General features: G+C 37.9%; 5 protein-coding genes and 1 long non-coding RNA gene across 6 annotated transcripts; 3 read left to right on the forward strand and 3 right to left on the reverse strand.

Annotated features, from left to right (window-relative positions):
* Nucleotides 1-3,141: 3,141 nt before the first annotated feature.
* LOC118501281 lies at nucleotides 3,142-21,356 on the forward strand. The gene is made up of 4 exons (XR_004903907.1): nucleotides 3,142-3,153; nucleotides 7,865-7,868; nucleotides 21,113-21,120; nucleotides 21,216-21,356. It is a non-coding gene; the product is annotated as an uncharacterized LOC118501281 (long non-coding RNA).
* LOC114499846 (cysteine and histidine-rich domain-containing protein 1-like) lies at nucleotides 8,650-10,895 on the reverse strand. The gene is given in 1 exon segment (XM_036028961.1): nucleotides 8,650-10,895. A coding segment is annotated over 1 exon segment (993 nt). The 5' UTR covers nucleotides 10,878-10,895; the 3' UTR covers nucleotides 8,650-9,884.
* Nucleotides 16,663-17,723, forward strand: LOC114498959 (olfactory receptor 491-like). Its single transcript, XM_028514948.2, has one exon. The coding sequence runs from the start codon at nucleotides 16,663-16,665 to the stop codon at nucleotides 17,593-17,595; it is 933 nt and encodes a 310-aa protein (XP_028370749.2). The 3' UTR covers nucleotides 17,596-17,723.
* A 4,234-nt stretch (nucleotides 21,357-25,590) lies between the features above and the next one.
* On the reverse strand, nucleotides 25,591-26,990 carry LOC114500345 (olfactory receptor 502-like). Its single transcript, XM_028517015.2, has one exon. It carries the CDS (start codon nucleotides 26,965-26,967, stop codon nucleotides 26,026-26,028), a length of 942 nt encoding a protein of 313 aa, XP_028372816.1. The 5' UTR covers nucleotides 26,968-26,990; the 3' UTR covers nucleotides 25,591-26,025.
* Nucleotides 26,991-38,648: 11,658 nt separating this feature from the next.
* Nucleotides 38,649-39,668, reverse strand: LOC114500484 (olfactory receptor 480). Its single transcript, XM_028517190.2, has one exon. It carries the CDS (start codon nucleotides 39,602-39,604, stop codon nucleotides 38,666-38,668), a length of 939 nt encoding a protein of 312 aa, XP_028372991.1. The 5' UTR covers nucleotides 39,605-39,668; the 3' UTR covers nucleotides 38,649-38,665.
* Nucleotides 39,669-42,804: 3,136 nt separating this feature from the next.
* Nucleotides 42,805-51,923, forward strand: LOC114498960 (olfactory receptor 1030-like). Its single transcript, XM_028514949.2, has 2 exons — nucleotides 42,805-42,941; nucleotides 50,503-51,923. Exon 2 carries the CDS (start codon nucleotides 50,515-50,517, stop codon nucleotides 51,451-51,453), a length of 939 nt encoding a protein of 312 aa, XP_028370750.1. The 5' UTR covers nucleotides 42,805-42,941; nucleotides 50,503-50,514; the 3' UTR covers nucleotides 51,454-51,923.
* Nucleotides 51,924-72,089: the final 20,166 nt, after the last annotated feature.

Here is a 72,089-nt window from a genome sequence, read left to right on the forward strand (position 1 = left end):
GTGGGGGAAAGGGCTGTCTTGCATGATCGATACGCATGGAAGAAGCTGAGAAGAAATAGCACAAGAGATAAGGTCCTGCAAAAGCCCCCTCCCTATCTTCTGTCCCCTCCAGTGCTCTCCACCCTCCAATAACTGGGCTGCTAGGATGGGAATCCCACCTCCTCTCTCACACTAGGGGCCTGAGATGTGAGGATCTGGAGCTGGCAGCAGGGGAGGAAGGAGTGCAGAGGAGAGATCTAGGGAGAAGCTGATGGCTCATTTCTCAGAGTCCATGGAGGCGCTAGCTGTTGCTTTACATCTTTGAAGAAGAGACTAAAATCTTTCAAGTACTGATGAATGCTACCTTAGATGCTCAATAAAAGTTAAATGAATCTTCTTTTAATCTTTCTCAGCTTTGCTCTCCATGTCTGTTGTGCGCATGCGCGCGCGCAAAAACACACAGATACTGCTGGCCACAGTCTGCATCAATACACAATCACAACTGTAAGCATCTCTCACATTTCAGGATAAGCTGCTATTATAAGTAGACACAGCCTTAAATGCTTGGAGGTATAATAACCTTAACTTATGACAGAGAACAATTTTTGAAAAAATACACAATATTTTAAGAGTATTTTTAGCATATTAAGTATTTTTTCATGTTTTTGTTTCTGATTAAAAATGAATGTTATTAACAACAACTCACTATGTGCCTTGAAGTTACCATTGACATCAGAAAATCCATCCCCTACCTTCACTGAAAAGCTTCACACACATAATGACATATGGACCAATATATTTAGACCACAGACAACTCAATGTCCTTTTGTTGTTTTGTTTATGGCATATTACTATATCAAATCATAAAAAATATCAAACTTCACTACGAAAATATTCTGCCAAGCTCTCTCTTCAGAGCCCCCTTAATGTCACTATTCCTGAGAGTATAGATGATGGGGTTCAGCATAGGGATGACCACATTGTAGAACACAGATGCCAACTTGTTCTGGTCACTTGAGAAGGTGGACTTGGGCATCACATAAACAAATGTGCAGTCCCAAAATACAGAGTGATCACTGTGAGGTGGACAGTGCTAAAACATGTATATATATTCTAGCAAAAAGTAAATGTGTGTGTGTGTGGGTGTGTGTGTGTGTGTATCTTTAAAGTTGTAGATACAGGACTATGAAGTAAAAAGATCTGAATGACTTCCACGTCAGAGTTAATCCACATGCCTCAAAGAGATGACTACTAATGACTAGTGGCTTATTTGAGAAGATGGATGAATGTAGAAACAGCTGTCTTCAACCTGAAGACTCAGCTTATTCTCTTGCTAACCCTTATTTTAGAACATTCTGTCTCACCCTGCTGATACACCACTCCATGAAATTTCTACTAATAATACTAATCAACTTTCATTCAGAATTTACTCTTTGGGGAGCACTTGCTTAACACTTTATTTATACACTCTCATGTAAACCTCCCAATAATTTGGTGAGCTAACAATTCCCATTATCCTAGTTTTACAGAGTGTCCTGAATCTTAGTACAAGATACTTCTTGAATATATTCAAGTGGTATAATTCAATCCAGGTTTAAAATTTGTCAGACTGATGCCAGAATGTGTACTTTTAACTGCTCCTATCCTCTAATTGACTTTAAGGCTTGAGAGCCTCAGTTGTGACCACTGGTTCCCAATTGGCTCCTGACCTACAGTTTTCCTTCCCACACAAAACAGTCTGCCTAATTCCCTAAAACTGGCTAGACCTAAGTTCTGACCCTGAGCACTAGGTAGGACTCACGATGCTAACTTATTCTCATGTGTTCACCCATGACCAACTCCTGTTGGTCTTACCTCCTAATTCCTGCCACATATCCACTTTATCTTAATAGTGCAAAGTGGTACAATTAATTTTCCTATATGTACCTTTGGTCTTCCACAGAACAGCCTGAGTTACTTATTAAAATAATTTAATATCACTCATTTTAGTGGTGTCAATTATATGTATTTGGTTAAAATGGCTCAAAAGAGATAACAATTGTTCAGTTACCCTTCCTTTTCAAATCCCCATAGGAAACCACTCTTGACTCCTTTTTTAAATTGAATTCATTGGGGTGACATTAGTTCATAAAATTATATAGGTTTCACATGTACAATTCTATAATGTAGTATCTGGATCTTGTATTGTGTGTTCACTACCTTGGGTTATGCGTCCTTTGACCATTCATGCCTCGTTTATACCCTCTTCAACCTCCCTCACCCCACCTTCGCTCTGGTAATCACCATGCTGTTGTTGTCTGTGTCTATGAGTTGTTTGCTTGTTTGCTTGCTTAATCCCTTCACCCAGCCCCTCAACCCCCTCCCCTCTAATAGCTGTCAGTCTGTTCTCTCTGAGTCTGCTTCTATTTTGTTGGTTTATTTTGTTCATTAGTTTCCTCATATGAGTGAAATCATATGGTACTAATCTTTCTCTGCCTGGCTTATTTCATAGAGCATAATGTGTCCAGGTGCATGCATGCTGTCCAAAAGAACAAGATTTATTTCTTTTTTCACAGCTGAGTAGTATTCTACTGTCTATCTACTCATCTACTGATGGACACTTGGGCTGCTTCCAAATCTTGGATCTTGCAAGTAGTGCTGCAATGAACATTGGAGTACATCTGTTTTTTAAAATTAGTGTTTTGGGTTTCTTTGGATATATTCCCAGAAGTAGAATTGTTAGGTCATTAGCCCATCCAATGTTTAATTTTTTGAGATAACTCCATACTGCCTTCCACAGAGGATGCACTAATCTGCATTCCCATCAGCAGTGCATGATTCTCAAAATATAATGGGGCAGGTGATGATGAATGGGAGAATTGTGTGAAGTCCCAAGGTATCTACTTTGAAGTGTCATTATGTGAGGGCTGAGGTGTCATTGTCCTGTACATAATGTTTCTTGTACCTTCTTCAATAAATGTCTCTCGTTTTTCCTATTACATGGCTGGGTACCTTCTAGGAACCTCATTTGCCTGTTTTTCTGGAGAACCATGCTATTTTGATTACTATGCCTTTGTGATATAGATTGATATCATGTAGCCCTAGTTCAACTCCAACTTTGTTCTTATTTCTCAAGATAGTTTCTGTGGCTATTTGGGGTTTTTTTGTGGTTCCACATAAATATTTGGAATATTTGTTCTAGTTCTGTGAAATACACCTCTGGTATCTTGATAGGAATTATGTTTAATCTATGGATTGGTTTGGGTAATATGGACATTTTCATGATGATTTTTCCTGCCAATGAACACCATATATGCTTCCACTTATTTGTATCTTATTCAGTTTCTTTCTTCAGTGTCTTATAATTTCCTGAGTGCAGGTCTTTTATATCCTCGAATAAATTTATTCCTAGGTATTTTACTTTTTGGTGCAGTTGTTAATAGGATTATTTTCTTAGTTTTCCTTTCTGAGGAACCAGCTCATCACTGGTGTATAAACAATGCAACCAATTTCTGGATATTTACTTTGTAGCCTGCTACTTTACTGAATTTCTTTTATAATTCTATTAGTTTTTTGGTAGAATGTTTAGGGTTTTCTATATACAGTATCACACTATCTGCAAATAATGACAGCTTTACTTCTTTTTTCTTTACAATTAGGATGTCTTATATTTCTTCTTCTTGTCTGATTGCTGTGGCTAGGACTACTAGTATTGTGTTGAATAAGAGAGGTGAAAGTGGACATCTCTGCCTTGTTCCTGACTTTAAGGGAAATGCTTCTAGTTTTTTGCCCATTGAGTATCATGTTAGCTGTGGGTTTGTCTTTTATGGCCTTTATTATGTTGAGGTATGTTCCATCTATCCTCACTTTGCTGAGAGTTTTGTTGTTGTTGTTGTTGTTGTTACCATAAATAGGATCTGGATTTTATTAATGCTTTTTTCTGCATCTAGTGATGTGACAATGTGCGTTTTACCCTTCATTTTGTTTATGTGGTGTATGTTTATTGATTTACAAATATTGTACCAACCATGGGTCCCCAGACTAAATCCCAATAGATCATAGTATATAGTCTTTTTAATGTATTGCTGGATTCCATTTGCTAATATTTTGTTGAAGATTTTCATGTCTATGTTCATCAGGGACATTGGCCTATTATTTTCTTTCTTTTTGTGGTGCTACCTAGTTTTAGAGTTAGGATAATGCTGGCATGGTAAAATGGGCTTGAGAGCCTTCACTTCACCTGAATATTTTGGAATAGTTTTAGAAGGATACTTAGTTCTTTAAATGTTTGGGAAAATTTGCCTGTGAAGTCATCTGGTCCAGAACTTGTGTTTGCTGGGGGTTTTTTGATTACTGCTTTGATTTCATTCGTTCTAATTGATATAGTCAAATTTTCTGATTCTTCCTGATTCAGCTTTGGAGGATTGTATGTAGGAATTTATCCATTTCATCCAGATTGTTCAGTTTTTTATCATATAATTTTTCATAATATGTTCTTACTAACATCCTCTGTATTTCTGTAATGTCAGTTGGTACTTGTCTTCCTTTTATGATTTTATTTTGAGGGGACCTCTGGGTTTTTGTTTTTTTTTTATGAATCTGATTAATTGTTCATCAGTCTTGTTTATCTTTTCAAAGAATCAGCTGTCAGTTTCATTGATCTTTTGTATTGTTGATATTGATTCTATTTAATTTACTTCTGATGTGATCTTTATTATTTCCTTCCTTGTACTCACTTTGGGCTTTCTTTTTAATTTTTTTCCTAGTTTAGGTATAAGGTTCAATTGTTTATTTGAGATTTTTCTTGCTTCTTGAGGTAGTCCTGTAATGCTATGAATTTCCGTCTTGGGACTGCTTTTGCTGTGTCCCATAGATTTGGGGTTGTTGTGTGTTCATTCACATTTATCTCAAGGTAAATTTTTATTTCTTTCTTGATCTCGTTGTTGATCCATTCATTGTTTACTAACATGTAATTTTGTTTGTATCTGCACTTGTTTATTATTTAGTTACAGTTTTAACAACTTTTCCCCCATTGCTCTCCCCAGCCCTACTCCCACAGTCAATCCCTACCCCACTGTCCATGCCCATGTACCCTCTGTTCCTGTTCTTTGGCTTGCCCCTTCCCCTTCTTTCCCCTGTTATCCCTCTCCTGCCTCCCCTCTGTTCACTGTCAGTTTTTTCTGTATTTCCATATCTCTGGCTACATTTTGCTATTTTTTTTCTTTTATTTATTAAATCCACTTATAGGTGAGATCATGTGGTATTTGTCTTTCACTGCCTGGCTTTTTTTGCTTAGCATAAAGGTTTCCAGTTCCATGCCTGCTGTCACAAAGGGTAGGAGCTCCTTCTTTCTTTCTACTGCATAGCATTTCATCGTGTACATCGTATGGTACTAATGTACCATAGTATTTAATCCATTCATTTACTGATGGGCACTTAGGCTTTTTCCAGCACTTGGCTATTATAAATAATGCTGATATGAACATTGGGGTGTATAGGTTCTTTTGGATTGGTTATTTAGGATTCCAGGGTATAACCCCTACTGGATCAAAAGGCACTTTTATCTTTAGTTTTTTGGGGAAATTCCATACTGTTTTTCACAGTGGATGCAGCAGTTTGCTTTTCCACCAACAGTGCACTAGGGTTCCCTTTTTTCCACAGTGTCACTGGCGCTTGTTTCTTGATTTGTTTATGATGGCCGTTCTGACTGATGTGAAGTCATATCTCATTGTGGTTTCAATTTGCATCACTCTGATGGCTAGTGATGTTCAGCATTTTTTCATGGGTGTATGGGTTCTCCTTGGAGAATTGTTTGTTCAGGTGTTTTTCCTATTTTTAATTGGATTATTCATCTTCCTGGTGTGGAGTCATGTGAGTTCCTTATATATTTTGGAGATTATACCCTAGCGGAAGTATCATTGACAAATATGTTCTTCCATATGGTTGGTTCTCTTTCCATTTTGTTGATGTTACTAAAGTGTTATTTAGCCTCCATCTGTGGGTTTTTCATGGGGATTTTATCGTACTTGATTCCTAGTTTCATACCACTAACGTTCAGAAGTTACTGGTTATGATTGCAATCTTTTTGATATTAGTAAGACTTGTTTTGTATTCTAACATGTGGCCTATTCTAGAGAATGCCCCAAGTGCACTTGAAAAGAATGTATATTCAGTTGCCCTGTCATACATATCAATTAAATGCATGTGGTCTAATGTGTTCTAAAGGCCCCTGTTGCCTTGTTGATTTTTTTTTGGTCAGGAAGATCTATATACTGATGTAAATGAGGTGCTAAAATCTCCTGCTATGACTGTGCTACTGTCAATCTCTCCCTTCATGTCCACCAAGATTTTTTTATATACTGAGGTGCTCCTATGTTGGGTGCATATATATTTAGAAGGGTTATACCTTCTTGTTGGATCGATCCCTTTAGTATTTCTTTAGTGTTCTTATTTGTCTCTTGTTATGGCCTTTGTTTTGAAGTCTATTTTGTCTGATATAAGTATTGCTATGCCAGCTTTTTATTTGTTTCATTTGCATGGGGTATCTTTTTCCATCTCTTCATTTACAGACTTTGTGTATCACTTGTTCTAATGTGGGTCTCTTTTAGACAGCGTATATACATGGATCTTGTTTTTTGTGTATTCAGCTACCTTATGTCTCTCTTTTTAGAGATAATTGGTGAAATTTATTTTATTTTTTAATCTGAATTATGTGTTATTGTTTATGCTATTTCAGTTGCCCCAATTTTTCTTCCTTTGCCCCCTGCATTCAGACTTCTCCAGCCTCAGGCAGTCCCTATGTCATTGTCTATGTCCGTGGGTCATGCATATATATTCTTTGGCTGCTATATTCCCTCTGCTGTACTTTATATTTCATGACTATTCTGTAACAACCAATGTGTACTTGTTAATCCCTTCACCTGTTTTGTCCATCCCACTGACACTCCTCCCATTTAGCAAACATCAAAACATTCTCTGTATGTATGATTCTTTCTGTTTTTCTTGTTCATTTATTTTGTCTTTTTAGATTCAGTTACTAATGGGTGTATGTGGTGTCATTTTTGTTCATATTTTTGATCTTCTTCTTTTTCTTAAAGGAGACCCCTTAATTTTTCATATAATACTGGTTTGGTGATGATGTAGTCCTTTATCTTTTTCCTGTCTGGGAAGTTCTCTATCTGTCTTTCCAGCTCACCTGAGCTAAGTACTCCAGGAACACACCTTTTGTGGATTATGTGTACCCTTCCTTTTCAGTTGAGTCTTCAATGCTGTTGGCCCATTTGTGAGTGGGATCAAACCTCAGGCTGGCTGAGTATAAGGATAGACCTCAATCACAGTATATGAGTGTGGCTGCCCACACAGGCAGATGTTCCAGCAAGGTATGGTGCCTGCTAGAATCCCCCTTTAAGCATGCTGGGTATGTGGCTAGTTGTGTGTAGCTCTGGTGTGGTCTGAGGCCCACCACAGTTACAATGGTTCTGAGTCCACTTGGAGGGGTGGTTCTGGTGCAGGTCAATGTCAGAGGCAACAAGTACCTGGCCTTGGGCTACTTCTCTGGATCTCCATGCTATTCACTGTTTGTGGCTGTCTCTGCTGGACCTGGGTGAGCATGCGAGGAGACAAGCTATGTACAGGGGCTAGATTCCACCATTTCTGAGCCAGGGGCAGATCAGTTAAAGCTCCAAGGCACCCTGAGATCTGCCTACACCTGTCAGCTACTCTGCCACCCTCTGAGGTTGACTGCTTTTCTTCCAGGGCTTTCTAAGGAAAGACTGTAGAGTGGGCCCTGGCTGGCCACAACCCCCACACTCTTACACAAGGTACAAGCTTAGTAGGGTAGCATGACCAGGGTCAGGAGGATGGGGACAATATCTCCTGCTTGGAGGCAGAATGATCAGATACTCAGTGAGGTAGGAAGCAGAATATGGCCCCTACTCCAGAGCCATACCACTCAGTCCCTGCCAGATAGTCCAACTCTAGTTCCCCCAGGAGGAGTGCTTTGAAGGATCAGGTTGGTGCAGCCAGCCCGCCCCTCTGCAGGAGCAAGCTCAGCAGGGAAGAGCCCCCAGGAGATGACAGGACAGGTCAAAAAGATTTCCTGTTGAGGGAATAGTGCTGGCTGAACTGACAGGTGGAGTAAGGCCTGGCCCTGAGCCACAGCCACACAACCCAGTGTTCATTTGAGTCCTGACAAGAGCTCCAAAAGAGACACTCTCCAAAGTTTCCAGGTCTGAGTAGTACACCAATCCCCCTGTGGGACTCAGCTCAGCAGAGTGGGGCTCACAAGGACAGGTCAAGAGTCTCCCACTGGGGAGACTGGATCAAGTAACTATCCATTAAAAAAAAAACACTTCAATGCTTAATTCACACATAAAACAAAAATTAAGATAAAGAAGAGTTTAGGAATAAATGTAAACAAACACTACATAATTTCAAGGAAAAAACTATACAGGAAACTTGATTGACCTGAGGCAAAGATATCTTATATAACACCAAACACATGAACTTGAAATATAATAACCCAGACTTCATAAAAATTAAAGCCCTAATAGCTTTAAAAGACATTGTTAAAAATAAAAGGCCAAGATACACATTGCAATAAATTATTTACTATGTATATGTATTAAAGGGTTTGTATCAAAAGCATATAAAGAGCCTTCATGACTAAAGAAGAGAATAAGAAATCCAATATTTTTTAGGAAATAATCATTTTAATCTATGTAAGCATAATTCATGCCCAAATTTATTAAATTCTGCCATTTTTTGCCTTCATAACATTTTTCATTGTCTTCATGAGCTCTGCACTACCTCAAAAAGTAACCTGTCATTTAATGGTGTCAGTTAGCATAAACAATCTAATTCTGTGATACCTGTTTAATACAGTACAATATATAATCAACACTGTATCACTTAGAATTGTCAAACTGTTCAGGAAAGCCTAAAAAACTATAAAATAATTAAGCTATTCTATTTAACATGTAATAGATAGTTGTCATAAAGCAAAGCTTAAATATTTAGCTTTCTGGAACTAATGTATTTCCATAAGCCTTTTAATCTATAATTTTACAGATATAGTTTAGCAAGGAAAGCCAGATATAGATTTAGTTTCTCTTTATAATTAACTAAAAATTTTAAGAGGGTGTAAGCTGTAATTCAGATACAATTTAGCCATAACACCATACCAAGACATTGTAAATAATTAGGGAAGAGATATTTAACATTATTGCTTAGTCTTACAAAATGGTGAATTTTAACCAAATTGATACCTCTACACTTTTATTTATAATGTTTCCTATACTATTAAATGGTACTGTTTGGCAAGTAATACAGGTATTGATAAAATTTTTTTTTCAATTAGTTGCAAGTTCTGATTTGTTCATCAACGCATATATTTCTGTTTAACTACGTATTACACTACTTCCGAATTAATCCTCTTACAGAAAGTAACTGACCCAAGTGGAAGAAACATTGCAGAGCTTTACCTTTTCCTTCAAGATTTTCAAGTATTATAGGAACAAAAATGCATGAAAAATCTAATTAAAATTTTGACATTTCATCGTTTTACTAATTATGAAATAATAGAAAGAGATGTGAACAAATATTACTTTACATTTTGCTGCTTGACATAATATTTACTAAGAACTACTCTATTCGTCAGCTGTTTTCTAGCTTCTTCAAGTATGGAACACAACTACAGTTCTATTAGTGAGGAGAAATGAATAATCAGTCTTAGGTAACTCAAAAGAAAAATGGGAAGCACAAGATAAACTGACTTTGGCTTTTAAGAACCTAGACTGTTGACCCTGAAATGCCAGATTCTACAACAGCAAAACCAAAGATTAAACTAAAGATTACAGCAGCAAGCCATTATTTCACCACATGTTAAGAAGTTTGAAAGAGGCAATAGCTGGTTATCCCCTCTCAGTTCATTCTGCTTTACCTCCTTTTTGTTTTTCCTGGTTTTTTGCTGCAGGTAGTTCAAGGCTTGACCATTGCATAGGTTCAGCTTTTCTCATGGTGATCTCAATCTTTGTTGCAGTCATACTTACATAACTTTGGTTTACATCAATCACACCCCACAATTTCACATTTTGATGAAATTCCTTTTCTCCTTCAAATACAATGTGCACATTTAACAATGTAGTGTTTGTGACTACCTGACTCAGCTCTGGATGTGAATTTTTAGCATACACTGAGATGGTGACTTCACCCCCAGTTTGATGCCAGTCATGTCTACATAGAACAACTTTTTTCCCAGCATCCTTTGCAGTCCACATGTGTTTTCCTGTTGTACAGCCCTCTTGGGCTAAGAATGTATTAAAATCAGAAGTTTTTCTTCTACAACAGCTCCAGTATTTCATCCCTTCATGGAAAATAGGTACTCCACAATGATATACACAGACTTCTTCTAGGCTCTGCAGACCCTGGTATGTCTTTCAACACCCTCCATTTTTACATGAAGTGCTCATTTTAATTTCATGACTGTCTTCATCTTTATTTTTTTCATTCCCCAATGACAGTTTAGGTTTATCAAGTGCTTGTTTAAGGGAAGCAGATGCTTTTAATTCAAAATTTGTCATTAGTTCATCTGGGCTTGGCCTCTTTATTGCTTCTACTGGTTTAGGAGCTTGAATAATGTGCTCCTGAAATTTGTGTTTCAATTCAGATAGTTCCTTCTTCTCAGTAGTCTTGACTTCAGGTTTGACTGGCTCAGGTGGCTCTTCACTATTATGTTTTCCTTTTGTACAGCCTGCAATGCTTAAAAAATCAGAAAAATCAGTTGTTCTCTTACAGCAAGACCAACCCTTTAATGGATCATGAAAGACTGGAACACCTGGTTGGTAGGTGCAAACATCATCCGAAATGGTTTCGGGATCGAAGCACTGACCGCAGCCCCAGTTGTAGCACAGGAGGGCCATTTCCCCCACCAATACAGGCCAGGCTCAAACAACCAGATCACAAGACAGTGCGTTTATGACTCCCCCCGCGTTACCACTGTTCTGCTGTCTGGCCAGCCAGAAATCCAATTTTTAAAAGGTGTGAAAGATTAATTTATTCCAAGTTTATGCAGCAGCAGTAAAAAGCCATAATGATCTAATTTTTAAATGACTACTGCTTTCTTCCCAATAATACATCTAGTTTTTTATTGTTGCTCAATTACAGTTTTCCCCTTTCCCCCCATCCGTATGCCCCACCCTACTCACCCCCATCTCCCACATTCAATTCCCTTCCATCCCCTTATCTTCGTCCATGGGTTATTATACATGCTCCATAATACTTCTAGTTTTGATGTGCTGCTTCCACTTATTGCTGGAGATACACAGTTGCCAAATGGCCCTCATTTCATGACAATGTGTAATCCCAGGTTACTTCCTCTTTTGCTATCACCTCAGAAACAGCAACCAGTAAGAACTGATCTCTGCATCCCCTTTCCTCTCCTCAGGATTCTTCAATAAGAATCCAAACTTTTCAGAAAGCATGTACCTTCTCTCCATTGTTGAGAGGCATGTGGTGGTCTTCTGGAGAGCAAGCATCTCACCACTGCACTGACCAGACAAACTTTCTCTTGTTGCATTGCAAGTCTGTTTCTGGTGGCCTTTGGCTGATTAGGCTTTACCACCATGTTTTTAGTTTTACGTATTCTTAAGAGGCACAGAACTGAAAATTCTGTATGAATTTGATAGAGGATTTCATAAGAAGAGTATAGATGAATAAAAACTTTTAGAGTCAAGAATACAGAGGAATTTTAAGTTAGGTTATCAGTTCAGATATACGAGTAATTAGAAGTTGTCCTTGCTGATGACAAGGTAGAGAGATGGAGAGGAAAATTTTGGTGCAGGTGCTAAAGTCCTCAAGGAGTGAGGAATGGCAGGGAGACGAATGTGGCAACCAGAAGGTGTTGTAGTTGCAACGTCATGAATCTCATAGGAGGCAGTATGTGGGATTGAGGAAGAAATACAATAATTTGAGAAAGGTAATAGGGATCCACCCAATTCTGATCAGTGTGACCTATCCAAGGAGAAATGCTTAGGCACTCCCTTCTATTTATCACATACTTGAGATCCATCAATAGCTTCAGTTCACTTTTCTGCATAAATATATGTTGTTATTTAAATCTATGGCCAGCCTATTGGATAGGAATTATTAACCCCATTTTAGAAACCATGAAATTGAGTCTCAAAGAGGTTAAACAGTTTTCCTGAGCTCATAAATCTCCAATTGAACCCAGGACTCCTGGGTAAAAAGGTCACACCTTTGAAAAATTGGGTTTTTCAAACTATTTCTTTCAAGCATCCATGGATAAAAATTTTTAGGAAATAGTAAAACTATTATGGAGCTACTAAAAGTTAAATATGAGCAAAATATAAATGCAGTTTTATTATTAGAATTAACACACTTAAATTTACTCTATTACTCTGTCAAATTGCAATGAAACTGTATAACAGTTGCCTTCAACTTCTGGCCCTTGGTTTGTCATGCAGTGGTAATGAACAATTTGCTAATGGCGACCAGTCCATGGACCACGTTTTAAGTAACAGTGGACTGTGTTTTGTCTTTGCTTGCCTACTCACATTACTCCATGGCTCTCTCCCCACTACTTGAAGTCCCCAGCAATGGGACTGTTTTATCTGCAGTGTTGGAATTAGAGCCCTGATGGGACTGACTCTTGTCTCTATCTCTCCAGCCAAATTTCTGTTCTGACAGTTCTTTGTCCAAGTCTCTGCACCAAGCTTCCATCAGGACCCATGAAAATACACCTTTGTCAGCACCTGACCTATTTAGGCCACCTTCCCTGACCAGCCCCTTAGGCACAAAGTAAATCATTCTTTCTCCTATATTTCTGAAGCTGCTTCTACATGCCTTCATTGTAGTTCATATGACACTGCATGATAAATTCTACCCAGGTTGAATTTTGGTTGTTTTGTGTTTTGGATAGCAGGGCCTCAATTTAGTTTGGATGATGTGCTAGTTAAATTAGTGATTGGATGAGTGATGGGTTTGCTCTCAGCTTCTCAAGGCTGATGGAGCACTGACCACTGCCATTGTCCAAAAAGATGAATAATGCAATTTAATGCAGAAGAAGGATTGAGCAAGATGCAGATCTACTGGAAATCACCACTGTGAAGATATGGTCTTACTCCTTGTTCTGGATTTGCAATTCATTCTGCTTCTTGAAAACTATCTAAGTACTTTTAAAAGGGCACATGAACTAAGGAGGCTTACGTATTACAGTGAAACATTTTGATGGTTTTAGGTTGCAGGATATTTTTTCACATGGGATCAGAGAATTCTGGAATGGGGGTACTCAAATGATTGCTATAGGAAGTAAGGTAATCCAGCCTTGAGCAGAACTTGAGGATGCAAAATGATGGTTATGACTAGCAAAATGAATCAATTGGAGATGCCTCATCTTATCAGAATGTGTGAAAAGATCTGTAGCAATAATGGATCTTAATGGTAACCTTTAGAAACATGAAAGAAGGTGGGATATCTAATGTATTGACTATTGCCTGCTCGCTCAAAGGAATGTGGATACTTAGATGCCTCAGAAGAATTCCTTGAATTGTTCTGTTGAGCAGTGAGAAGAAAAGAGTTCCAAGAAACTTAAATAGGGACCATCCTGTGTATCCTGAATTCCAAAGGGAATTGTCTTATTTTTTTTCTGTAGCTAAATAGTCAATAAGTCAAAGCAGTAGTTTTCTTCTTTTCCTATTTCAATTCTAATGCTCCTTTTCATATTGACTCACAGGTTACCTTATTGGAAAGTACAGTGGCATTATCCATCTAATGCTAATAAAGTAGTTAGCTATTGTGCTGAGTGTTTCCCATGCTCTTGAGAGCAAGAACTTTCTCCTTCACTTTCATTAAGTAAGGGAGTAGGAATTCCAAAGGACACATGGCATATAGCTGTCCCTTTGGGAAGGGCAGCCTGGCCTTAATGACTCACCAGGCTTGACAAGGTCTGCTACAGGAGAGAACATATTTCCCAATGGGGCAAGCTAAAACAGCCCCAGGGGATTCGTTGTGATCTATTACAAGCTTCCTTTTTCTCCCACCACCCATACAGATAACCACCCTCATCCTCACAGCATTTATGTAATTGTGGTCCTTGATCAAGGAGAGCATTCAGTGGTCTACAGTGTCAAGTATTCAGTCCACAACTACTTATAAAACTAAGTGGAAAACTTGTGTTTTATAGGATTCTCTCTGGAATTCATCCTCAACAGTTCAGGCTCTGAAGGTCAGTTTAATATTTGTGGATTTTGTTTAAGTACTTTAAATTTGTATTTGTTACATGAAATGAAAATAAAAGAAGCTATCTCATCAACTTAGCTATGGACCACTGTGGAACCTGTGGCCTCAGCAAGGGATCCTCTGCAAGATGGTTATTCTGGCCACTTGAATCAGGCTGCCCAGCCAGAGCCACTGCTGTGCTTGTGTAACTGAAACTATGGAAGGAATTGCAGAGAAACCACCAGATATTCAGATTGGATGAGGCTCACATAGTCCTATGCCTTCTCGTCACCATGCATTGAGTGAAGGGATAGGTGAAAGTCAGAGTCCCTCCTGCAGATAGGCAAGCATGAGTGGGTAGCAGAGTGAAGAGCTCAAGGAGGAACCCTAGGTGGGTAGTGGAAGGAGGAAGGGAGTAGCACGAATCAGTTTCCTCCTTATGCATCTGAATGGCATAGTCCAAAAGTGGTCTGGCATCAGATATTATACTCCAAGTCTTATTTTTGTGTTTGAAGTGAAAATCTCCTGCCATGTGTTGGAAGAGAAGCTATATATACTTCTCACCAGAAAACCTACCAACACCTCATTTTTACCTAACAAGTAATAGTTACTTAGCCTTGGTGTATGACCAAATACCTTTGGGCACTTGATAAATATAATTTCTTTAATCTCACACCCAAGCTGCATTACAGAAATAATTATACCCATTTTACAAATGAAAACACTGAGAGGCACGGAGGTTTCATGTAGAAGTTAAAACAACTGGCCAATGGGAGGTCTAGGATCTCTTTTTCTCTCCTGACATTGATAACTGCTGTCAGAACAGATGGAGGCTCACACGGTGTGCACAGTGGTGCAGAGGCAGCCCCACAGTCTGCTGGGTTCTCGGCTCTATGCTCTGCCCAATGCTCAGCCCCAGTGTGTATTCAGAGGTAAACAAGGACCAGTGTGAGGGATCTGAAAAGTGTGCCACAGGTGGAATGGCCAGAGAACTATAGATACTTAATTTTACGAAAGGAAAGGCAGTAGAAGCAGCGAGCTAGATATATTCAAAAATGTCACAGTTTTTCTACAGAAAGGACAAGGTTTGCTCCTGAGGATCATTGGTAAGATAAAAAACAGATTTTAATGATAGATCTTACAGCAATGGCAGCAAGCTGCCTATCACTAGAGTAATTTAGATGCACTTAACGAAATTAAAGAAGAGATAGAATGTACTGTTTTTTAAAGATTTTTTAAAAAGATTTATTTATTTATTTATTTTTAGAGAGGGAAGGGAGGGGGAAAGAGAGAGATAGAAATATCAATGTGGGGTTCCTGGGGTCCGTGGCCTGCAACCCAGGCATGTGCCGTGACTGAAAATCCAACCTGCAATGTTTGGTTGGCAGCCCGTGCTCAATCCACTGAGCTATGCCTCCAGGGCTAGAACATACTTTTTAATGAACTGTGGATTCCCAATTATTGGTTCATTGTATCTTACTATCCATTCAATCAAAGAAGTAAGTCACACTATTGAAAATATTAAATGCTTCCTAATTCAAAAAGAAGATATTTTAATGATATTTTGTTCTGATATTTATCACTTAGATTAAGTAGTTACAATGTTAAAAACTGAAATAATTTTGTTAGCAGAACAATGTTTCCTTGCAAATGAGAACCAATAAGACTAAGTAGAAACCCTCAGGTTCATGTTAACAGTTTCATGTTAATAGCAAATAAATCGCAAAAACGCATATATACAGGAAGACACATTTAGAAAAGTAGTTGGAGATAAATTAAGAAACTTTGTGAATACCCTGCTAAGGAGTTTGATGTGTTCCATTCAGCATTTCAGATATGAAAATTCTTAGGGAACTGAGATATATTCTATTGATGATATTGATTGAAATTTTAAATGACAAAAGTAGAGTATATTACATGATTACACATATGTAAATACTACTTAATGTATGCCACCAAATTATAATAAATGAAACTGTATTGTGAGGCATTATTAAAGATGTGTCACTGAGCCTTTCTTTAATCATGAATATATGTTAAAATAGTAAAAGCAAATGTATACAGAAAGTATTTATAAATCTGTAGGTTGTATCTGAAGGGATTTTTATTTAGGTGAAGTTAATGGTGAAAAAAAGATGTGCGTAACTGAAATTTTCAGGAAAATTAAGTAGCAATTAAATTATTTTATAGTATTTTACAGAAATATTTAAAAATAATTTCATACTTCTATTTTATCATTCTGATAAGCATAACTTTCTTTTCCAATTTTCACCAAATCTTCAGCATGTCCTGAAATTATTGCATTATACTAAAATTTCTCTGTCTTTTCTTATTATTCATCATAAATTCTGCTTTTGCAGAACTGCCTCAAAGGAGAGGAACTTTGCCTTTGTTACAACACATTGGCAAAACATGGGGAAGCATAGAAAATATTCACATTTCCTTCAGCAAGAATAATTCACAGAGGACATGGAGGTTGGAAACCACACCAGCATAATGGAGTTCATCATTTTGGGGTTAACAGAGAATGCTACAGCTTGTGTCATTTTATTTATTGTGTTTCTAGTAATCTATGTCGTCATCTTAATGGGCAATATAAGCATAATCATGTTAATCATAAGCAGCCCTCAGCTTCATACACCAATGTACCTTTTCCTCTGCCATTTGGCCTTTGTAGACATTGGTGAGTCCTCATCCGTCACACCTGTTATGCTCACAGGCTTCCTCAAGAAAGGAACCTCTGTCAGTGTTGCTTATTGTACAGCCCAGCTCTGTTCTATGGTCACATTTGGGACAACTGAGTGCTTCCTGCTGGCTGTCATGGCCTATGATCGCTATGTGGCCATCTGCTCCCCACTGCTCTACTCCACACACATGTCCCCCAGAATCTGCATTCTCTTAGTGGGAATGTCCTACTTGGGTGGGTGTGTGAATGGTTCGACATTTACTGGCTGTTTATTGAGTTTGTCTTTCTGTGGACCAAATCAGGTAGATCACTTTTTCTGTGATTTCTCCCCTTTGTTAAAAATTTCCTGCTCAGATATCTCTATTGTTGAAATTATTCCTTCCATCTCTTCTGGGTCCATTATTGTGGTCACAGTGTTTGTGATATCTGTCTCTTACATCTGCATCCTCACCACCATCCTGAAGATGCGTTCTGCTGAAGGACGACATAAAGCCTTCTCCACCTGCACCTCCCACCTCACTGCAGTTACTCTGTACTATGGAACGATTACCTTCATTTATGTCATGCCCAAATCCAGCTACTCAACTGACCAGAACAAAGTGGTGTCTGTGTTCTACACAGTGGTGATCCCCATGTTGAACCCTTTCATCTACAGTCTTAGGAACAAAGATGTGAAGGAGGCCGTGAGAAAGGCAATTGTCAGATTATATTCTTAGGATCCATTCTTACCATTTCAGATGTCCTATAAAGTTTGTGTTTATCTGTATCACACTGAGAAGCTACCAGATGCTGCATAACTGATTCCTTAAATTAAATTCATGCCTCTTCTAACTCTTATTTTTATACACTTATAAACCAATTATTATTACTATAATTATTACTATTATTAATACCTGTAAGGATCAAGCACTTTTTCTTATTTAATTTATTTAGCAAACAATAATTTGTCCTTACTATGTGCCAAGGCCTGTTCTAAGCACATTACATATATGAACTGGTTTATTGTTCACCAAAACTGCCTTAAATAGAACCAGTATTTCTATTTTACAAATAAATCATTTGAGGCACAGAGGCATTAAACAGATTGCCCAAAATCATGCAGCTAGGAGGCTGTGCATCCAGTGTTTGAATCCACAAACTTTGGGTCCCAAACTGCTGTACTTCTCCATTTAATTCTCCCAGCAATCCCATGATCCCGGTATTGTAAGTATTCCTCAATGCACAGATTAGATTCCTGAGTCTCAGGGAGATCCAATAGTTTGTCTGGAGAGAGGTAGACTCAAGTGCTCTGATTCCATGCCCTTAATCTCTACTGTGATGCCACTCATCAGTCTCAGGATTCCAGCTGTTATTTTTCCAGAGGATTTGCATAGCATGATCAAGCCTCAGTATGAGTTTCTTGAACAAACTCTTGCCCCAGAACGGTCTAGGTTGTGAAGATTCCAAAACAAAGTGTAGGATGGGAAAACTGGGTTGGTTCCCATCTTTTAGAAAATCAGGTCTTAAGATTTGACTGGAAGTTTATCTATATTTAAACACTTGTTAAAAACAAAGAGTTCCATTTGACAAAATAAAGTTTTCTTTAATGGTAAGAATTAAAAGGGTATTTTTAAATTCTAAGCCTTGAAATAAAGCTGTTAACATCAATCATAGTTCCATTGTCTGGATTTACAAGGAAACTATAACCCATTAAAAACTGAAAATGTTCTCATAGATTGCACATAAATGTATTTCTTGGGTAGTGATCTACCCTCATTTACATCATCACCATGAGACTAGAAAGGGTCTGGACTCAGGCATTCCCATCTCAAAGCAGTTGATGACTGTTGAGAGCATCTGAAAGCAAGACTTAGACCATGCAAGTCCATGCCTCAGTGTAATGGGATAAGAGAAGTGAGGATTGGGAGGTATAAAGGAAAGATATAATAAATACAATGATGGAAGTAAATGTTCATACCAAAAATCCTAAGACATCTACAAATCATTTTATCACTAATTTAGTAAGATTGCAGAATAAAAAATTAATACAAACATTTTTATATTATATGATAGCAAACAACAGGAAGGTTAAAAGAGAAGAGTACATTTATAATGTGCCAAAACCTACAAATATTTAGGAATAAAATTATCAAAAAGTCTGTAACACTTCTTCACTAAAAATTATAGAACATTGATGAGAAAAAGAAAAAAGACATAAATAAATGGAGTGAGAGAAACCATGTTTATGGGTTGGAAGACTTGATATCATTAAGGGACTGACTCTCCAAACATTGACCTACAGATTCAATGCAATATGGATAAAGAATATAAAAGGGCTTTTCTATGAATAGAGAAGCTGATTATTTGTGGATATGAAAATAAGCCAGAAAGTGAAAGTAAAATTTTAAAACAAAGAATTTGGCTGACTAGCACTACATGACTTCAAGACTTACCATAAAACCAAAGTAATTATGACAGTATGGTATTGGTGAAATGATAGCCATACAGATCAAGAAAGATAGTCTAGAAATAGGTCCACATGTACATTGGAGGTATACGCGCACACACACATGTGTATATATACACACACATATATATGTATATATGTGTATATCTATTTTGGATGGATGTAAAATGCAAATCAACAGGGGAAAAGTATTAAGCATCAGTTACTTCAAAAGCTTTGTACTATATGAAAATAATGAACAATAACACTTATCACAGGCCAGAGAGAAAGATCAACTCCAAATCTATTACAGATATTCATACAAAAGACAAAACTAACATTTTTACAGCTAAGTATATGAGGAAGTATTTATAACTTTAAATTAGGCAAAGGTCTTTAGATAGGACAGAAACTTACAAAAAATAACAAATAAAATTGACATTAGATTTCAAAATTTAAAACATTTGCTCTTCAAACAAATCATCTAGGAGACTAAAAAAGAGAACATATTACATCAGAAAATACATATTTATGAGAAAAGACTAAATATAGAATATATACAGAATTCTTATAACTAAATGAAAGGGACAGCCTACTTTTTTAAATGGGAGAAAGCTTTGAATATTTACTTTAAAGAGGAGACATACAAATTACTAATAAGCAGCAGAGAAGATGCTTAAAACCACCAAAAAAATATAAAACTATCAGAATAGCTAAAATTACAAAACAATGCCAAAGAGACAAGAGTGAAGGACCAAGATGGCAGTGGAAAAAGAGAAGATACAGTCACTTGCTCCCAGGACCAACTAGACTTACAACTAAAACATAAAACAATGGAGAAGAAAATTGGGGCAGACCCTAGATGGCAGAGGAGTAAGTGGAAGTTATACTAACCTTCTCCCAAGACTACTCTGGAATTACAACTAATTCAGAGAAAAATTATCCTGAATAACCAACTGAACACTAGCTGTAGAGAAGCCTATTAACCAAGAACTGATGGAAGAAACCACATCACCACATTGAGATTGGTATCTAGTGCAGGGACATGAGAGGGCTGGCTGGACTCCCAGGGCAGCAGCAGAAGTTCTGGAGGGATGTTTCAGTGGCCAGGGTGTTCCCCCTGAGAGGTGAGGGGACTAAATCCCTAGCAGGGCTCCCCAGCCTTGAGCACCAGAATTGGGAAAGGAACCCCAGTAACACCTGGCTGTAAAAAACAGTGGGTTTCTGTCTGCCACATAGAGATGGCTAGAGATGGACAGAGCCTCTTAAAGAGGTAATGCAAAAATATCATTAGCAGCCACTTTACCCTGGGCTCCAGAGGAGGGAGGGCAGAGTAGATTAGAGATTCTCAAGGACAGTCTGGGGTTGGTGGCTCTGTGGAGAGAGCTGAAGGATCAGCCACCAGGATCCCTGTGCTGACTCCTTCCCCATAATGCTGAAGCCATCTTTCTTGGTTAGAACACTCCCCACCAAGCAGCATAAGCCTGAAGGGAAGCAATGGCCCCACCCACAGGAATCCTTCCTGCCCCACCCTGTGCAGCTTAAGCACCAGCTGTGGATCACTGATCACTCCAGATTGCCCAGGTCCAGTCACAGGCAGTGTCCAACATAGGGTGGCATCAAAGTCTTTGCAGATCTGTACAATGCATTAAATACAAAGAAGCAGCCAAAATGGGAAGACAAAGAAATAGACCCCTAATGAAAGAACTAGGTATTGTCTAAAAGAAGAACTAAATGAAATGGAGGCAAGCAATTTATGTGATATAGACTTTAGGGTAATGATTATAAGGATATTCAGCAAGATAAAGTACATTGGGTTGGGCAAAAATTTTGTTTAGCTTCTTTCTGTACAATAAAAGACACATCTTTCATTTTCACCAATAACTAATGATTTGCATATGAGAATGTCAGCTACCTCCTGATATTGGCTTCTACTGGGTAGAGGCCAGGGGTGCTGCAAAACACCTTCCAATACATAAGACAACCCTACAGCAAAGAATTATTTGGCCAAATATCAATAGTACCAAGAAACTTTGCAAACCACTTTTGACTCCTTTGGTTAGTCACAGAATCTTCTCCATACACTGCACAAATATATATATATTTCATTTCACCTGCATTTTTACCTTTCTTAAAATAATAAAGCATAATACAACAAAAATGTTCTGTATCTTCTTCCATCTTCAATATTAAAATGGATACACAAAAGTGCAACTTTGATTTAGTTTTTTTAGTGCACGCTGATATGAGAGCTGTCAGAATACATTCTAACAGAATTCTTTCAAATGAAGTTAAAGACAACTGAGCATTACTACAACAATAACACAGAGAATATAAATGAACTTTTTACTCAACCTAATAGAAAAATCCACCTCTATAAACAACTACTGACTTGCTGAACAGAAGTGTTATAACCAAGAATTTACAGAAGAAGCCATATCAAGACTGGTAAGAAGGGCAGAGACATGAAAAGGGCTGACCTCACTCCCACAGTGGTGGCTGAGGTTCTGGAGGGATATCTCAACTGCAATTCCTAGCAAGATACACTAATGGTGTATTTCAGAGAATTAGAAAAATGTTCCAAAAAATATAGGGAACCATAAACACTCTGAATAGCCACAGCAATCCTGCAACTCTAGTTGCCAATCTTAATTAATCAGTATTCAACCAAGCACATAATTGTGGAGAGCATCATTTTGTATAACGGCCTGTCACAGCTGTAGCGAGATCTGATACATACATTTACTCAGTCACTTTAATCAGGATGAAATATTCAACAAATTAGTAGCCAGGATTCAAAGCCAGCAGAACCAGTGGTTCATCACGCAGCAACAGCTTCGTTCAGCTAGCCATTCATTTATTAATTGTTTCATTTCAACTAAGCATTTATGCTTACTGGGTTGCAGGAACTGTGTGAACATAGATTCATGGGGAGAGAGGAAATACATTGTAGCTGTCTATATGGAGATTCCAACATTGGGGAGAAAACAAATACTGAATGTTCAACTGTAATGTGCATTGGGTATTCTGAAGAAAATATACAGGGTTCTACACAGGGATTAAGTTGGTTCCTACTTAATTTGGTAGGAACCTCAAGTAGACTTTCCAGAGGATAGAAAACAGCATTTAGGTTAGTACCTATAGTATCATTAGGCATTACCCAGGTGAGGTGAAAAACACATTTCAGGTAGAATTACTGCATGTGAGATGGTTGTGATGTGGTAAAGAACATGGGCATGTTTAAGGATTTAAAATACAAAGCTTCTGAACCACTAAAGCAAACATCAGCAAAATGAAAAGGGAACCAACCGTATGGCAAAATATATTTGCAAATGATACCCTGGACAAGGATTTGATCTCCAAACTGTATAAATAACTCACACAATTCCACTCCAGGAAGAAAAACAACCCAATTTAAGAAATGGGCAAAGGACCTGAGCAGACACTTCTCCAAGGAGAACATACAGAAGGCCCAGAGACAAATGAAAAGATGCTCAGCATCACAAGCTATCAGAGAGATGCAAATTGAAACCACAATGAGATACCACTTCACACCAGTCATGATGGCCATCATAAATCAACAAACAACAAGTTCTGGTGAGACTGTGGAGAAAAGGGAACCATAAGACATTCTTGAGAATACAGACTGGTGTAGCCACTGGGGAAGACATTATGGAATTTCCTCAGAAAGCTAAAAATGGATCTGCCTTTTGACTTTGCAATTCCACTGCTGGGATTATACCCTAAGAACCCTGAAACACCACTTCCAAAGAACCTATGCACCCCAATGTTCAAAGAAGCACAATTTGCAGTAGCCAAGTCTTGGAAGCAACCTAAGTGCCCATCAGTAAATGAGTGAATCAAAAAAGTATAGTACATTTACACAATGGAACACTATGCAGCAGAAAGAAAGAAGGAGCTCCTACCCTTTGTGATAGCATGTATGGATCTGGAGAGCATCATGCTAAGTGATATAAGCCAGGTGGTGAAAGACAAGCACTATATGATCTCACCTATAAGTGGAACCTAATCAACAAAACAAACAAATGAGCAAAACAGAACCAGAGACATTCAAATAAAGAACAAACTGGCAGTAACCAGGGGGGAGGAGGGAGATGGATAATGGGGAAAATAGGAGAAGGGTCATTAAGGAACATGTGTAAAGGACACATGGACAAAACCAAAGGGGGTAAGATCAAGGGTGGGAGGTGGGAATGGGTGGGTGCTGGGAAGAGGGAGTAGGAAATGGAGACAACTGTACGTGAACAAAAATAAAAAATAGATTAATTAAAAAAAAACAGGTAAAAATAGCCATCTTTCTCCTGTAAAGAAAACCAAATGATTGGTCCTAGATTTTATGTGTTTAGAGATTAAGGGAGGAGATGTGAAGGTAAAAAAAAAAAACCATGGGCCATGTTCAAGACTTTTTAAGCCATGTTCAGAATTGTAACCTTATTATAGCATTTTAGGGCTATTAATGAGGGAACCTATCTATTTAGAGTAGCGGCCATGGTTGGTATATAGAAAATGATGGGAAGAGAGTGAGAGAGGCAGGAGGAAAGCTAGTTAGGGTTGTGTTAGTCAGGATTCCCCAGAAAAATAGAACCAATAGGAGATATATACATGTATGTACACACACATATGTACATACATGCAGAGATAGAGAGTGAGCAAATGATTGATTATTGAGGTACTGGTTTACACAGCATGGCAATAAGCAATTCCAGAATCCAAGGGCAGTTTCCAGATGGGTAATTTCAGTAAGAGTTGATTTCACAATGTTGAGTTATGAGGGAGCCTGGAAACAATGTCCCTCTTTTTGGGGGGACTGCAGTTTTCTCTAAGGCTTTCAACTAATTGGATAAGAGCTACCCACATTGTCGAGGGTGGCCTGCTTGACTCAAAGTCTACTGATTTAAGTGTTAATCACATCTAAACAGTAACCTTCACAGTAAAATCTAGATGGGTGTTTGATCAAACAGCTGGTTACCATAGTCTAATCAATTTGATTCATAAAATTAGCTATCACATGAGTACTGTTGTAAAACACATGCATTGGGGGGGTAGTTTGAAATAGAGGTGCTGACAATAAAAAAAGAGAAGTAGGTGATGAATATTGAACTCAGAATGTACAAGACAATGTACAATGTGTGTGGAGGAAAACAAATTACTCAAGAGTTCAGAATTAATCAATTGATTGAATGGTGGTGTCTCTTGCTAAAATACAGAACATTGCAAGGGAGCAATTTGGGTGAAAGCAGATGATCACTTTATATACAGTTTGTGCTGGAAATTCAATAGACAAAAACAAATTTCTACAACACTAAGAAGCAGGCAGGGAAAGACAACTAAATATGGTAGACAGTGATAGAGGTCAGTTAGGCTTCAAAGGAAACACAATCCAGTTCTCTCAAGATTCCTTAACACAAATGAGCCTACCTATGAACAAGTTACTTCAACAGTTTGTTCACTCAGTCCCTGAGGAGTTCAGTAATCCTGATCATTGCAACAGAGAAGTCATTGTTTTGACCTGACAGAACTCACAAGTTAATCAGTCAGGGACATCTCATCCTATTCTTTTTTGGGCTTCCTCAGAACTAGCCTGGAGCCAGAGATCAGGAACACAGGTCACAATTTACAGGTCCAAAAAGTGCATCCCAGCAGATAACTTTCCTACAAGAAGAATGTCATCAATAGTTTTACTGTCTGGTTCCACTTGGTCATTTCCACTCAGAATATACACTATAGCGAACCAATCTGCTTGGTGTTGGGGAATATAGCCCAGCCCTATCAGAAAACCAACACGCATGAGTCAGCATACTGGATCCAAACCCATGGATCGGCTTTCCTGTGGGAAACCAGGCTTGCATTATACCTAAGCTGCTTTGAGGCTTGCTTTTGCTAAAACTCCCTCAATCTGAATTGAAACTGCAAATATTTACTGCATATCCTTAAAGTAACTTCCTGAAGTCTGTGCTAATTCTCCCAAGGATGGAGTGTAACCAGACCAATCACTCTTATCATTCCCCTGCATTTGCAGCATTTTTTCCTTGTTAATCTGTAGGAAGTAATTAGGAACATACTTCCTGTTGTTATCTGTAAAAAGTAATCACCTAAAGCAAACCTGAGCATAATGAATGAGAACCATTTTTAATGTAATGCTACTTACTGGAAAGCAATAAAAGCCTGTCCACGCAATGGTTGAGGTACTCTCTCTCTTTCAGAGAATGGCCATGTCATCCCTTTTTCTCCACAGGACTTCTGTAGTTCATGTGAATTTGTTTGTTGCATCCACAACACCATAGTCACTGCTGGCCACAGTCCACATCAATACACAATCACAACTGTAAGCATCCCTCTCATTTCAGAATAAGCTGCTATTATAAGTAGACACAACCTTAAATGCTTGGAGGTATAATAACCTTAACTTATGACAGAGAACAGCTTTTGAAAAACTAAATATTTTAAGAGTATTTTCAGCATATTAAGTATTTTTTCATGTTTTTGTTTCTGATTAAAAATGAATGTTATTAACAACAACTCACTATGTGCCTTGAGGTTACCATTGACATCAGAAAATCCACCCCCTACCTTCACTGAAAAGCTCCACACACATAATGACATATGGACCAATACATTTAGACCACAGACAACTCAATGTCCTGTACTGTTTTATTTATGGCATATTATTATATCAAATCATAAAAAATATCAAACTTCACTACGAAAATATTCTGCCAAGCTCTCTCTTCAGAGCCCCCTTAATGTCACTGTTCCTGAGACTATAGATGATGGGGTTCAGCATAGGGATGATCACATTGTAGAACACAGATGCCACCTTGTTCTGGTCACTTGAGAAGGTGGACTTGGGCATCACATAAACAAATGTGACAGTCCCAAAATACAGAGTGACCGCTGTGAGGTGGGCAGTGCAGGTGGAGAAGGCCTTGTGGCGCCCCTCCTTGGAGTTCATCTTCAGGATGGTGATGAGGATATAGATGTAAGAGACAAGTATGACAAACACTGTGACTACAACGATGGAGCCAGCAACAAATGAGGGGACAACTGCAGGGATACTGCTATCAGAACAGGAGACTTCCACTAGAGGAGCAAAATCACAGAAAAAATGATTGACATGATTTGGTCCACAGAACAGTAAAACATAGAAGGAAATAGTAAAAGAGCAAGAATTGAGAAAACCACCCATGTAAGCCACTATGAGGAACTGAACACAGACTTGTGTGGACATTTTGGTTGAATAAAGCAGTGGGTTGCGGATTGCCACAAAGCGATCATATGCCATCATAGCTAGAAGGAAGCACTCAACTGCCCCAAAGACAGCAATTGAACCAAGCTGCATGCCACATCCATGATAGGAGATTGGATTTCCCTGCACCAGGAAGTCTTCAAGCATATTGGGTGTGACAGAAGTTGAAAGGCCTATGTCAGCAAAAGCCAAGTGGCTCAGAAAAAAATACATAGGATGATGGAGCTGAGAAGAGATTCTGATAAGAATGATTGTGCTGAGATTGCCAGATACAGTCACCAAGTAGACACACAGGATGATCACAAAGAGGATGACTCGAAGGACTGGGTCATCAGTTAAGCCCAGTAAAATGAAGTCTGTCACTGCAGTGTGGTTCCCAGGCCCCAGGGAATCCATGAGATAACGTTGCTGCTATCAATACAAACCCGTGAGGAAACATTACATTAAAGAAATTATAAATTTGATTGTTTCTGTTTGTTTAATACACATAGAGGTAATTGTAAAGAAATTATTCTAGCTAAGTTTGGAACTTCTTTTTGCTCTAGGGCCTATAGTGTATATTTATGTATAATGAGTCTGTATATTTTAACAATTGCTTTTCACCCAAACACTAGAGAACCTGCTTCAAATAATGTCCGTCTTTTCTTTTTATAGTATCTATTTACAGAATGTACTTAAAGTGGCTTTTAATCTGAACATAAGACTTATGAGAGTAGCAGAAAGGAATGTTCAGTATACCCAAAAAGATAAACATGTATAAATATAGGATCATGTAATGGAGACTTTAGAAGTCACATTTATAGAAAGCTGGTTAATGGTAGGCACACAGTTCAGAATTTTACATGGATAGTTCTATGTTAATTTTCTGAAGTAACATTAAAAACTTCTATTTTATTTGTAGATGAAGAAACTTATTTTAACAATGTTAAGTATTTACCTAAGTTTACATATCAAGTGGTGGAATCTGGTTGTGAGTATCAGACAGTTCAAATCTAGTATATTTCTTTAGTAATATGCTATAAATGGAATTTATAATACTAATGATGAAGTCAAGGCTCTTGGAAATAGGTGGACAACAAATTACTTTTCTACTGTTTGACAGCTAATGTATAAAAGGGGTGCCTAGTTAATCACAAAGTTTACAATTTCTCTTAGTAAAACTAGACCATTTTCAAATGAAAATTAGAAAAATTTTAAAGGACCAAGAAGAAAGAGAAAGGAATTTCAAATTAAGTTTATGAATAAAGTACTATATATTTATTATGTATATTTAACATTGACAATTAAAATATTGTTTTATCAAGTAGTTTGAAATATCAATCTAAATTACAACACATTTACTTACTATTTAGAACATAATTAAAATATATTTACTCAAATGAGTTGAATCATGTTCTAATATAACAATGCTTTATAACTGGAGTATTATGGAATGAAGTAATTTTAGTTTCAATATAATATACAGCTGAATAAAGTTACACCTAAAATGTTTAGAAGTTTACCCAGGTTCACCCAGCTCATGGTCAGGTTGAAGCTCATCTCCAAATTTTCTGGCTGTATATTCTTGACTTAGTCAAAAGTATATGGTTGCCTCTAAGCTATAAGCTAAAACATTCAAAACAATGAATAAAGGAAGATTTCCCACAGAATATTACAAACAATAGGTCTCTAAAGCATCTCAAAACTAGTAAGTTTATTAGCATTAAGGTTGAGTGCCAAGTTCGATATTGTGATTTTCTGGTCTCATGGCTGGATTAATGAGGAATCCTGCTCCCTTGAATCCTGCCTGTTTATACATGGGTTGAGGAGACTGAAGGCTGTCAGCTGAGATTACTGGCTCGCTGACTGCTGGACTACATCTATCTGCCCTGTCTCTGCACCATGGCTTGTGAGTATAACTTTAGAGTATAAAGTGTTTTCAAAAGGGAAATGGAAATCATCACATCAGATTATTCACAAAAGCCAAATTTTTACCTCTTGATATAGGAATTCATTCATCTTCCAGCAATAAATTCAAAATCATTGTCGTTATATACTAGCCATGTTTTTTATTATTGTTTGCCTTTGGGGATAAATCTCTGAAGATTGTAGAGACTCAAATGTGAATTCCAAAGCACCAGGGATCATTATCACATTCTCAAGTGAGTATTGACAGTTCACTTCACAAGAACACAACTAATCTTGAAGGGGCTGTTAATTTTGAACTTGTCAATTTTTAAAAAATACATTATATTCATTATGCTATTACAGTTGTCCCATTTTCCCTCCTTCATTCCTGTCTGCTCTGCACACCCCCTCCCACCTCTATCTCCCCCCCCTTTTATTCATGTCCATGGGTAATGTATATAAGTTCTTTGGCTTCTACACTTCCTATACTATTCTTAACTTCCTTCTGTGTATCTTCTACCTACCATTTATGCTGCTTATTCTCTGTACCTTTTCCCCCTCTCTCCCCACCCACCTCCCCACTGATAACCCTCCATGTGATCTCCATTTCTGTGATTCTGTTTCTGTTCTAGTTGTTTGCTTAGTGTGTTTTTGTTTTAGGTGTAGTTGTTAATAATTGTGAGTTTGTTGTCATTTTACTGTTCATATTTTTGATGTTCTTTTTCTTAGATAAGTCCCTTTAACATTTCATATAAGGGCTTGGTGATGATGAACTCTTTAACTTGACCTTATCTGGGAGGCACTTTATCTGCCCTTCCATTGTAAATGATACTTTTGTTGGATAGAGTAATCTTGGATGTAGGTCCTTGCCTTTCATGACTTGGAATACTTCTTTCCAGCCCCTTCTGGCCTGCAAGATTTCTTTGAGAAATCATCTGACAGTCTTATGGGCACTCTTTTGCAGGTCACTGTCTCCTTTTCTCTTGCTGCTTTTAAGATTTTCTCCTTATCTTTAATCTTGGCTAACGTAATTATGATGTGCCTTGGTGTGTTCCTCCTTGAGTCCAACTTCTTTGGGACTCTCTGAGCTTCCTGGATTTCCTGGAAGTCTGTTTCCTTCACCAGATTAGGGAAGTTCTCCTTCATTATTTGTTGAAATAAGTTTTCCATTCCTTGCTCTTCCCCTTCTTCTTCTGGCACCCCTATGATTCAGATGTTGGAACATTTAAAGATGTCCTGGAAGTTCCTAAGCCCCTCCTCATTTTTTCTAATTCTTGTTTCTTCATTCTGTTCTGGTGCAATGTTTCTTTCTTCCTTTTGATCCACACCATTGATTTGAGTCCTGGTTTCCTTCCCATCACTATTGGTTCCCATTACATTTTCCTTTCTTTCACTTAACATAGCCTTCCTTCTTTTCATCTAATTTGTGACCATATTCAGTCAATTCTGTGAGCATCCTGTGTTTTGAATTGTGCATCTGATAGGTTGGCTATCTCTTCACCACTTACTTAGTTATATTTTTCCTGGAGCCTTGGTCTGTTCTTTCATTTTGGCCATTTTTTTTGTCTTTGCATTCCTGTTATGTAGTAAGAGATGGAGCCTTAGATGTTCACCAGGGTGGGGCAACTCATGTGGCTGTGTTGTGGCACTATACATGGGGGAGGGGTCTGAGAGGGAACAGTGCCACTTGCTCTACTCTCTGCCGGTTTTCAGTCATTTCCCCCACTACCCACACTCAAATTGTGCCCTTCTGGTGCTGATTCTCAGGTGGGTGATTTTGTGTACATTCTAGGACCTTGTTGGTATCTCCAATGAACTCTTCTGTGAGGCCGGGAGTTTCTCCCGCTGTCACCTCAACCCCCACAGGTGTTTCCAATCATAGGTTTGATGCTTTATTTCCCTGAGCTGAAACTCTGGGTTGTGTGGTCTGTCTCACTCCCCAGTTGTTCCTCCCTGTTTATCTGCACACAAAGTGGGACCACACAGGCCTCCAGCTGCCACCTTGTCCACCAGCCACAGCCTTGCCCACCCCACTCCTCCGGCTGCCACCTGGCCATGAGTCTTCTCTGCCCAGGTACGTATGTTGCCACCCCTACTGGTCTGGGTGAATGTTTCTTCTTTAACTCCTTGGTTGTTGAACTTTCATACAGTTCAATTTCCTGTCAGTTCTGGTAGTTTTTTGTTTTTAAATTTGTTGTTGTCTTCCTTTTGGTTGTGCCATGAGGCACAGTGTGTCTACCTACACCTCTATCTTGGCCAGAAGTCCTCTGAACTTGTCTATTTTTAATATCTAGGATTTGGTGCACTTCTAGTTGATAGTCATTGGGGGTATAAATGGTAAATTATTTCATAATTAAATAGTGTTTCTAAGTGCACTTTGTTGTTTCAAGTTAAGTAATAATAAACTTCAACTATAAAAAGGTAACCTTAGCTTTATTTCCTTAGCGTGTATGTATTTTATGTGTTTTGTCGTGATATGTGTAAGACACTCCTTTAGGTGACTCAGGGATCCTAGAAGTGTAATGAAATGCCATGTAAAGTTGAAATTTAAATAACACAGTTATTTAAAATGTGTATATATTTTCCTAGCAAAAGGTATATATATATATATATATATATATATATAAAGTTTAAAAAGTAAAAAGATGTCTGAATGGCTTTCAGGTCAGAGTTAATCCACATGCCTCAAAGGGGTGACCACTGATTACTGGCTTATTTAAGTAGATGAATGATGGTAGAAACAGCTATCTTCAACCTGAAGACTCAGCTAATTCTCTTGCTTACCCTTATTTTAGAAAGTTCTGTCCCCCCCAGCTGATGCATCACTCGATGGAAATTCTAATAATACTAACCAGCTTTCACTCAGAATTTACTCTTTGCCAAGCACTTGTTTAACACTTTATTTACATATATTCATTGAATCCTCACAATAATTTGGTAAGCTAAGTATTCCCATCACCCTAATTTTACAGAGTAACCTGAGCCTTAGTTCAAGATACTTCTCCTATATATTCAAGTGGTATCATTCAATCCAAGTTTTAAATTCAAGTTCTCTTAACCTCTACTGTCATCAAATTCTCTTAACTTCTACTGTCAACTTCAAGACCTAACTGCCTCAGTTGTGACCACTGGTTCCCATCTGGTCTCTGACATACAGGTTTTGCCTCCCACCCTCAACACTCTGCCTAATTCCCTAAACTGGCTAGACCTACAGCCTGGCCCTGAGTGTCAGACCAGTACTCAGGATCCTAACTTAGTCTCATGTGTTCACCCATGACCAACTTTTCTTGGTCGTACCTCCGAATTCCTGTCACATGTCCACTTCTCTTTATTTGGACACTGCAAAACCTGTTTTATTTTCCTATATGTTCATTTGGTCTTCCACCGAACCACCAGAGTGAATTGTTTATTAAAATAATTTAATATTGCTCATTCTACTGCTATTAAATAGTACACACACTTGGTTGGAATGACTTAGAAGAAAAAACTATCATGCATTTTCCCTTTCTTTATATATCTACAGTACAATTTCCTGCAGATAACAACTTTTGACTCTTAAAATTCTTTTGAGATTGAGATTTATTAATATCTTTAAATAGCCCTGGCTGGCATAGCTCAGTGGATGGAGCGCAGGCTGGGAACCAAAGTGTCCCAGGTTCAATTCCCAGCCAGGGTACATTTCTGGGTTGCAGGCCATAACCCCCAGCAACCGCACATTGATGTTTCTCTCTATCTCTCTATCTCTATCTCCCTCCCTTCCCTCCCTAAAAATAAATAAATAAAATCTTAAAAAAAAAGACAAGTGTCCTTTTAAAAATATATATATCTTTAAATAATATGCTTTACAAAAGAAAACTTAGAATTTCTGTTTATGTTTGTGCCTGTTTCCCTTTATATATATATGGACATAATTGATACAAGAAAAAATTTGTGGCTTTTACAAGTTGGAGAGGATCTTTATAAATATCATTTGTTGAATTTATTATAAGAAGGTCAGAGTAATCAACAGATTAAATATGAAAAAAATAAATTTAAATTAAATATTCTATTTCAAAGATAAAGGAAAAATTAATGTTTTTACAGATAACAAGCACTGAAATGCAGTAGTATTGAGTTTTGAAAGGTATATAGCAGTAAACAGGTAGAGTTAAAGTAGAATCTCATAGGCACAGTTATTACAAATAAGCTACTTAACTATATTCTAGCTAAGTAGAGAATAAATGTAAATCTTATCCCCAAGAAACTTATGTTATCAGTTCCAGTAATTACTGATTGCATATATTTTCCAACATTTTATTCATATCCATGTAACAAATGTAATAACTGGCTTAGTAAATTGTCATCTCAAATTCTATATTACCTTAAAAAATCACTTTCTTTTTTTAAGGCATTATATTTCATGTTGCACTTTTAATTTTATTTTATTATTATTGTTATTCAGTTACAGTTGTCCCACCTTTTCCCTAGTTGTTCTCCCCTGCCAGCTCCCCACCACTCCCACAGTCAATCTTTACCCTATTGTCCATGCCCATGAGTCCTCTATTCATGTTCCTTGACTTGCCCCTTCACCTTTTTTCCTCTGTTATTCCCTCTTCCCTCTGATCACTGTCAGTTTGTTCTTTATTTCCATGGCTCTGGTTCCATTTTACTTATTTGTTTGTTTTGTTGATTACATTCCCATCATAAGTGAGATTATATGGTATTTGTCTTTCATCACCATAACATACATACACCAAAATAAATTCAAAATAGATAAAACACTTATATATAAGAAGTGACACCATAAAAGTCCTAGAAGAGAACATAGGCAGGAAAATTTCAGGTATTCCAAACAGCAATATTTCACTGATACATCCCCTAAGACAAGGGATATAAAAGAATGAATAAATGAATGAGGCTTCACCAAATTAAAAAGCTTCTGCATGGCTAAAGAACCTATCAGCAAAATGAAAAGGGAATCAACTGTATGGGCAAACATATTTGCCAATGATACCTTGGACAAGGGTTTGGTCTCCAAAATATATAAAGAACTCACATGACTCCACACCAGGAAGACAAACAATCCAATTAAAAATGGGCAAAGGGCCTAAACAGACATTTCTGGAGGACATACAGAGGGCACATAGACACATGAAAATATGCTCAGCATCACTAACCATCAGAGAGAAGCAAATTAAAACCACAGCAAGGTACCACTTCACACTAGAGAATGCCCATCATAAACAAACCAAAAAACAAGTGCTGGTGAGGTTGTGGAGAAAAGGGAACCCTAGTACACTGCTGGTGGGAGTGCAGACTGGTGCAGCCCCCGTGGAAAACAGTATGGAATTTCCTCAAAACACTAAAGATGGAACTGTCTTTTGAACCAGTGATCCCCCTCCTGGGATTATACCCTAAAAATCCTGAAACAACAATTCCAAAGTTCTTTATCCTTCAAGTTTCCAGCTGTTAATATTGTGCCCTGGCATAACTTTAATTTTCTTAAAATTTTATGTATCGTTTCCAAAATGTTTAGAGAGAGGGGAAGGGAGGGGAAAAAGAGGGAGAGAAACATAAATGTAACAGAGAAACATCGATTGGTTGCCTCTTGAATGTGCGCTGATACAACCCACAACCCAGACATGTGCCCTGACTGGGACTCAAACTGGTGACCTTTCACTTTGTGGGACAACCCCCAACCAACTAAGCATCATTGCTCAGAGTGAAAAGAAAGCCTCTTTAAAAAATGGTGCTGGGAAAATTAGAAAGCCACATGCAAAAGAATAAAATTAGACTGCTATTTGTCAATGTACACAAGAAATTAATTGAAAATGAATCAAGGACCTAAATATAAGACCTGAAACAATAAATTACATAGAAGAACACATAGGTCTTTGGTCTTGGAAAAGATTTTATGCATTTTCCCTCAAATGCAAAGAAAGCAAAAGTAAACATAAATGAATGGGACTATATCACACTAAAAAGTTTCTGTACAGGAAAAGAAACCATCAACAAATAAAAAGGCAATCAAATGAATGGGAAAGATATTTGCAAACAATACCTCACATAAGAAGCTAATATCCAAAATATATAAAGAACTCATTCAACACACACACACACGCACACACACAAACAATTGAATTTAAAAATAGGCAGAGGACCCAAACAGACACTTTTCCCATACAAATGGCCAACAGACACAGGAAAAGTGCCTAACTACACAAGCTATAAGGTAAATTCAAATCAAAACCACAATGCTTGTTTTTCAAATAGGTTATCAATTTCTTACTCTCTTTTCCTTCTTGAAACCCCTTTATGCAAATGTTGGTACACTTGAAGTTGTCCCTGAAAATCTTTACACTACCCTCATTCTTTTGGTCTCTTTTCTTCTTTTTGCTGTTCTGATTGGTTATTAATGCTTCCTTCTCCAAATTGCTGATTGCTGATTTGATTCTCAGCTTTATCCATTCTATGTTGATTCCCTGTAAATTTTTCTTTTATTTCAATTAATGTATCCTTTCTTTCTGATTGATATTTTTTATGCTGTTGACATTCTCACTATGTTTAGTGAGCATCCTTGTAACCAGTATTTTGAACTCTGCATCTAGTAGGTGCTTGTTTCCATTTTCTTTAGTTCTTTTCCTAGAGATTTTTTCTGTTCTTTCATTTGGGCTATGTTTCTTTTTTTCCTCCTTCTGGCAGCCTCCTTGTGTTTGCTGCTATGTCTCCCAGGCCTGATAGTATGGCCTAGTTTTGTAGGTGTTCTGTAGGGTTGGTGGCATAGCCTTATCTATTACCCAAGCTGGGTACTCAGGATGTACTCACCATGTGGGCTATGTACACCCTTCTGTTGTAGAGTCTTGGTTGCTCTTGATGCATCCAAGGTCAGCCACTGCCTGTGTTCTGTCCAGAATCACACAACATAAGCTACAAAGAAATCTGCAGATGACTACTACTCATGCTGGGCTTAGAGGTTTCCAGGAGATAGCCAAGCTGTTAACTAAGACTGGTAGCTGATAGTGCTGGGCCTGGAGCAACTAACAAGAGTTATGGGGCTACTGAAGCCAGGTGCTACTTGTTTGAAAGAATTTAGAAAAATCTGAAACATGAGCCAAGACAAACTATTTGTATGGAAAAGTCACTGGAAACAGCTTGGATGGGCCTGAAAGATGGGTGGCAGAGGTGTCACAGAATGACTAGGGTGGGGAAAACAGTGTGAGCCATGTTGATGGAGTCACAGATATGGGGCTCACCTACCAGCTCTGTCTCTCTGTAGCTCTGTAAAGGGAGGACCCAGAAAAGGAATAATGGCCTCTGCCCACATTTCTGCCTGAGAGAAAGCTGCACCTAGCTCCTGCCCTGACTTGAAGAGGGAAATAGACATACTAGTCCAGGAAGTACAGAGAGTCCTAAACAACATGAATGCACAGAGGCCCACAGCAAGACACATCATAATTAAAATGCTAAAGGTTAAAGAGAAAGAGAAAATCTTAAAAGCAGCAAGAGAATCTAAGTTAGTTACCTACAAGGGAACTCCCATAAGACTGTCAACTGATCTCAAAAGATTCCTCATAGTCTAGAAGGGACTGGGAAGAAATATTCAAAGCAATGAAAGGCAAACACCTACAACCAAGATTGTTCTACTCAGTAAAGCTGTCACTAAGAATCAAAGTACAGATAAAGAGCTTCCCAGACAAGAACAAGCTACAGGTAGTTCATCACCACCAAACCAGTATTATATGAAATGTTAAAGTTTCTTCTAGAAGAAGAGGGAGAAGAAAAAGGAGGAGGAGGAGAAGGAGAAGAGGAGGGAGAAGAAGGGGAAAAACATGAACAACAAAATGGCAATAAATACATATCTATCACCAATGGAATATAAAACCAAAATTAACATATAAGTAGAAAGGAAACATAGTTACAGAGAACATTTTGATGGTTGCCAGATGGGAGAGGGGTTCAGGGGATGGGTGAAAAAGGTGAAGGGATTATGAAATACAGATTGATAGTTACAGAATAATCATGAACATGTAAAGTACAGCATAGGGAATAGACTAGCCAAAAAATATATATGCATGGCACATGGATATGGACAGTGGCGTGGGAATTGCATGAAGGAAGGGAGGAGCTGGGTGGAGGAGGCAAAGGATGAAAACTGGGACAACTGTAATTACATAAACAATAAAATATAATTTTTAAAAAACCACAATGAGATACCACCTTACACCTGTTAGAATGGCTATTAGCAACAAGACAACAAATAAGTTTTTGAGAGGTTGTAGAGAAAAAAGAACCCTCATTCTCTGCTGGTGGGAATGTAAACTGGTACAGCCACTATGGGAAACAGTATGCAGATTCCTCAAAAAGTTAAGAATAGCCCCAGCAATCCCTCTTCTGGGTATTTACCCCAAAATTTTGAAAACATGTATTTGTAAAGATATATGTACCCCTAGGCTCATTTGCAGCATTATCCATGGTGACCAAGATATGGAAACTGCCTAAGTGTTCTTCAATGGATGATTGGATGAAGAAGATGTGGTGTATATATACACAATGGAATACTACACAGCCATAAGGAAAGATGGTTACTGCCATTTGCAACAACATGGATCTTGAAAATAGCATGCTAAGCAAAATAAATCAGATAGAAAAGCACAAGAACCATATCATTTCACTCATACATTGAATATAAAATAGAAACTGATGCAGACTCTGGCCAGCCGAGTCTGTGTGTTGTGGATGCAATGAACAAATTTACATGGACTACAGAAGTCCTGTGAAGAAAAAGGGCAGCATGGCTGCTCTCTCAGAGAGAAAGAGCCTTGGACACTCTCTCAAGGAGAGAGTGCCTCAACCTTTGCCTGGACAGGCTTTTATTACTTTCCAGTTGCATTACATCAAAGAAGGTTCTCATTCATTATTCTTATGTTTACATTAAGTAACTATATTTTACAGATAACAAAAGAAAAAGAAAAAAATGTTGCAAATGCCAGGGAATGATAAAAAGGATTGATTTGGTTACATTTTGTCCTTGGGATGACTTAGTACAGACTTTAGGGAGTTGCTTCAGAGACATACATTAAACATCTACAGTCTAAACTCACGGTGAGGGAGTTTTAGCAAGAGCAAGTCTTAAAGAAGCCTAGGTACAATGCAGTCCTGATTCCCCATGGGAAAGCCAATCTGCACACCTGGCTCCTGTGTGCCACTTCTCATTCAATCAGTTTTCCAGATCAATGCTGCACTACATTTGCCACTGGCATGCTGATTGGTTTCCTATAAGAAACTAAAAAACTCTTCAAAGGAGACAACAGTATGGTAGTTCCCAAAGGGGAAGGAGGATGGGGGGAGGGAGAAGAGGGTAAGGAGGGTCAAAATATATGGTGACAGAGAGAGACTTGACTTTGGGTGGTGAACATACAATACAATATACAGATGATGTATTATGGAATTGTACACTTAAAGCTTATATAATCTTATTCACCAATGTTGGCCAAGAAATTTAATAAAATTTTTTCAAGTATGTAGCATACATTTGAAAAGATTGAAACAACCTTTAAAAAAAAGTAACCTTTCTTCTTCATCTAAAAAGGATCCAGATCATGTGAATTAACCCCCAGTAGGGTTTCTTCTTGGGACTTCTTCATGTATTTTGTCAAATAAATTCCTGAAGGGAAAAAACTGCTAGCTGAATAGAGTTTTCAGGTACCTTCTGATTTGGCTTGAAGAGGCTCACCTGCAGTGGTACTGTGGGAGGAATCCTGTTGATCACACTCAGATCACAAAGCACCAGAAGATTTACAACTACCAGAATCATTGATTTCAACCCTTACATTATCTGTACAGCACAGGCACCACCTCTTTAGATGATGAGATCTTGGATGGCCACACTCTTCTCTATTTCCCAGTCAAGGAATTTCAGATGCTTCCAGCTGTTAATTCCAAACACTGCATTCAAAGAGCACAGAACTTACTTGAAAATATTTGTACAATACTAGTAGATGCAACAAATGGTAGGTGAAGTAAGCATAAAGCAATTATTTTTCACTAGATATTACTGTCTTAGTGCATGCACATTTATTCTTTACACTGAAAACTTTCTTGACAATAACAATGAAATCTATGAGTCTAGAATACTATAAGTATGCAATGAAATTTACTTGGTATATTATCAATTCATCTGCAGAAGAGGTCCTCATTATATACAGTTTATTATTAAAATCAGATTACTTTAGGACCACCAATATATTCTAGCCATCAGTTTTCGCATGGCCTCTTTCACCTCCTTGTTCCTCAGACTGTAGATGAGAGGGTTGAGCATGGGGATCACCACCGTGTAGAACACAGACACCACTTTGTTTTGTTCTGTTGAGTAGCTGGACTTGGGCATGACATAAATGAATGTGATGGTCCCGTAGAACAGGATGACTGCTGTGAGATGAGATGAGCAGGTGGAGAAGGCTTTTTGGCGTCCTTCAGTGGAACACATCTTCAGAATTGAGAAAAGGATGTACACATAAGACAGAACAATGATAACCACAGTGACCACAATGATGGAACCAGAAGAGATGGCTGGAATTATTTCAGAAGTAAAATCATGAAAACAGGAAAGCTTTAAAAGTGGTGAATAGTCACAGAAAAAGTGATTGATTTTATTAGGTCCACAAAAGGATAGACTTAATAAACATCCTGTGAATGTCCAAGCATTTACACACCCACCCATGTATGACATTCCCACTAAGAGAATGCAGATTCTGGGGGACATGTGTGTAGAGTAGCGCAGTGGGGAGCAGATGGCCACATAGCGATCATAGGCCATGACAGCCAGCAGGAAGCACTCAGCTGTCCCAAATGCAACTGCAATACAGAGCTGGGCTGTACAACCAGCAACACTGATAGAGGTTCCTTTCTTGAGGAAGCCTGTGAGCATAACAGGTGTGACTGATGAGGAGTAACCAATGTCTACAAAGGCCAAATGGCAGAGGAAAAGGTACATTGGTGTGTGAAGCTGAGGGCTGCTTCTGATTAACATGATTATGCTGATGTTGCCCATTAAGGTGACAATATAGATTCCTAGAAACACAATAAATAAAATGACACAAGTTGTAGCATTCTCTGTTAACCCCAAAATAATGAATTCTTTCACAGCTGTATAGTTTCCAGTCCCCATCTATACTGCAAATGGTGCCCACTGAAAGCAAAACAAGTGGATATTAGGACAGAAGAATAGTATTATTTGCATACTTATTTTATAATGGCTACATAATAAAAACTATAAAAACATAGACACACTAGTGTAAGTTTGGTACAAAGTGCTTTCACACACAATACCTCATGTAAAACTTGATAGTATATATGCTTATTGATGTAGGCCAGGAATTTCAACAAAATTTTTAACTTAATGAACCTAACTCATTCTTGCATCACATTGTTAAGTGTCAGGTGTTTCCTGAGCTATAGAGACCAACTAAAACTTCAGAATAATATTTTTTCTTCATGTATTAAATGTTGGGAAGATTGAATTCACAACATACATGCACACCATCACAGTCATGTGTTCAACCACCTACACATCACGGTTTTATCCTTAACAGAAATGCTTGAATTGTGTTACCTGTGAATAACTGAGCAATAGTATGCCATGTTATGAACACGTTGTAATTGTGAGTCTGAACTTCAAAGTCCTAGTTTCCTTATCTTTGTTCAGGACAGACATGGAACTTTAGTAACTAAGTATGGACACAAGAGTGAATGGAAGCTTAAAATTTTAAAGAAAATAGATGTGTATGACACAAATTCAGAGTTAGTCACCAGTACCATTATGGGCTAAAAGCAAAATATTGTGCAAAATGCCATGAGCTTGGTGCCAAACTGGCTTGAGTTCAAATTGCAGCTTTGCCACTATCTGTGGAATCAGACAATTTACATAAACTCTTCCATCTTCATCATTTTATTGATTAAATATATGTATAGCTGGTAGTCTTCTTGTGTGAAATAAGATGATGTACATGATAACAGCAAACCCAGGTCACAGAGGTAAGTGGATGCTCAACAAATGATTATTTCCTTAGAATAACCAAACCTTAAATTCTAATATAAAAATTAGAAACAGTGTTTATATATCAATATACAAAAAAAATTGTTACCTGCAGATGCTGGTACCTCGACAATAAGGACAATTGCCAAACAATTGTCACTGTAGAACAAGGCTATATATATATATATGAGATTTGGGCTCTTTTGGGATATGGCCTCTTGAGTACATTACTTGTTTTTGAACATTCCACTGAAAATACAAGACAGAGAAAATTACATGTATACACAACTTGTCTAAGAACATCTAAACATTCTTATGACTGTGTAAGAAAACTTTTGATGGATTGTTAAATCATTCTAACTATTTTAGGACTCACAAGAATAAACACAGTGTACCAGATATAATTTCATTGTGAAATAGAAATCTTTCAGGGACAAAATAAATGCTTATTTTTTACATATTTTTAGATGATGCCACCTTTACATTTAAACTAACTCTTTTCTTTTGAAATAATTTTAGATTCATGTACAGTTGTAAGAAATAATACAAAAATCCCATATACCCTTACTGATTTTCTCCAAATGGTAACATCTTGCAAAACTATAGTATTCTACAAAGTATTTCAAGGATTGTTTTATTATGTTATATCCCTCTATGTCTCTAGCAATTTTCCTTGCACTGAATACTATACTTTGATACAGCCAAACTTGCTTTCTTTCAGTTAATGCTTACCTTTCTATATCTTATTTCATCTTTCAACCAGTTTATTTATATAAAGTTCTATGATAATTAAGAAGATGAGTATTTCAATTTTTGTTTTTCTTTTCAAGTTACTTACAAAGTGTGTTTTAAGCTTGTACATTTACAACTTAAGTACTGGGGTGAGGAATATGCAAATAAATAATAATAGTACAATGACAAATGCAAAGGTACTATGAAATATGGGCAAATAAAGAATTTAAAATTTCAAATTGGACTTGAGTAAATATGGACCAAAAAGATCCTCAGAGTCAAGTACATTTGCTTGTAAATAAGTTTAAATGTCTGGAGACAATTATAAAATGTAGCATGTAACCATAGCTTTGAAGTATGAATTAGTTAATTAATGGCTATAGTTCTGAGTATGCAGTTGGTCAATAAAGCACAATTTTCACATAAAGTCATAATTAAAAGAGCAGGAAAGAGAGAGCCATGACGGTTCTGCAAGCTCTTTGAATGGCCACCCATGTGGAAGGAGGACACACCTACAGTGCAGGTCACGTACCAACACCTTATTACCTTACCACTAATATGTCTTTATCATATTATGCTTTAAATTTAGTATGAAGAAATCAGTAATGCCCCATATTTTAAGATCAGACTTACATTTCACTCTACACCAAATATAGCCTAGAAATTTTCCCCCCTAACCAGAATGAAAAGTCATAGATTTACATGTCACAAGTTACTTAAAAGGCCACAATTGACTGGAAAAGGCCATTAGAATGATGTCTACAGACCTGACACAAACACACTTCTGTTCCGGTGTCCTCCTCTTTGGTATGAATTACTGAACTTGGGAAATGTTGAGAGATAGAAAATGCACTTTCTAATTGGAGAATGCCGTCACCTTAGCTCAGCCTTGCTTTGAATTCTGGGGTTGTGGGCAGTGCTAAATCGCTGTCATTAATGGCCTAGAGAACCAGGCTCTCATCTCTTCCCTAGTGGCCATGAGGAAAGACCCAGTGGATTGAAAATTTGACCTAGCCACATCAGGAAGTACAGATTGCCCCAATTTCAATCCAGAGTGAATGGGAGAGAGCAAAAGTAAGGAGAACTCTGGGACCAGTAGAACATTTAGCAACTGACCTGCTTTTGAATATGACTTTATTACTTAATTTGATTCATCAGGAAACAATAGGGAAAATGAAAATAGGAGAAACAAAGACTACTTTTATGCTATATTTTGTGGTAAATATGCTAGGCAAGGCCTTGTTTTCTTTGCAAGCAAAAATATCCCATAGATGTATCTTACTTATACAATCTTTGCATGACCGTGCATAATTCCCTATAACATATTACCTGGGCCCCCACCCCAGCCACAACTTGAAGGCCACCCACTGCAGATGCCCTGCCAAGGGCAGGAAGTCTGTCTCCAAGCATCAAAGACTCAATAGTCATCCAAAGAACATGCCCCAGAGCATCATAACCTGAGGCATCATTAATTACCAGGATGATTCAGGGATTTTAATTCCCAAGGGTGGTTTAAATCAGGTGTAAAATACTCACAGAACCTTCCTTGGTCCCCAGAAAGCTAAGGAATAACAAGAGAAAACAGACTCTTTACCCTTTAATGTTATAAATACAGGTTTGTTGGTGGGCAACACAGAAACCAAGCCTTCCAGTGAGACATGAAGGAGCCTGTTTGTCCACTTGGAAATACTCTAAGTGGATGCTTCCTTGGCATTGGGAATCCTGACTTTCCAATAGGGTGGGTAAGTTGCATGTACTTATAAGGCTGTCACAACAAAAACTACGAGGCAGCCAAGAGAGGAGTATCAGTTTTAAAAGAGGACAGGGCTATCAGACAGGTGTGCTTTTCTTCTCAGAGAAGTAAACAGGGAAGAGCTGGTTGACTCTTATTTGGAAAAGCTGGGATTGTTTGTCATGGCATTAGTTTATGAGGAAACAATAACAGGAACCTGATAAACTCATGAAGGCTCTGACATTGCATACAAAATTTTGCATGAATGAAACTTCCTAGGAACAGATGATTAGCTTTCATCAGATTCTCAAAGTTGTTCATGTGCCCCTTCCTTCCCTGGAGCTAAGAATATTTCTTAAGTTAGTCGACAAAGTTGTTTGACATGTTGAAGCAATGAATACTGAAACACAAAACAACATTCTGAACTATCAAAGGTTGACAGTATCAGCTAAACAACAACAAAAGGTTAAAAGTGCCTGAAAGAACTAAGAAAAGGCATGACCAAACTCACCCTAATATGCCTAAACTTTTCTCATAGGTGTTCAAATTAGAAAAAAGAGAAAAATCATGAAATGAATACACTCTGAGGAATCATAAATGGGGAGGTGGTATAGCTTAAGCTGAGAGCTCTGGAATCAGCCTATCTGGTTTCAAATCCTGACACATTTACTTTATCTGCTTTATGAATTTAGAAAAACTACTGCATATATCTGTGTCTCAGGTTTTTTCACTAAAAATTGAGGGAAATAATTATATTAAATAAAATAATGTATGTAAAATAGAATCTTGGTACACTAAATATGTTCAATCACTACTTATTAAGTTTGAGAATAACTAAATTACAATACTCAGTGTTTTGTTTTTTTAAAGGAGCCATTAGTTTTCTCTTAGGTAGAATATTATAAATCAAATGTTTATTATTATAGATTTATTTTTTTTTGTTTTTCATGGAATTTGTCATCAGGTCTAGGTATTGTCTAAGAACTAATACACTAAATGTTGATGTTATCAACAAGCTTCAATCTCAGTTACCCTTGAGAAAGGGGCAGAAAAACATCTCCTTTGGAGAAATGATGAATAAATATTTAGCTAATGGAAGAGAAAATTTTTTTAATCTGGAAACTTGAAAGCATTAACCATGTTTTAGAAATTTCAGAGGCAAATGTACCATTGTATCATTACAGCTAACTTGGTAAAAATCTATCATGCAAAAGCTGTTGAATAAGGCTCGAGTCTGCCCACTGGGTTCTTGGGTTCTTGCGTTCTTCCATAGTTATTACACCATTCCAGCTACTAAACTAGACCAGTTATAACTTGAAGTGAGGACAGTTATACAGACAGTCCCTGACTTACAATTATTCAACTTAACATTTTTCAACTTGGCAGTACTGAGAAAGCAATACGCCTTTAGTAGAAACAGTACTTTGAAAATGATCTTTCTGAGAGTTCCTGCCAAAATGGAGGCATAAGTAGAAACCCCTTGCTTCCTCACACAACCAAAAGGAGGATGACAACCCATCTAAAATCAATAAGCAACCCGAAATGCCAGAAAATCAAAGTGCGTGAAACTCCAACAACCCTGGAATGAAAGAAACAGTCAAACAGAACAACCAGACTAGCGAGGCAGCAGATGGAGATAAACTTCCATGAGGCTGCAGACTGTGGAGGCGGGGCTGGCTGCCCTGAGGTAGCAAGCTGCATGGCAGGGGCTGACTTAAGGGGCAACTGAGACTCAAAGGTGGCTGTGGGCTATGGCGGTTGCTGCAGTGGGAGAAACTCCCAGTCTCACATGAGAGAGATGACTGAAAAGTGGGCTAGAGATGAGCAGGCAAGCTGCAAGTTCCTCTCTAGCCCCTCCCCCAGAGGCAACAACAGAGTGCAGCAGGGAGGTTTGCCCCAACCAAATGAACACCTAAGGCCCCTCCCCCTCACAACTTAACTGGGGCCACAAACACAGAAATTGAGCCAAAATGAAAGAACAGAGAAAAACCTCAGAAAGAGAGCTAAGCCATGAGGATATAGCCAACTTCTCTGATGGAGAATTTAAAGCCCTGGTAATCAAAATGCTCACAGAACTGATTGAGCTTGGTTGAAAAATGAAAGAACAAATGGAAGATACCCAAAATGAAATAAAGCAAAATATTCAATAAACCAACACTGACAGGAAGGAAACAAGGACTCAAAGCAATGATTTTGAACAAAAGGAAGAAGTATACATCCAACCAGAACAGAATGAAGAAATAAGAATTCAAAAAAGTGAAGAGACTCTTGCAAAACTCTGGGACAACCTGAAACATTCCAACATCGAAATTATAGGGGAGCTGAAAGAACAACAGCAAGAAATTGAAAACTTATTCGAACAAATAATGAAGGAGAACTTCCCCAATCTGGTGAAGGAAATAGACTTCCAGGAAGTCCAGGAAGCCCAGAGAGTCCCAGAGAAGTTGGACCCAAAGAGGAACACACCAAGGCACATCATCAGTAAGTTACCCAAGATTGAAGAGAAAGAGAAAATTCTTAAAGAAGCCATGGGAAAGGAGAGAGTTACCTACAAAGGAGTGCCTGCCCATAAGGCTATCAGCTGATTTCTCAAAAGAAACCTTGCAGGCAAGAAAGGGCTGGAAAGAAGTATTTGAAGTCATGAAAGGCAAGGATCTATAACCAAGATTACTCTATCCAGCAAAGCTATCATTTAGAATGGAAGGGAAGATAAAGTGCCTCCCAGATAAGGTCAAGTTAGAAGAGTTCATCATCACCAAGCCAATATTATATGAAATGTTGAAGGGACTTATCTAAGAAAAGGAAGATCAAAAATATGAACAGTAAAATGGCAACAAACTCACAGCAATCAACAAGTGAACCTAAAAAATAATAGAAAGAAAAACAATGAAAAGAAAAACTAAGCAAACAACTAGAACAGGAACAGAATCAGAGAAATGGGCACCACATGCAGGGTTTTCAGTGGGGAGGGGGAGAGGAAGAATAGTGGGGAAAGGTACAGGGAAGAAGAAGCATAATTGGTAGGCATAAAATAGATGGGAGAGATAAAAAATGGTATAGGAAATAGAGAACTCAAAGAACATATATGTACAACCCATGGACATGAACTAAGTGGTGGGGGGGATGCAGGAAGGTTGGGGTGGAGGGGTGATAAGGGAGGTAAAAGTGGGAAAACTAATAGCATGATCAATAAAATGTAATTTAAAAAAAGAAATTGATCTTTCCTAGGCTGGTAATATGTAGTACAATATTCTCTTGTGATGAGAGGCAGTGGCAGCAAGCTGCAGCTCCTAGTAGTACATGCCATCACAAGGGGAACAGCAGGTACTGTACAGAACACTGCGTTGCCAGCATTTTTTCAATATTGTGTTTTTTTGTTTTTGCATTCCATCCTGTCTACAGAATGTGAGTCTGTGTCATCTGCTTCTGGTAAGAATAGGAAGGCAATTAATAAGTGTTCTGAGCACATTTAAGGTAGGCTAGGCTAATGTTTGGTAGGTTCGGTGTATTAAATGCATGTTAACCGACAATATTTTCAACTTAAAATGGGTTTGTTAGGATGTAACCCCACTGTAAGTCAAGGAGCATCTGGAGCAGGAAGACTTGAATTCAGAAGAATGTTTTCATGCCTATGGATAACAAAGAATCCAGAGCAACATATATTTTACAGAGTAAGATTATGTCCGTGCCTGAAGATCTCAAGGTTTGGTTTTGTTTTAAGCTATTGCTGAAAGAGATAAGACTCCAACAAAACAGATTTCATCTTTCATAAGCCAGGTGTGTCATAAATGCCCTTACTTCAGAGATTTCTTACCACTGCCTGAGATGAGCTAGTCTGAACATCTTAGGCACCTAAGCCTGCTGCTCCTATCCCCAGCCATAATGATACACCTTTCCCAAATAAGCATCCTTTTTAACCCTTGCTGTTACCTATTTTTCTCTCCCTGAATGATCTCACTAATTCCCACAGTTTTTACATCCCTAGCCAGTGTTCCTACTGACATCTTTTTCTCTTCAGTCCATTTTGCATGTACTGCCAACTTAACTCCCCAAAAGCTGAGCCCTAGTCAAGTCATTCTACTGCTCAAATCTCTATTGATTGGGTCTACATTCAGTAGTTATTAAAATCTTCCTAGCACACAAAACTCTTAACAATATGGCATACCCTATTCCCACCCAGTTTGTCACTAATCTCTTTCATATATACTTGCCTTTACCCCCCAAAATGCTCAGTCCCCAAACATGCTCTGAGCTGTTTTGATTCAACTCCTTGAGCAATTGTCCCCTCCCAAAATGCTCTCCTTTAATCCAGCTCCCACATTTTGAGGTTCTTTTCATCTTCCAATGGTAATCTCAGTTCATTTCAAAGGCTGCCTGCTCGCTACCAAATACAGACATGCATTTCTAGTCACCCTATCACTCACAGGCAGTACTATCTTCAAGTCCAGACAAAGGGGACCCTGCCTTGGCCACATTCTTTAAGGCAATTCTGGACCTCTTTCTACTCACCCCACCCCATGGGATAAGTGCCCAGCTAGAGCACCTTGTATCCACCCTTTATAGACCATCATCCTGAAAATAGGACCCTAAAATTCCTGCCCAAGTGGCCCCTCACTCACTCCCAGAGTCTGTAAGAGTCTCTTTCCCAGATCACCTTTGTAAGGGAGAACCACACTGCTGGTGTTCACACACCCAGGCCTTAAGAGTAGCCAAGGGATAGCTGTTGGCAGGGGCTGAGCAGAGCATGTACCTGCAGGCTGCCATCTCCACACGTCTGCAGTCATGAGTGTGGACTGGAGACAGGTTATCTTCACCACCTCATTCCAGCATGAAGTCTAAGAATTCCAGGTGTTCTACCTTCCAAATTATTATAAGGTATATTTGTTAAGTGGGGGAGGATAGAACATATTTCATTCTCTTTATTTTTGTAATTGTGCATATAAGGCATATGATGTGCAGGCCTCCATTTGCTGTTCTTGCCCAATGTCCAAGGTAAGCTTTTTTCTAGGGAGCCAATGCTTCACTACACCAGGTGTTTGCAGTTCTTTAATGCCTTGTCTTTCCAAATATCAGTTACATTGCACAGCATGTGTATATCCTCTCTGTTTATGATGCCTGAGAGTCTCCTAGTACTTGAAGAATCCCTTAAGAAATTGAAAGGTAAAAACTGCCACCATTGTCATTTTTTTAATATTGCTCTGGAAGTACTAGCCACTACTAATAGATAAGAGAAAGGAATGAAAGATACTATATACAAGTAAGGGAGGAAATTCATATCCCTTTTACATTATATGAATTTGTATTTGAGGAACCCAAGAGAGTCATCTTTTAAAAATAGTTAAATGATAGGAAAATAGTTACAAAGGTAATTTATAAAAATCTGCCCTGACTCATATGGCTCATTGAGTTGGTTGTTTTTCCACAAACCAAAAGGATGCCAGTTCAATTCCTGGTCAGGAAATACATGTGGATTAGGGGCATGAGAGAGGCAACCAATCAGTGTTGCTCTCACACATCGATGTTTCTCTCCCACTCATTCTCCTTCCCTCCCCTTTCTCTAAAATTGAATAAGTAAAATCTTTTAAAAATTGATTTATACAACCCAGTAACTCTCCTATGTGTAAATATTACTTAATGCACAAAGTGTAAAGAAAAAGATTTCATTTACAATAGTTACAAAAAGATAAAGTATCTGTCAATAGACTTTGAAGAAATATGTAGGGATGTTTATCTGTAAAGTTTAAAAACCTTAAAATTCTATTTAGGAAAGTCTTTAATAAATAAAATACAACATGCCTTAGTTTTAGAAAAGGAGATTTAATTGTAAAGATGTCAGTTCTCCTTAAGAACATAATAAATTCATAGCATTTTGAATACAAACAGGATTTTTGGAGGGGAAGTAATTCAATGAAATTCCAACATTCATCTGGAAAAATACACATGTCAAATAATCATAAAATTTGCCACCAGATTTTAAAATTAAATTGTATGTATAAATAAAATGTTTGGCTCTTGTTCTAGAAGAGACTGCAAAGAAAAAGAATCAGAAATTGATCCAACTAGTTGTGTTGTATCTATCAGTAGATGAGTAGATAAAACAACTAGGGGAGAATTACACGATGGAATACTACTAGGCCAGAAAAAGGAGAAAATTTTACCCTTTGTGACAGCATGGATGGACCTAGAGAATATTATGCTAAATGAAATAAGCCAGTCAGAAAAAGACAAATACTATATGATTTCACTCATATATGGAATCCAATAAACAAAGTGAACTAACAAGCAAAATGGAGACAGGCTCATAGATAGCAAGAAGACAGCCATGGAGGGAAAGGTTAGGGAATGGAGGGATTAAGTGAAAGGGACTAGTTGTCTTTTACTGTATGATAAGGCTAGAGTTTTAAATCAACCGAATCATCTGTAAATTAATTCACCATTAAATGGCATTAGCATACCTGGCAAGCTATTTGAAGAAATAATTATAAAGAGTTGATTACCTGATTCCTTATTTTAAAATTAAACTCCAGATAGATCAAAGATTTATGTAAATGTAAACATTTACATAAGATTTGATGTAATGTAAAAAGTGAAATCCAGTAAACCTCTAGAATGGAACAAGAAATATTTTTAAAATAATTTTAAATTGAAGACTTATCTAAACATGTCACAAAAATGAAAATTTGAAAAGAAAAAGACTGCTATACTTGACACCAGACCATTTTAAAATTTACTGCATAGCACGAAGAAAAATTACCATATCAATATTAAGTGACAAACCAAAACAATTCACAATGCATGTGTGAAACAGCTGGCTCATTTCCTTAACAAAAGAATCTCATTCATGTGTGGAATCTAATGAATGAATTGAACTAACAAGCAAAATAGAGAAAGACTCATACACAGAGAGCAGGAGGACAACTCTGGTGGTGGGGTTGGGGTAGAGGGATCAAGCTAAAAGGAGAAAGAACTCATTGACAAGGTCAACAGTGTAGTGACTGTGCAGGGAAGGATGCAGGTGAAAGAGGATGTAAGGGGGATAAATGGTAATGGAAAACATACAATAAAACAGAGTCCCTGTAAATAAGGTACTCAGAAAACCAATGACATAATAAAAGATTAGCAAAGGCACTGACTAATCACAGAAAAAGAAATACACATGCAAATAAATATTTGAAAATGGCTAACCACTACTCATAATTTTTTAAAAACAAACAAATCAGGAGGGCATGAGTTACCAATATTCACCCTCACAGTGGCAAAGGTTTAAAATTTGATAAAACTGGGTTTGTGACAAAATCAGTATTCTTGTACAATATTGTTGGGAGGATGATTTTGTGCAATTTACTTGAAGGTAATTATGTCAATCTCCATCAAAAGAGAAAATGACTGAGCTCAGAATTTCCTGGGTCTGTCTTAGAAGAATAAAGCCCATTGGCTAATGGCAGCCTTTAACCACCGGGAGTGTGAAGCCCAATTTTTGTCATCTAGTACTAGAACAGAGGCAAGAAGCCTTTGTTTTTAAGTAACTACTCATTTTGCAGCCATATTTTTTTCTTTTTCCAACAAGAAATAGAACAAAATGGCCAGAGACAATCGTACTACAGTGACAGAATTTGTTCTCATGGGATTCACAGACCGCCCTGAGCTTCAGCTTCCACTCTTTGTGGTATTCCTGTTGATTTATCTCATCACCCTGCTCGGAAACCTTGGCATGATACTGCTCATCAAGGTGGATTCCAGGCTCCACACTCCCATGTACTATTTCCTTAGACATCTGGCATTCATTGACATTTGTTACTCATCTTCCATTGGGCCCAAAATGCTGCAAAATTTATTGGTGAAGAAAAAAACCATCTCCTTTTTGGGCTGTTTTGCCCAGCTGTACTTCTCCAGTGCCTTTGCCACTACTGAATGCTTCCTCTTGGCCACAATGGCCTATGACCGCTACATGGCTATCTGCAATCCCCTGATTTACTCAGCCATTATGACTCGGCGGGTCTGCAAGGAGTTGGTGGTAGGGGTCTACACCTATGGCTTCCTAAACTCTGTGATGCAGACAATTCTGACTTTCCAGTTGTCTTTCTGCGACTCGAACGTCATCCACCATTTCTACTGTGCCGACCCCCCTCTCCTTGCCCTCTCTTGCTCAGACACCCGCAACAAAGAAAAGCAGCTCTTGATCTTCTCAACAGTCAACCTCACTGGGTCCCTCCTGACTGTCCTCATCTCCTACATTTGCATCCTCTCTTCCATCATAAAAATCCAGTCTTCTGAAGGCAAGTGCAAAGCATTTTCTACCTGTGCCTCTCACCTCACTGTGGTCACCATCTTCTATGGAACATTGTTTTTCATGTACCTGCGGCAACCTAAAGCAAGGAATTCACGGAAGTACAACAAAGTGGTCTCTGTGTTTTATAGTCTTGTGATTCCCATGCTCAACCCCCTAATCTATAGCCTGCGGAACACAGAAGTAAAGGACAGCCTGAAAAAGATGATAGAGGGCAAAGGGTTACAGTGAGTGAGTTCTCAGAATCTACCATTGGGAAAGTAGGATAACCTGACATGGTGTGAACACTGTGATTGAAATTCAACAGGCCAGTTGTTATCTAATCAGGAAGCAAACTGTCAATCCCATTGGGATATTTTAATGACCAAAAAGTACTAGGCCACTCGTTTGACATGGTAATGTTTAGTCCAGGCAATTATCATAGACTAATCAGAATTTATAAGCTAGAGTGCTGATAACTATGTCCTTCATATGTTGAAAATGAAATGACTTACTCCAAGTTAGGTAATAATATGTGCTCCAAAATAAAAAAATATTTTTAAAAGCAACCTTCTGGGTGAAACTGTAAATTAATGAAGCTGGGTACCAAACCCACACATGAGTATCTATATTGTTAGAAACGTTTTTCAGCTTGAAACAGACTATGTAGTAGCAAATCATTTGTTATTCTTAAAAACATACTGCTATGGCTAGTGGTTAAATTTCATAAAAAGCTTATGTAATCTAAATATAGTTGAAATACTGCATGCTTAAAATAAGCAATAGAAAAATAGTATTAGAGCAATAAAAAGGGAGGAAAGAATTTAAAAACTGTGAGTTAGTTAAATGCCTTTGTTTAGGAAAGAAAGTTTAATTAGAACAGATAAAGAGTGTTTAGGGTATTTTTAGAGATGTTGAAGGGGTCATTTATTCAACAGCCAGGATTTAGTTTTTATAGTCTCCGAGAAGTGCAGCTACAGTGACTTTCAGGGGACAGGGTAAGAGAGAGAAGGGGAGTCATACATGAACTTAGGGAAAGAGAAGTAAGGAGCAAAAGAAAGGGAAAGAGCCGAGAGCTTCCTGAATAACCAGGCAGAGTATGCATGTTTCTGAGAGATGAAATTACTGTCTTAAATAATTTGAATGACCTAGAGGAATACTTTAGTTTTGTAACATTTTCCACGTATTTTCATTCTGTTTTCTCAGGTCTGTTATAACAACTTTCTTGGAGATAAATCTATATAAGTTCTTGCTGTTTGTGGGGATAGGTGAAAGAAAAATCTCAATTTTTTAAATTTAGGTGGAAATACAAATACTCCATGGTTTTTCTAAGTCTCAACTCTAATACTTCTTTTAAAAATAATTCATAAGACACATACACATTTGTCACAAATCATTTGATTTTTTTTTTGCAAAAATCAGATTGTTTTCAAGTGTGATTACTATTTTGACCTTTTATTTTAATGGCAAAGAACATATATCACCAATCAACTATAAATAAGTTCAAAATTAAGGAAGAGGAGTTCCAGCCAAGATGGAGACGTAGGTAGAAACACTTCACTTCCTTGCACAACCAAAAGGAGTATAATAACCAATCTAAAATCAATAAACAAACCCCAAGCACCACAAAATCAAACTGCATGGGACTCCTACAACCAAGGAGTTAAAGAAAAAAATCAACCAGAAAGACTAAACTGGTGCACCAAGACAAAGAAATATGTACCAAATGAAAGAACAGAGAAAAGCCTCAAAAAGAGAACTAAGCAAGGAGGGAATGCCATCCTATCTGATGGAGAATTTAAAGCCCTGGTAATCAAAACGCTCACAGATCTGATTGAGCTGGGTTGAAAAATAAAACAACAAATGAAGGTTACCCAAAGTGAAATAAAGGAAATGATTCAGGGAACCAACACAGACAGGAGGGAAACCAGGACTCAAAGCAATTATTTGGAACAAAAGGGAAAAATAAACATCCATCCAGAACAAAAGGAAGAAACAAGAACTCAAAAAAGTGAAGAGACTCTTAAAAACCTTTGGGATAACCTGAAATATTCCAATATCCAAATTACAAGGGTGCCAGAAGGAGAAGAACCACAGCAAGTAATTGAAAACTTATTTGAATAAATAATGAAGGAAAACTTCCCCAGTCTGGTGAAGGAAATAAACTTCCAGGAAGTCCAGGAAGCCCAGAGATCCCAAAGAAGTTGGACCCAAGGAGGAACACACCAAGGCACATCATCAGTAAGTTACCCAAGATTGAAGAGAAAGAGAAAATTCTTAAAGAAGCCAGGGGAAAGGAGAGAGTTATCGACAAAGGAGTGCCTGCCCATAGCCTATCAGCTGATTTCTCAAAAGAAAACTTGCAGGCAAGAAGGGGCTGGAAAGAAGTAATTGAAATCAGGAAAGGCAAAGACCTCCATCTGAGATTGTTCTATCTGGCAAACCTATCATTTAGAATGGAAGGGAAGATAAAATGTTTCCCAGATAAGGTCAAGTTAAAGGAGTTCATCATCACCAAGCCATTATTCTATGGAATGTTAAGGGACTTATCTAAGAAAAGGAAGATCAAAAATATGAACAGTAAAATGACAACAAACTCAGAACTATCAATAAATGAAACTAAAACAAAGAAAAACAAAAACTAAGTGAACAACTAGAACAGGAACAGAATCAGAGAAACGGGCATCACATGGACAGATTTCAGTGGGGAGGGGGAAGGGAGGAATAGCAGGAAGGAAAGGTAAAGGGAAGAAGAAGCATAATTAGTAGGCATAAACTAGATGGGAGAGATAAAAAATGGTATAGGAAACAGGACTCAAAGAACTTACATGTACAACCCATGGACATGAATTAAGTGGGGGGAAGGAGAATGCTGGAGGGTTGGGGGACAGTGCAGAGGGGCTAAAGGGGTAAGGTGGGAAAACTGTAATAGCATAACCAATAAAATGTTTTAAAAATTAATCAAGAAACTAAGGGGTTCCTTTTACTGCCAAATATGGCGTTTAGTTTATTGTTTTATTGCTGCTTGTCATCCAGTAATTCAGAAAAAGTTAAATATTTATAACTTTTCTTACATAAGTCAGAAACCTTCATGGAGACTTCAGTTACAAACTGTATTCCTAAACAGCTGTGGAGGGGGTGCTGGCTGTGTTTAAAATGAAAGATAATACCAGAGGAACAGAGTGAGGAAAGGTATAAAACAAACCCAGGAGGTAGGGGAGTTTGCACAGATAAGAACAACAGCGGAGCAAAGTGAGAGGGACATGTAAGACATTATTAGACTGGAAGCTCCTTGTGACTTGGCAGATTATCACTCTGTACCCCAGGACCTACCACAGAACACATAGGGCATAACTGTTTGCTGAACCAAATTGAACTCTTCTCTTTTCATTCCCACTTCCAATGGCTAGGTGCACAAGAAGCCTAGTAATGGCCCTGTGGTTAGGAAGTAACCAAGAGAAGGCAGTTGCTAGGGTTATTACAGGAGGATTGGTTTTCAATACCCACCCCCAACAAGATTAACAAACTTAAGGCAGGAAGACATGTGAGGGCAACTACAGTGAAACCAGTGGAAGAGATGCATGTGGGTAGTTGGTATGTGTATTGGGAAGATGATGGTGGCCTGACTTGTCGATGGGCCATGACAGGCAAGGGGCCATGATTCTTCTGAGATAAAGAAAATGAGCAGGTACCAACATTTAGGTGAGAAATTATGTTTTCAATAAAAAAGACACATCCATTACTTAAATTCTTTTCCAACTATTTCCATGTCAGTTTAGTTTAGAAAGAGAAAATCAGTAGATATTACTTGTTTTAATGCATGCCTCTCAGCAGATGAGTTATACCCATGTTTTTAACAAGATATTTGGTCTAAGAGTGATTTCATCATTTCTTCAGTTCTTTTTAGAGGAAACTGAGCAAAATATGTCAAGGGACCCTCCGAGACACCCACCCGGAAGTTGAATGTGTGTGCTTTGTTCTGTGTGCTTCCTTGATTTCCCATAAAGCAAAGTAGAAAATTAAGAATGTTGTATTTATAGATTATGAAGGGTATAAGTCCATGTTATTCTAAGACAGAAAACTGTACTTGAACAACAATATAAATAAATAAATAAATAAATAAATAAAGACTGTTTCTGTCAATATTCATAACAACTTAATAGTTTTTCACCCCAAAATAGATAAAATGTATTGCGAATAAGTAAATGTTACCAAAGTAATGAGTTTTACCATTATTAGGTTTTAAAAGCCCAACATTTCATTGAAAGTCAAAATAAAACTTCTCCACATTTAAATAAAATGTAAATCCATCTTGAAGTAATCCTGAAAATGAATGTTATTTGCCAGCCATTCACCACATAAACAATGCCATTAAAAAAATCTGATAAACATGAAATATGCATATGTATACTACAAAACTCTATATTCATTTGCACATAAAATGCTGATTTTTTCATTCAGCTTAAATTTAGTTTTCTTATTTCTCCTTACTTAATACTCTTGTTTTGCCATGCTTAGAAACATGCCCAAAGAATTTCTGATGATGTTGAGCATAGAAAAGGAAATGTGAGAGGACAAATATCTATTCATTTTCTTTCATATTATTTGGTGTATGTAAGTATTTCAGAAACTTAAGAATTTTTTAAATCTCTAATGTGTGCCCTCAAGTTTTCAAGTCTGCCCTGGGTGAATAATTCTAACATTCTTGGAGAGCAAGGTGGAATAGAAAAATGTTAATTAAGTGCTTTAGAGCAGCTCCCACCTGCAATTAAGTGATGCATCCACCAGAGAGATAGGGAACCACTGATGTCAGAACTTGGAAACTTTAGTCCCCTGCGAAAATAACAGATTTAGCTTATTTGTCTAAGCTCTTCTTTTTTTGCTGTAGAAATACAAACATGCTAAAAATAACTAGAACTTCCATCTCTGATAAGATAGGGCAAGTTGAAACAAAGCAAAGAAAGGTACTGTAGTTTTTATTTTTTAAAAAGTAAATAATCATCTCTTACTCCATTGCAGTACAATGGAGCAGTTTAACTGTCCTGACAGAGACAGTTTAACTGTCCTAACAGAGACAGTTTCTAGGCTTTATTTTGTAGTCTGAAAGAAAATGTTTTACTCCTACAAGCTCACTTGCTTTGCTTGGGTGTGTTGACCACTCTGGTACCTAGATACCTAAGGCACTGCAGCTTCTGGTTGCCTTGAAGACAGTTCTATTTGCTGACCATGCGGACTTGGTACAAGGAGCAGAGCTGGAACAGTGAGCCAGCCAAGCTGGAGCACTGTCTAGTCCACCTTGGGCTCACCCTCAGCTAGGACGCCACAGGACTGCAGTTTTCTCAGACTTGGGGAAGTGTAAGGAGAGCTCCTAAGCCCACCTCTGGGTTTCCCACAGAGGTTTTTATTGCATTTTCATTGCCTTCCTTTTCAAAAGAACCATTTTTAACTCTCCTTATCCCTATCATCTCCTGTTTCATCTGAAAGCCAATATCATGAATAACATATTACTTACCATTTGCCTTAGCAAAAGTAGCAACTAGCTTTCCATGGAATTCTTTTAGATGCAGAATTTAAATTAATGTAAAATTAATGTAATCATTGCCCTGGTTGGTGTGGCTCAGGTGGTTGGAGCATCATCTCATAAACTTAAAGATCATGGGCTTGATGCCTGGTCAGGGCACATGCCTGGGTTGTGGGTTTGGTCCAGGTCAGAGCACGTAAGAGGGGCAACGGATTGATGCTTCTTTCTTGCATTGTGTTTTTCTCCCTTTCCTTTCCTTCCCATTGCTCTAATATCAATAAGCATGTCCTCAGGTGAGGATAAAAAATTAATGTAATAATGGAGCAATAAATTAAAAGAAAACTCTAATGTTATTTATATCGAGGGAGTCATTCTTATAAAGGAATATTAAAAACATCTTTCACAATCATTGGACTGTCCTCTCCTTACATTTACCACAAATCACAGATGCATCTTCAAGTATTCACAGGCAGAAAATAACAACTCTATAGGCTTTAATCTAAGAGGACGGTTCTCTGGTTTGCTTTGACTAACTAGCTGTTAAAACACTGTCTGCTAAACTTTTATCTCCTGGTTTCTTCATATTTCCATGTAAATTAAATCGTGACATTCATGAAAAGAAGGCTAAGCCTGTGAAATCTCCTCACTAAATCTATAACGGATTTTGAGTAACATCTATACATCCATATTTGGGGACTGTGGAATAGACACCTGCCTGTCAGGCAAGTGAAGTCAATCATGCTGAGCCTGGGAAAATGTATGATCTGGGAGGTGACGATTTTGCTTACAAACTAAAAACCTGGCCTCAAAGAGCAGAGCTTCAAAGCCTGTAGCAGTGCTGGTGGTAAAGGAGGAGAGACTGGTTAGGGAACCCAAGGACTTAGCTTCAGTCTTAGGTCTGCTCTGAACCATGGTATTTTGTCCATCTGAGCCTTAGCTTTTTCATCTGGAATATAAAGAACATAATATCTTGAAGGGCTATTAAAGGATAAAAGAGTATAGGGTATGTCAAAGCATTCTATAAATATTTGAAAGTGTAAAGCTTTTATTTTAATAACCAGACTCTACCACTTCTGACTAGTATTAAACGTTCAGGGTCTTTGATTTGAAGCAAATATTTGGAAAATTCTTGCCTGAAAAATTTTATTTTTTTCCCAAAATACGGACATTTGCATATGTCTCCAATACTAAATTTCCTTGCTTTCATTTCAGCTGCTTGATTGGAAAACTTAGCCCATTTCCAGTTTACAGGAGATCCAGCCGCAGTGTCTGTAAGTCAGTGATTTGGAACATTTGAACAACATCTGAACCAGTGAAACATTTGGAACACAATGTCCCCTGCAAACACAGTTGCATGTGGTCTGCTCAGAAAAGACTGTCCAAGTCTTCTGAAATCATAATAAATCTCCACTGACATTTTTTTGACCTTGAACCACCACAGCTCACATTCTCACAAAACAAAATTCTGGTGTTCCAAGGCGAGCCACTAGGAACTTCTGTAGTTCTTACAACTACAGTTGTGAAAAGTAGCATTCTTTTCCTCAGGGCAGTGACTGCTCTGAACTTCTGCTGGTCTCACCCCAGCCTATCATGGACCAATTAGGAGTGAGCAGTTTGATGGGGCAGTGGGGGAAAGGGCTGTCTCATTCACTCTGTGCTCCTTTTTCTTGGCCTCTGCTTGCATGATCGATACGCATGGAAGAAGCTGAGAAGAAATAGCACAAGAGATTAGGTCCTGCAAAAGCCCCCTCCCTATCTTCTGTTCCCTCCAGTGCTCTCCACCCTCCAATAACTGGGCTGCTAGGATGGGAATCCCACCTCCTCTCTCACACTAGGGGCCTGAGATGTGAGGATCTGGAGCTGGCAGCAGGGTAGGAAGGAATGCAGAGGAGAGGTCTAGGGAGAAGCTGATGGCTCATTTCTCAGAGTCCATGGAGGTGCTAGCTGTTGCTTTACATCTTTGAAGAAGAGACTAAAATCTTTCAGGTACTGATAAATGCTACAGTAGATGCTCAATAAAAGTTAACTGAATCTTGTTTTAATCTTTCTCAATCTCGCTCTCCATCTCTTTCATACACACACACACACCCTCGTCATTGTCATCATCACATAAATGCTCTCTTGGGACCATGAGCTCAAAATCTGAATAATCAAATTGATCATCATTTTCTACTTCACAGCCAGCTTCTGCTTTTCACAGTTTTGTAGATGGCACTTTCCCTCAGTCACCTGGTTAAAAAAAATCAGTTACTTTTGACATCTCTTTTTTTATCTTCACATTTCACAGAGGAGAAAAGATTTATTCATTATTTATTCATTATCTGTTCATTAACACAAGATTTCTTGCATCACTCCCCTTTCTTTCCAGTCTTGTTACTCGCCTTATCATTACATTCAGGCTCCTGAACCTCCCTGTGTCTTTGCTTCTAATCTTCCCTCTCAAAGATCCTTGGTAGATTCAGATAAGTATGAGTATAGTGTATGATAATATCAGCTTTTTGGACCAGTGGATAAACAATGCATTTGTCAGTAAATTACTGCAAATTCAACCACAAACACACTTTCCGGAATATGTCTGACACCTAATATCAACATAAATTTAAGATTAATCTGATCTTAATGTAATAAGTAGAACCTTAAAAATACTTGAATAAAAGGTAGATGAATAGTTGCTAGTCTGGAAATAGGAAAAACCTTTCTAAGAAAAGAAATAAGGTCAGAAATTGTAATGAAAAGTTTGACAATTTAGATTATATCAAAAATTTTAATTTATATTATGGTAATCAGTAAATATAGGCAAACATCAAATGCTGAAAGTCACATGCATATGTGATAGAATTAATATGGACAAAAAATGAAGATAAGTTAATAAAAGGGCAGGACCAGATATGAACAGGCAACTCACAAAATAAGAAATATAAATGATCTAAAATATGCAACAGATGTCCAACTTCATTAATAATAAGCAAATACAAATTAGTGTAACAACAAGATCACTTTTCACCTATCAGGTTGGCAAAGATATTAAAGAATATTAACCTTGTGATACTGCAGGAAAAGAGACATGCTTATAGACAGCTTTTGAGAGTGTAAATTGGTATAAAATTTCCAAAGGGGGATCTGACAATATTCACCAAAAGCCTTTAATTGAATACCTTTTTGATCCAGCAATTTCCTTGATCAGAATTTATTCGTTTGAAAATACTCTAAAAATGTGCAAAGATATATGCATTTTGTAAGTTACTATAATAATGTTTATAACAGTAAAACATCAGTTGCCATATAAAGATATATCAGTAAAGGATTGATTAAACAAAGTAAGGAATAGTGATATAATAATATATAATGTCATAAGGCATCAATTAAAATAATGTATATATTTTTATTTTCATTAAAGTGTTCATGAAATATATAGAAAGGATTTCAAATTATGTATATAACATTTTATTTTTTAAAAATCATACATGTGAAGTATATAGGGATATACAGATTGCTGGTAGGGAGTGATTGGTGTTGGTCATTCCTAGGTGATAGAATACTGATTTCCTATTTTAGAAAAAAGCAAAAACAAAAAATAAGACATCAGTCCTATTCAAGATATAGTCTTAAGTCCTCAGCCAAGATACTATTCTATATTTTTAACTCCAAATTACATTCCTGGTGCCCAATGCCAAACCTAGAGGCAAGGGGTCACATTAAAAGGATGCTACTACAATCTAGATGTATAGTGAGTGAGTAAGGATACTGACTGGTAAGAGAGAGGAACAATAAGACAATGGAGGAGCAAAGGATGATGCTGGGTTTCAGATCTGTCTGGCTAGGAGACCTTTGGCAAAGGGAAGATGTTAGCAGAAGGGTGCTGGATATTTAGACAGCAACACAGAGCCTTGAACATAGCAGTGATTTGATGGTTTGGCTTTGTTTTGTTCTTTTAAGTAGATGAAAGTGGTCCCATATGATTCTTATTACAGCCAGCTATATCAGTGGCATATCCAAAATATTTCTGGAGGTTCTGAGAAGACACTAATAGAGACAGTCTGGTGCATTAAAGGAAACATTGAAAAGGGAATAAGGACACCAGTTTTACCCAACTAGCTGTATCTCTCCTTACCCTGTCCTCTGCCTAGGAGTCGACACAGGGGTTCAATACCACTTTTTCAGAGAGGTCTTCCCTGACTTCAGGTCTCAAGAGAAAGGAAGAAGTCAGATTTTGTTCTCACTCATCTGTTTGTCAAAATTCAGCTTAGAAACTCACAAATCTGCCTTCTTGTCTAGACTTGGCACTGACATATTTTGTGTTCTTCTCATGTGTTGGACTTAACTGACATAAAAAGTACTCCAAAGAGTCTGCTCAGAATAACCAGATATATCAGTCCAGAAGAACTGGGCCACTATCAAAGGTCTTAATCCATGCACTTAACATGCATTGGGCTCTTGCTCCCCTTCAAACACTACACTAAGCACTTTGGATGCATGGGAATATCTCGTTTCACTAAGCACTTTGGATGCATGGGAATATCTCATTTCTTCATTGAAGTAGCAGATCCTATTATGGTTAACCATAAAAGAGGCAAGTCAAGTGGAACTCAGGGAAGCCAAGTGGCATATCCTAGATCACACACACAGTGTGCACACAGTGGAAGTCAGATTCAGTTGTAGGGAGACTGGTCATCTGCCATTACTTACAGAGGTACAGGTGCTGCCGCAAGGCCTGAGTCCCTCCTGTGAAAACTTACAGCTTTTTTCACTAAATGTTTCACTTTCCTTTTAAGAAAAAATGAGAAAATATGTTGATTTGGCTGGCATGTTATTGGACTGGGGGCTGGATGTAGCACAAAAGCCCTCTGGTCCGTGGTGCCTGTCTAAATAACGGGGCTGGGTTCTGGTGCCAGATTCCTTCTCAGGAGTGCCGTAGTTGGCTGCAACCTATCATTCCAACGCCCACGAGACCCAACTGCTTCCCTACTGTTCTCCTCAGGAAAACCCGAGAGCTGGGATTGGCAGGAGGGCTGAGCACTGTCTGTCATGGAAGTCAGATTGTTCTCAATGATTACCTCAGCACCGCAAAGCTTTTTACATTCTGTCTGCCATCTGTACGAGAAGCTTAGCTTGCTTTTGTCCAAAGCATTCTCAGGTACAAAAATATGGGTAAGGGCTTCCTGAAGGCTTTACATATTCTCATCCAAAGAACACACACTTGAGGCTCCTTATGATAAGAAGTGGCTCTCCTCCCAGGGGCCATTCTGGTAAATCATTCACATCAGAGTAGATGTCTCAGCCCTACTATTCCCTTTACTTTTATATTCTGGATAGTCAGTCTGAGGCTATGGGATCAAATTACTGGCATGATTAAAAAAGCATTAAAGCAGACCCAATTTTTCTAACAATTTAAATCCTATTTGAACCTCTCAATTTTGTAGTGAAAACCAATTTTTGAGAAGTGATATACAAGGACCTAATAATTTTTTAAATTCTGGAATGATAAAAGAAAGGAACAGCCTCTAAAACCTTATAAACTTTTGCTTGATTAGTAAAGGAGCAACACATAATTCATAAGCCCCTGAATATAATATAACTAAGAGGAAATATTTTAAGAGACTTTAAAGCATTTTCAAAAATAGTGTTCCAAATTATGATACTTTTAAAAACTTTGCCAAATTCAAGCATATTTTAATAAAAATATTGATTTAAAATTTGAGTTGAACTAAACTGCAGTTATATTACACAAACTTTTTGATGAATTAAAGTCTAACCTTTTAAACTTCCTTAAGTGAAATATAATGTCTTTTAAAATAACTTTTCAAAAAAAAATCTGAGGCAAAGCAGCTAGAAGCCACTTACTTGCATGTCCTTCCTATCTTGAATGTCCTGTCACCAGATTCATTCTGTGGTAAAAATGGGTTGAATCTGAGTTTTAAATAACTTGAGAAAATGGGTTCTTGCAACTATCCCCTGGGATTTAATACTAATCCTGCTCCTGAGAAAATTATACATGTATTACTAGAAAAGTCATAGCACTCGTACCCCCTTGAAAAACATGAGCATTGTGGTCACAGCACGATCTATTTTTTCTAGCCTTTGTGAACTCTGTAAGTTGCATGTTACTTCTGCTTTCAGCAGATGATTTTATTTGTGTTCCTTTCTTAGTTATAAAAGCAGTGACAGCCTGAAACTATTATACAAACCCATTAGAAATAATGCAAAAACAAAACATTAGGCCAGGACAAAAGAAAACTGCCCACTTTCTCCTCCACAGGTTTCCTCAGCTACATCTACCACCTACGCTGAAAATGGTTGTTGACATGCCTGTTTCTCCCACTGAACTGTAAGCTCCTTGAGGACAGGAAATGCATCTTAGTCATCTCTGGATGCTCAGCTTCTCTCAGTTTTCTTAGTGTTCACTTCATCCTCCTTGTAGAATAGTACATAAGAGTCTTCCTACTTCAGAACAATGTACCATTTCAAAGGAGAATGTATTAACAAAGGAAGCAAGAATGTTAGCAGAGCTAAAGATACAGTGCCATTTGAAAACCATCCATGGGAGAGGGGCATTGTGGGTCAGACTGAAATATCTGTTCCTCATAATTTGGAGAATGTACATATTAAGACACCATAGCCTCCTGCCATATAATGCTACATCATAACAGAACTCCCCAACTCTGATTCCAGGCTCATTAGTTCAGCAGGAGTGGGGTGGGGGGGTGGTTTCCAGGTCACTTTCCTATCATAATTGGATAGTAATCTTTCCTATCATAATTGATTAAAGTGGCATCTTGACCATATTCATAAATCTCTTGTGAGCTTTCTTAGGATGACTCAGAATCCCTGAGTCAGATCAATTCTGGGACAAATAGAGTTTCTATTCGTGAATGGATGATAGCAAATTTATAAGTTGGTACTTTTAGATGACCCATCAACCTCCAAAAGCATTCTCTTTTGCATTTCCTCAGCTACACGTTGGATGCTGAGTGGATAAGGCTGAATTAGACACAGTCACTGCAAGTCTCACAGTCTGACAAGTGAAAGGGGGAGAATAGGTCCTGTGTGCAATGATAGAAGATTGTATGGGCACAAAAGGAGCACAAGAAGGAAACCATCAGTCCTGCCTGAGTGTAGGAGAGGAGCCATGTACATTTGGGCAAAAAGGTATGTTTCCCATAAACATCCTTTACAAATGGGACAGGGCTCTTTAGAGAGCAGATGGGAGAAGGAGGCGCCAACTAAAGAAAACATAGGGAGCCAGTGAAAACATCAATAAGCAATAACTCAATAAGCAAACCTTGAGATTGACTGATGGACTTTATTGATTAAATGTTTTTTAAGGCTGAATGATCTAAGGTAAGTGCTTTAAATAACCTCAGAAAACATTCATAGGGTTTATGGGTAGTAAATACATTTTTGGAGTCTTCAATGCTTTTACATTTTGAGGCCCCTCCTTTATTAAGTGAATGGAGGACCTAGCAGAAAATGAATGTAGGAATTTATTTCCCTAAAACAATAGAGCTTCCCTTTGACTGGAAAGAAGGCCACAGCACTCCATCAAGCCTGGGCTAGCAGTCAGCAGAAGGCCACAGGCCAGAATAAGGGCAGGACCAGATACTGTTAAAGGCTCAGGAGCCAAGCAGGCTGACTTTGGATCTTGAGTCCATCACTTATGTAATCTACCTGTTTTAACTTAATAAAATGGGGTCAAAAGAGGTATCAACAGTATAGGTGTACTGAGTATTAAATAAGATAATATGTGTAAAGCCCAGCAGTGCCTGGCACTTGATAAGCACTCAATAAATTCTCATTCTACACACCAGGGTGGTTGCTGAGGTCCCTAACAAAGGAGGTCTGGAGTATACAGGCACCTTCATGTGAGGTTAAAGGATCTTGCAAAGTCTAGGTCAGTTGGTTGTCCCCAGAAAGCAGTATGTACAATGTCCAAAGGATGGCATTACTGGACAAGTTAGCATCCTTGTCATGTTCTGGAGGCAACAAATTTGGCAAGATGATTAGAGGCACAATCAAAACTATAATAACTAAGTAACAAAAGTAGGGACTAGTTCTATAGTATCCCTGCTTAAGGAAAAAATGGCTTCCTTGGAGGAATGTGTGCAAGGCATGTTACACCTGTCTGAAGCCTTACTGCCTACTACATTCTACTTATATTAGGCTTAGGGGAATATCCTGAGATTCTCTGCACCTTTTAACACTTTTGGACCCTTTCTGTCCAAACTATTACAGCAGAAAAGAAAGCAATTTTAAGGAAAAGCCAGTAGGCCACCCCATACTGCATCAATTCAACCATTTAGTCCAGCCAAACCATTGAGTCCCAGGAGGTGGCTATATAGGTGGGCTTTTCAAGTGGGGCCTACACTGTTTCTGAGTCCACAACACTATCTTTTGAGAAGATGTTCAGTGGCAAGACCTTTGCTGAAATGATATTAAGCAGTGATAATCTGATATCATCAGGTTAAACCAGTTCAATTCTCAAGTAAAAACAAACTTTGAATACTAGAGTACAATGATCACAACTGAGCATCGTGATTTTCCTTAAAACCTGATTCCCCTCCCTAAGATCACCATCATTGGCCCCAAAAACACTGTCATTTTTCAATTTTGCCTCATCATTTGCATAAAAACAATAAGAACAGCACTGAACACATAGGGCTTTTTAAGTCTGCTTTGCTGGAATTTCCACAAGAAACCTTCAGATTGACCCTTAGACAGTCCTTCAGGGCATTAAGCCAAGCTTTGCCTGCAGTATCTGTATTCCTCAAGTCCTTGAAGATCTCATGATATATTCAGGTTCTTTCTTGTGATCTTTCCAGAAAGCCACCTTCGCTCCTTCCCTGGAAAGACTACCTACCATGAACCACATGACCAAAGTACCAGGCCATTTCTCTAGTGGGCTTTTGTTAGCTTCCAAAGTTGATCTTAGTTCCTCAAGGCTTTCTCGTAACAACCAGAGTCCAGACATGCCTCCTTCAGGCATGATATTCCAGGCAAAGTCTTGGTTATTAAAACTATAATTTCAAACCAGACTTACTGGTTTCATACAAAGGAACTTTTATGTCATTACTCACTAAGAATGCCAAATTCTAGAAGGACCAGGTGTGGAAAAATACAAGGCAAAAAGGAAAATCCTTGTCCTTCCAATATCCACCAAAATTGCATTTTTATGCCTTATATCTTTTATTACTTTACTCCCTAACCTAATGTAAAGTTCTAACCCTTAGGGCCTCAATTTATTTTCAAAACAGGAACAAAACAAAAATACAAAGCAAAAAACAGAATTCCAAAAATCAAAAAATAAAAGGGTACTAAAGCTAGCCTTAGAATTTTGTCTTCCACTAACCAGTCCCACTAACTGATTACACAGACAACCCTTCTCAGGTTCCAAATGGCACAAAGCTCCAATGGCAGAAACATTCTCTTGCCTCAGACAACCTTTCCTAGGTCCCAAATGACACAAAGCTCCAAAAGGCAGGGATATTTTCTCACCTCAGCTGGATTCTACTCAGCACCAATGGCACAAAACCCCAATGGTAGAGGCATTATCTTGCCTAGTGGCACGTCCACTGGTCTCCTGGCAGAGACATGACCTCTTACCAACCAGTCTTATGGCAGAGACATGCTCTCTTGCCCCAGGCAGCTCTAACCATCACCAGATGACCTTTCCTGGGTCCAAATGGCACAAAGCCCCAAATGTCAGAGACATGTTCTCACACCAACTGGTACTGCAAACAACCTTTATGAGGTCCAAATGGCATGAAGCCCCCAATGGCAGAGACAGGACTCTAAGTGTTAACAAAGCAGTTAAGTTCTCCAAGCTCCCAAAAGATCATAAAGCAAGAAACACAAAACAAAACCTAAAGCAAAGAATAACTCAACCCAAGCACTGAGGTTTCTTTCCTTTTAAAAAAAGAAATTCCAATACTTTTATGGCCTCTACAACCTTCGCAAACTTTTTTTTTTTCAGTTTTCTATATGGCTTACAAATTTCTACACACCTTCTGCAACCTTCATAGATCTTCTCACTCACTTAGGGATAACCATAATTCATTTTCAATCCTTTTTAACAATGAAACAGAGCATACTCAAACTCAATACCTGGTAGCTAAAAATCCCCAAATCTGCAAAAACATTCAATTACATAACTTACTGTACCTTTTATTTTTTTCCACGCAAACATTTAAATTTCCTTACAATTTGGAAAATAATATAGAAACCACTAGTAAATGTGAGGGAACATGCTTCCATTTCTTAGGTTCAAGTAAGTAAGTAATCAAATGCATGCACCAAAAGCCCCAAAAGAAATCTCAGGTATTCCATTTCTTCTCTCCCCCACCCACAGGCATTGTTAGTTCCAAAAACAAAACAAAACAAAACAGAACTCAGACTGTTTCACTATCATTACAAAAAGGGTGACAGGTTTACAGGAACAATTATAAAGGACATTTGGATAACAACAAGGGGGGGGTGGAAATGGGGGAGGGAGGTGGGGAGGTTTGAGGTGGTGGGGAGGGGTGGTGGGGGAAAGGCAGAAAACTGTACTTGAAAAACAATAAAATAAATAAAATAAGCATTCAAGATAAAAGCTAACAATTTCAATGGTGCAGAAAGAAAATCAGGTAATGCTAAAACAAATGTTAACAATTTAGTGTAATGTACAAAAATTACCACTTTTACTTAAGTATGAATTAAGAAAAAAGTACAAATTGTATTTACATAATTATACACTTTGACTTCTTTATCTTCTTTTTACCATCTTTGTTCATCTCTTCTTTATGTTTTTTAATTTCCTAAACTAATGTATAAAGGGCATTACCAATATTCTGTCTTGTCTTTGCTGATGTTTCAATAAAAGAAATTCTGTAACTTCTTGCTAAGTCATGAGCCTGTTTTGTGTCTACTCTTCTAGAAGGCAAATCACATTTATTTCCCACTAGGACCATGGGTACATCTTCAGAGCATTTAACTCTTTTCACTTTTTCTCTATAATAGTATCTTCTAATGATTTAGCATTATTTAAGGCAAATACACAAAGAAAGCTCTTTCTAGTCCTCATGTACTGGTCCCTCATTGCATTGTACTCCTCTTGACCTGCTGTGTTGAGAATATCCAAGAAACAGGTTTCTCCATCAATTACTACTTGTTTCCTGTAGGCATGATTTTTAAAAAGATTTTATTTATTTATTTTTAGAGAGAGGGGCAGGGAAGGAGAAGAAGAGGGAGAGAAACATCAATGTGTGGCTGCCTTTCACACACCTCCTACTGGGGACCTGGCCCGCAATCCAGGCATGTGCCCTGACTTGGAATCGAACCAGCAATCCTTTGTTTCACAGGCCCATGCTCAATTCATTGAGCTACACCAGCCATGGCAGGCATGATTTTAATGTGTTATATAAAATATATCCTGCACCCTCTTCCCAACTAACTGAAACAAGCACCAGACTATCCACCGGTTGTTTCTTTATGTCTCACACCAATGTGTTCTTGCCCTTCTCTGCTATGTCTGTGTCCTGATGGGCTGTGGATACACACACAAACACTGTGTCATTCAGGCTCCTAGGCCTCTGCCTTTTGGTTGGATCCAGCCAATCCAAGGCACCAGCAGGAGAGAGAGTTCAGAGTGTGTTTTCTCTGACTTCTTCCTTGCCCCAGCACTATGGTTCTGGCAGTGCCTGGTCCCACTACAACTGGCACTTCTGTCTGGAAACCCTCTGCCACAGCTCTGTGGCTTTACCTTTCACTGACCTCTGGTCAAACTGTCATACCTTTTTACCATTTCCTACACAGCAATGTTAATGGCTTTATTTTTAGTCAATGCTTTTGACTAGACTCTTCAGTATCTGAACATCTTCTGTGGGTCCCCTGTATATACCTTGGTAAATAGTTCCTTTAGCTCTCTTCAAAATTCTCATAAATGTGCTTTCTATATATTTCCTGAAATTCCTTACTAAGAGAGTGCATATCCCAAGGTTATTGAAAATTGGCAAGATGTAGTGTTGGTTAGCAAACTGGTGACCAGCCTGGTACAAGTTTGCAAACTGGTGCACACAGAGGACAAGTGAGTCCTCTTAAGAAAGAGGCAAATCACTTCAGATTGTAGGTGGTAGTTTTAATAAGAATGAAACTTACTTATAAAGCTTGTCTTAGGCTTCCACAAGACAAGTAGATCTCTGCGCCTACCCATCAGAAATCTTAAAGTCTTATGTAGAGACTTTAACTGGGTTAACTGGGTCCTATGTCAACAACACATTGTTCTCTCAAGGCCGTGTCTTTGAATTGGTTCTCACTGTGGGAACAGTGGGCAGAACATGGATTCCAAGGGCAGGGGAGGGATTGAGGAGCCTTCGACAGCCTGGGTCCAGCTTGCAGGTCACCAGGTCCTGTTGATGACTTCTTCCAACATACAGGACCCATAGTCTCCTCTGAGGTGGTCTGGTGAGAAATTTCTTCATAATAAGAATGATCCTTATTGGTGGTGACATATCTGCCCAATCATATCATATTTAGGTGAATTCAAAGGAGCTGGGACTGTGAGCTCTGGCCCTGTCTGGATGACACTAAACTATTTTTCTAATTCCCCATAATGCCAGTGCACTTGACACACTGGGAATCAGAGGAGACTTGCTATTATAATCCAGATCTCAGCTGGGCTCTTATTACTACTTGAGACCTGGACAGGTCTTTGAGATTTTAGCCATCATTGGACTTATGAGACTATAAATATCAAAACAAAACATCCAGTCATCACTATTTGCTGATGATACCTGTGAAGTCCAAGAAAATCAACTTAAATTTTTTTAGAAATAACTTTCCTGTAAGTTGGCTGGTTCCATAATAATCATAAAACATATATTATTCTTGATTTTTAGTTCTTCCTAATATCCCATGACCTATAAAATACTAAATTTTAATGATTCTAGCTACTATTTCTCCACCAAAATCCACTTTGTTTTGAACTGGCCAGACTCCAGATCCCAGCAGCAATCAAGGGCTGTCTGCAATAGCAGGGTCACCCAGTGATGCACTGGAGTCAGCCAAGATGATCAGATAGGCCTTCAAGGTCAATAGCAGGACAAAGGCATCTGAGCTCCCACTGGGCCCGCAGGTGGCAGCGGGCACATGACCAAGTGAACTGATTCATAGACATTATGATGAAGCAGGAAACAGAAGATATATGTGAGAATGCACACATGTGTGCTTCACTTTAGGTACCAGTAAGAACACATATGCTTTTCAAATGCCTGTGTTACACTTACATCAATATTAGACTACAAAGATGTCAGTGAATTTCAAAAGCTAGAAATCACCAAAATAAATTAAAACTAGAAATTGATTAACAGAAAAGTAGAAGAAAAGTTCTAAGCCCTTGGAAATGAATACCTCTCTTATAAATGACTTGAGCTTTAAAAAATAACCTTCATTTTATGGCATTATTAGAAATGAGTCATTGTCATTAAATTAAAGTATTACATATGGCTATTTGTCCAAAGTGATGAACTGAAGAAAATTTGTAGTCTTAACCCTTTATTTTAAAAATGAGAATGAGTTATAACATGAAACATTAAATCAAAAGGGCTAGAAAAATACTAATAATATAGCAAAAGAGGTAGAATAAACAAATACATGTAAAGGCATGAATTAGATGAATTACAGAAAATCAATATACTTAGAGGGAGGGGAAAAAACTACTTCTTTGAAATGACCAATAATTGGTACCTCAAGGGCAGGTCTGCCAAGGTAGATTTTTAAATAAAGAAAATAAAAAAAAAGAGATATAGAAAGAGAGAGGAAAAAGCACAAAATTAGAATGAGGACAAAGATATATAACCAGAGATAAAAAAATAATCTGATAGGTTCAATATGATATATACCATTTTATAATAAATAATTTTTAAAATATAAATGAACAGTTATTTTCTACACTGTTCAAAGCAGTAGTTTCCAATATTTTACAACATAGCACATTGGAAAAATGATAATGTTTATGGCATAATCATTTAAAATTTTTTCTTGTGCCAGGAGGTAATAGACATTAAAATTCTGGCCATCCAGCATATCTATAACCCACTTATGGTAAACTGGTTGGAAGCTGTATTCTATTGTATAAATCCTAGTCAATGCAATATGCCAAGGTGAGGTCAAAAGGAGATAATAAGAAATAAAATGCTAAAATGAAGAATAAAGTGCCAGAAGGAAACAAAGTCATCAAAATTACCATTTTTTTGCAGACATTATTATCTCATTAAGTTGATGGAGAAAAAGTGGGGCACACCCAAGATAAAGCCATAAGCAGAAGAATTAAGGGAGGTTTGGGGGAACTCTGAGTATAAGCAGCAGCAAGAAAAGGCATTGGGAGTAATTATCACAATGATTAAATGTGGAATTACCAGTGTCTGGCCAGTTCCTTTTCCTCTGCATATGCCAAGCAGCAGGCCACAGTCTCACTTTCTGTGAGACTAAAGCAGCGAGTGTGAACACTGGAAACAGACTACCCTACCTAGTTTTCCAGGAAGGGTAGGAAAACCAGGATAGATGGATTGCATCAACAATCCAAAAACAAAATTTTAAACCATTGATGATAGCATGTTCTGCTCCTCCAAACAACAAAAGGAAGCTAGCTTATCAGAAACCATATCCATAGATAAATAGACATGGATTTTCAATCCAAAGTTGTAATGATTACCAATAACCACCAAGCATTTGAGGAAAACCTGTGCTTTGAAAAAGAAGACCCTAGTTTCATCAGTAAAACAGATAATATCTCATAAAACATTATAAAAATGAAGAGATGTGAAAATTACTTCAATTAATATAATCACACATATTTATAAGATTATGCTTTTATGAAGCAGAAAGTACTTTAAGTTATGTTCATTGCAAAATATTTGAAAACTTACTGGATAAGAAGGAGAATGGGCTGAATAAGAGTTATTTTCTTATGCACATGGTTGCAGAAAGGACTGGTGGACTGGAAAAGTAGCCTGAATTATTCTCCCCAGTAGCAATACAGAGAGAAAAGATTTGGAAAACATAAGAGAAAAGTTGATATATAAAAGATATATCCAGAAATTCACCCCCTATTTAAGAGTTCCTGAGGAGAAAAGAAAGAGAATGGAAGAAAGGAAATAGTCAAAGATAACTTTAAGAAAATTTCACACAGCTGAGGAAACACTAAGTCTTGGGTTAAAAACTCATTAAGTAATAAGTGTGATGAATGTAATATAGGCCCAAATCCAGATCTCATGGTTAAGCTCAGAACACCAAAAATAAAGGGAAATGCTAAAATGTTTCCTGAGAGAAAATACAACCTGATTCTAAAGACATTAAAAAAATCTCACATTTCTTTTCAGCAACACATTTTTTTCCT

This window comes from Phyllostomus discolor, chromosome 6 (assembly GCF_004126475.2).
Source record: "Phyllostomus discolor isolate MPI-MPIP mPhyDis1 chromosome 6, mPhyDis1.pri.v3, whole genome shotgun sequence".
In the NCBI taxonomy this organism is placed as follows: domain Eukaryota; kingdom Metazoa; phylum Chordata; class Mammalia; order Chiroptera; family Phyllostomidae; genus Phyllostomus; species Phyllostomus discolor.

What these genes read in the sequence shown, in the direction of transcription:
- LOC114500345 (XM_028517015.2), bottom strand. Translation starts at nt 26,967, where the DNA reads ATGGATTCCCTGGGGCCTGGGAACCACACTGCAGTGACAGACTTCATT.
- LOC114498959 (XM_028514948.2), top strand. Translation starts at nt 16,663, where the DNA reads ATGGAGGTTGGAAACCACACCAGCATAATGGAGTTCATCATTTTGGGG.
- LOC114498960 (XM_028514949.2), top strand. Translation starts at nt 50,515, where the DNA reads ATGGCCAGAGACAATCGTACTACAGTGACAGAATTTGTTCTCATGGGA.
- LOC114500484 (XM_028517190.2), bottom strand. Translation starts at nt 39,604, where the DNA reads ATGGGGACTGGAAACTATACAGCTGTGAAAGAATTCATTATTTTGGGG.